Source organism: Panthera onca, chromosome F2, assembly GCF_046562875.1.
Source record: "Panthera onca isolate mPanOnc1 chromosome F2, mPanOnc1 haplotype 2, whole genome shotgun sequence".
In the NCBI taxonomy this organism is placed as follows: Eukaryota; Metazoa; Chordata; class Mammalia; order Carnivora; family Felidae; genus Panthera; species Panthera onca.
Genome location: NC_138356.1, coordinates 46,745,084 through 46,806,031, shown reverse-complemented (window position 1 = coordinate 46,806,031; position 60,948 = coordinate 46,745,084). Strand labels below are relative to the sequence as shown.

Below are 60,948 nucleotides of genomic sequence, written 5' to 3'. Positions count from 1 at the left end.
CTGTGAACACACTGGGAAAAGATTTAAATTCTTTCCTGATTTGGCACAATTTACAGGCATCGATGAAGATACTTTAAACTCAACCCAAACCACAAGGAAGACATCCATGACGAATTGGTTAATAAATGTCATCAATTCAAAGAGTAGTTAATGCATTAGTAGTTAATGCACAAGAAAATGTGAAATGCCTTGAAATCATAATTCTTTTTTAAATTTTTATTATTCTTATTTTTTTTTTAATTTTTTTTTTAACATTTTTATTTATTTTTGAGACAGAGAGAGACAGAGCATGAACGGCGGGAGGGCCAGAGAGAGAGGGAGACACAGAATCGGAAGCAGGCTCCAGGCTCTGAGCTGTCAGCACAGAGCCTGATGCGGGGCTCGAACTCACGGACGGTGAGATCGTGACCCGAGCGAAGTCAGACGCTCAACCGACTGAGCCACCCAGGCGCCCCTTATTATTCTTATTTTTTAAGTAGGCTCCAAGTCCCAGATGCGGGACCCACCCTGGGCTTGAACTCACCATCCTGATCAAGACCTGAGATCAAGACCTGAGCTGAGATCTAGAGTCAGTCGTTTAACCAGCTGAGTGTGAGTGTGTGTGTGTGTGTGTGTGTGTGTGTGTGTGTAAGTTCCCAGTAAATGAATTTCTACCATCCCACCACCCACCACATTTTCAATGAGTTTTGGCTGTATACAAGTTGCATTTAGTCCAGGACTCTTAGAAAAGTGGGATGTAAATATTCAAACCGTTTTTGAGAAAAACAACAACAACAACTTCGCATCATATTTTAGAATTAGAGCAGTCACGACTATGTCCATTTGGGTTATTACATTAGACTTACCCAGAGGCCCGTGAGTATCAGTTGATGCCTACAGCTTTTAATAAAACTGTCCTTGCTTTGAAGCCTTCATTTAGCTGAGGAGGTGGGATGTATATTTAGAAAAAGACGTGAAAAGTGCGAAATGCTCCTGGACTCAGAAGAGGTCTGAAAAGCCTCTTCTGAGGTTGTCATTCTCCTCTCCAGGCGCAGTTAATGGAGAGAGGGTTCTTTCCGAGTTTCCAGCTCAGGGCAGGCCGAGCCGCTGAGGGGGCCTCCCGCCTCCAGAGGGCGCGCCGACCGACGCGGCGTGAGGCCGCTCTGGCACAACTGGGGCTCCGCCTGTCTCGGTGGCCCGCCCCTCTCCTTTCCTCAGCCTGGAGCTGCCGCCGCCGCCGCTGCTCGGCCTGTTCGAAGGTACTTGGACCGGGGCCCGTAGGCGGCCCCAGGACGGAACCGTTGACACCTCCCCTGCCGGCCCCGACGTACCGGAGAGCCCCGACCGGGGGCCTGGGAGACAGGCTTTGGGGGAGTGAGTGGGGGAGGCGGCCCGGGGCCCCCGCCCCTATTCGGCGACCGGAGGGAGCCCGACCGGGGCGTCGCGGGTCCGTGTTGGCTTCCCCCTGGGCCGTGCCGCCCGTGGGGGCTGGGAAAAGGCCTGCGAGGCGAGGGTTCTTGTTTGCTCTTGCGGGTAAAGGCCGTGACAGTCCGCAGGAGGAGGCAGCCCGGGTGTGCGGCCCGCGGCGGGCGGGCCTGGGGCGGGGCCCGCTCGCGATGAATCGGGCTGTCTGAGCCGCAGCCCTCCGCCGGCGCTTCGCCTTTGCGCCCGGACCCAGCGCGTGCTGTCGCGGCTTGCGCACCGCGCGACGTGGCTGGTCGTAAGGACCCTGCAGTCTAGGCGTAAACGGCTGTTGCGGTGTGAGTGAGCGGTCCAGAATAGCACATGGCCCCGTGTTTAAAGACAGCATTTGCCTCTTAATGTGCATTGCTAGGAAGCAGGTGCTTTACCCGCCAGGTTATCCAATACAGTGCTCTGCCTCGAGGAAAAGATATGTTTATTCTTTAAAACTGGCTACTGAACATCATTAGGTTAAAAGAAAAAATACACCATTGAATAGTAACACTTCTCACTAAAGAATAACAGTGGTACCAAGGAGCTCCTAGCTTAAACAGCTATAGTATCAGTGGTATAGGAATTCTAGTAATAACTGTCTTCAGAGCTTACTATGTGTCAGACGTTGTGCTGAGTGTTCGAAATACCTGATACCTCGTGCAGCAACCCTGTGAAGTTCCGTTTCCAGTTTACAGACAAGGAACCGAGCACGGAGAGTCTGAGTTAACTTGTCGCCGGTCAGACAGCTAGACAAGAGTGAGCTGGGATTTGAGCCTCATCTGCCTTACTCCAGTGTTCTGCTTCTGTACCTGTCACCTATCCAGGCATGTTCTAGACATGTTTGATTTGATTTGTAGCCTGAACTGGTTTCTCTCGCGCTTAATTTTCATGGCTATGAGCAAGGGCCCCATACCAGCTTCTTTTTAGTTTTAAAGGAGTTTCATGAGAAAACTGTTTGCTCATTAAAGGTTACAGTGGATAATAAGTTAAGCTCATCGCTCAGTGCAGTTTGATTTGGAATAGAGTTGGGTTTATTTGGTTGTTTATGCGCTTAATTACTTCTCTTCGTTATTTGTATTTCGATACCATTTTGAATGCGTTCGCTTTGCCTTTGCAATATTATGACAGTAGTGCTGAAGGGAAATGAGAGATTTTTCAATGACAGTGAGTTCATCTCTCACTGGATGTAGGAAAGGCATTGGAGAGAGACTGAAGTAAAGAGAATGAAGAGATTTTTGCCATGTTTAGAACACATTGAGTTACTCTAAAGGATAAAGACTTTGCACAGTTCCTATGAACGTCAGGAGGGATGTCCTATTTCCCATGTGGAAAGAGGTTGGATATTATCGTCTCCCAAATCCCTTCGCCTTGTCAGGATCCAAGAGTTTGCGTATTCAGCATTCTTGTAGCAACTGTATATTGAGTGCCTTCCATGGCCAGGCACTGTTCTACACACTGGGGATGGAAGAGTGAACAAAGGAAAATCTTTGTCCTCATGGAGCTAACTTTCCACTGGAGGAATGTGGGGTGGGTACAATAAACAAAATAATTTAAAAAAATTTTTTTTTAATGTTTATTTATTTTTGAGAGAGAGACAGAGTGTGAGTGGGGGAGGAGCAGAGAGAGAGGGAGACACAGAATCCGAAGCAGGCTCCAGGCTCTGAGCTGTCGGCACAGAGCCCGACGCGGGGCTCGAACTTAGGAACTGCGAGATCATGACCTGAGCTGAAGTTGGACGCCTAACTGACTGAGCCACCCAGGCGCCCCTAAACAAAATAATTTTTAAAAATTAAAATAAAATATCCAGTCAGATGGTAACAGTTGCTAAGAAGAAAAATAAAGCAGGGAAGGGGGATAGGAAGAACCAGAGAAGAAACAGATGTAGTTTTAAAATAAGGAACGGCGTCATGGAGAAGATTTTTGAACAAAACCTGAGGGAGTGAGGGACAGCTTTGGAGCTATCTAGGGGAAGAGTATACCAGGCAGGTGCTGAAGCCCAGAAACTGTCAGTCATACTGGAGGACCAGCAGAAGGAGGCCAGCAGGTTTGAGCAGAGTGAGGGAGGGTGGGGTGGGATCTGAGAGCTAAACTGGCCTTGGTAAAGACCTTGGCTTTTTCTCTGAGTGAGGAGGGGAGTGGGTGGAAGGTTTTGAGCAGAGGAGTTGGGGGATCTGACTCAACATTGTTTTGTTGTTTTTTGTTTTAATTTAACATTTATTTATATTAGAGAGCAAGATAGAGCGCGAGCAGGGGAGAGGCAGAGAGAGAGAGACGGAGACAGAATCCGAAGCAGGCTCCAGGCTCTGAGCGGTCAGCACCGAGCCTGATGTGGGGCTCAAACTCACGAGCCCTGAGATCATGACCTGAGCCAAAGTCAGATGCAACCAACTGAGCCACCCAGGTGCCTCTCTGACCCAATGTTTTTAAAGGATCGCTCTGGCTGCTGTGTTCAGAATCAATTGTTGGGGCAAGGATGGAGCAGGGAGACTGGTTAGGAGGTTGGTTCAGAAATCCAAGTGAAAGGTGATGGGCGCTCAGACCAGCTGGTATCTGCCAGAATTTACGGATGGACTGGATGTGGAGTGCGGGACTAAAAGAAGGAAGCATGACTCGAAGGCCTTTGGCCTGCTGTTGGAAGGATGGAGTTGCTGTTTACTGAGATGGGGAAGATTTGAGGGTGGAGAGATAAGGGGAGGTGAGTGGGATGGCAATCAGGTCGTTTTAGATGTGTCAGATTTAAGATGCCTGTTCAAATGAGGCTATAGGAGGCTGGAGTTCAAGGGAAAGATCCTGACTCAAAATAGAAATTTGGGAGTCATTAGCAAATAGATAGTGTTTAGAACCATGGGATTGTATGAGATCTGGTCTAAAGAAAAGAGGATTGAGCTCTGGGCTTTGTGGAAAGATGATTGGTGAGATTAAGAACTTCCTGAGGAGGAGAATCCTTTGAAGATAGGAGTGTGGAGTGTTAGAAGCCAAGTGAAGAGAGTGTTTCAGGAAGGAGAAAGTGATCATCTGTGTCCTGCTCGTTGGAGAAGTCATGTAGATGAGGATGGTGAAATGGCCAGTGGATTTAGCAACGCGAAGGTCATTGGTGATCGTGCAGAAGCACTTTCAGGAGAACAGTGAGGGAGAAAAACTAGTCTAAAACCCGGTTTACAGAGAAAATAGGAGAGGGATTGGAGTCTACAAGTATAGACAACTCTGCAGAGGAGGTTAGCTGTACATTTTCCATATATAATTTGAAAGCACTGTAGTCATTTCCATAGTAAATAATTTTATTTCCAGCTTCTCTTACTTAGCAACTAGACTTGGATTATTTTATCAATGACTGGTGGAAAGAAATACTCCTACTACTGGTAATAATTTTCAGTGCTATGCCTTTCTTCATGTGGAGCTGATGAACCTCTTTTGGTGCAGAATTTTTCATTAACTCCATGTTGACTTTTCTTTTGTTATTCACCCTTTAAGAATGAAAGAACTTTGGAGATTGTCACTATGCTATTGAAATTGTCATACCAAATTTGCTTAGTACCATTCTACTAAAGACTTTTCCTAGATGTCTTACAAGGAAAATAGAGAATTAGATCGTGTGTAGGCATTCCATAAAGAACTCTTTCGTGTTGTGTGTAAAAGATTTACCTATTTAATATAATTTTTGCTATTAAAACTTAACGGTTATATCTTTGTAATAAAATCCCTTTTTTTCTAAACCAATATATAAACATTAGAGTGATCAACTTAACTTAAACTTTATATATGAAAACTAAAATCATTGACAAAGGAGCTTCTAATTTACAGATTAAAAAGATGCTTGTTCCTTTTTCTTCCAGCTTTATTGAGGTATTGGTGACAAAATTGTATATATTTAGGTAGCACAGCATGATTCTTTAAGGGGTACAATGTGATGATTTAGTATTCTTTATCTGTGTTTTTTTTTAATTTTTTTAATGTTTATTTTTGAGAGAGAAAGAGAGAGAGAGAGAGAGAGAGAGAATGCAAGCAAGTGAGGGAGAGGCAGAGAGAGAGGGAGACACAGAATCCAAAGCAGGCTCCAGGGTCTGAGTTGTCATCACAGAGCCTGATGTGGGGCTCAAACTCAGGAGCCTTGAGATCATGACCTGAGCTGAAGTCGGACACTTAACCAACTGAGCCATCCAGGCACCCCTTGGTATTCTTATATACTTATGTGAAATGATTACCACAATCAAGTTAATTAATACATCTATCACCTCACACAGTTATGTGTGTGTATTAAGGCACTTAATATCTACTCAGCAAATTTCAAGTACACAATACAGTATTACCAACTATAATCAGCATACTGTACATTAGAACCTCAGAACTTAGGGTGCCTAGGTGGCTCAGTTGGTTAAGCATCCAACTTCAGCTTCAGGGCATGGTCTCTCAATTCATGGGATCGGGCCCCATGTCGGGTTCTTTGCTGACAGCAACGGAACATTCTTGGGATTCTCTGTCTTCTCAAAGTCTTAAAAATAAGTAAAATAAATAAATAAAAAGAACCTCGGAATTTAGTCATCTTGAAACTGAACGTTTGTACGCTTTAACCAATATCTTTTCCTCTACCCTTCAGTCCCAGACAACCACCATTCTATTTTCTGGTTCTTTGAGTTAGGCTTTTTAAAATTCCACATATGGGGCGTCTGGGTGGCTCAGTCAGCTAAGCATCCAACTTTGGCTCAGGTCATGATCTCATGGTTCATGGGTTCGAGCCCCACATCAGGCTCTGTGCTGACAGCTCTGTGCTGGCAGCTGGAGCCTGCTTTGGATTCTGTCTCCGTCTGTCTCTCCCCTGCTTGCACTCTTGTCTCTCTCTCAAAAATAAATAATTGAAAATTTTAATTCCACATATAAATAGGATCATACAGTATTTGTCTGTGTCTGGCTTATTTCACTTAGTATAGTGTCCTCCGTGTTTAATCATGGTATTGTAAATGATAGATTTTCCATATTTTTTTTTATGTCTGAATAGTATTCCATTGTGTGTGTGTGTGTGTGTGTGTATTATTTGTCAACTAATACTTGGGTTATTTACACATTTTGGTTATTATGAATAATGGAGAGAGAATCCCCAGCAGGCTCCATGCTGTCAGTGCAGAGCCCAAGGTGGGGCTTGATCTCATGCCCCATGAGGTCATGACCTGGGCCAAAATCAAGAGTCCAGCACTTAACTGAGTGAGCCATCCAGGTGCCCCATTGCTATTTAGTTTTTCTGAAGCTTGTCTTTGTTCACTGGGATTGTTAGCACTTCCTCCAAGGAAGAGTTTAGAAACCTTAAATACTTATTTATTATTATTGTTATTGCCAGTAATTATTAGAGAAACAAAACAATTCTAAGACCAAACCATGTTCGACAAACAGACATATACCCATCTGATTAAAAAAGGGACAGTTTGTTGTTTTCTAGTTCTCTGTCCTTTAACCATAAACACATATATACCAAAGAAATACTGATATTTGTATGTATTCAACAAGCTAGCCAGTAAGTGGTACTTGTTTTTTTCCTGGAAGTTTGTGCCTCTTAATCCCCTTCACCTCTTTTGCCCATTTCCCCCACTCCCCTCACCTCTGGCAACCACCAGTTCTCTCTATTTATGAGTCTGTTTCTGTTTGTTTGTTTTAAATTCCACATATAAGTGATCATATGGTTTTTGTCCGTCTGATTTATTTCACTTAGCATAATACCCTGTAGGTCTTTCCATGTTGTTACAAATGGCAAGATCTCATTCTTTTTTACATAGCTGAGTAATATTCCATTGTATGTGTATGTAAACACACACACACACACACACCCCATATCTTCTTTATCCATTCATCTATAGATGGACACGTGGATTGCTTCCATATCTTGGCTATTGTAAATAATGCTTCAATAAACATAGGGGTGCATATATCTTTTCAACTTAGTGTTTTTATTTTCTTTGGGTAAATAGCCAGCATTGGAGTTACTAGATCATATGGTATTTTTATTTTTAATTTTTGGAGGAATCTCCATACTGTTTTCTATAGTGGCTGCACGAATTTGCATTCCCACCAACAGTGCAGGAGGGGTCCCTTTTCTCTATATCCTTGTCAACATTTGTTATTTCTTGTCTTTCTGTTCCTAGCCATTCTGACTGGTGTGAGGTGATACCTCGCTGTTTTGATTTACATTTCCCTGATGATTAGTGATGTTGAGCAGCTTTACATTATTTGTCTCTGGCCATCTGTATGTCTTTGGAAAAATGTCTATTCAGGTTCTTTGCCCATTTTTAAGTTGGATTATTTTGTCTTTTTTGGTGTTGAGTTCTATAAGTTCTATATATATATTAGATATTAGCCTCTTATTAGGTAATATCATTTGCAAATATCTTCTCCCATTCAGTAGATTGCCTTTTGTTTTGTTGATGGTTTCTTGTGCAAAAGCTTTTTACTATGGTGTAATCCCAATAGTTTATTTTTGCTTTTGTTTCCCTTCCCTGAGGAGACATATCTATGAATATGTTGCTAAGTACTAATAGGTAGTACTTTTCACAAATTTCTGAATACGGTCAATTAAAAGACAAGGTGCACAATGCTATTTAGGGATGGTAGCAAGTGAGTCAGAAAGAAATGCAAGAACACAAATTCGTAGTTTATGTAGCCAATTTTGCCACGTTGGGTCTTTATGAGACTAGATACTCTTCTATATTTTACTTTTTAAATTCAGTATATCAGGGGTGCCTGGGTGGCTCAGCCGGGTGAGCATCCGACTTCGGCTCAGGTCATGGTCTCACGGTTCATGAGTTCGAGCCCCACATCAGGCTCTGTGCTCACAGCTCGGAACCTGCTTTGGAGTCTGTGACTCCCTGTGTCTCTCTACCACTCCCTCGCTCATGCTCTCTCTGTCTCTGTCTCTCTCAAATAAACACTAAAAAAAAATTAAACTCAATATATTAAAACTAGCCAAATATCCTATATATTGTATCTTATTAATTACGATGTCTTTTTTCCCCCCTTTAACCAAAGTTTAATTTTAAAGTAATGTCCTGAGGGGTGCCTGGGTGACTCAGTTGATAAGCATCTGACTTTGGCTTAGGTCATGATCTCATGGTTTGTGAGTTCGAGCCCGACTTCGGGTAAAAAATACGAGCCCGGCTTTGGGTGAGCCCTTCTTCTCTCCCCCTCTCCCCCTCTCTTCCCCTCTCCCCCTCTCTCCCCCTCTCTCCCCCTCTCTCCCCCTCTCCCTCTCCCTCTCTCTCTCTCCCCCTCTCCCTCTCTCCCCCTCTCCCTCTCTCCCCCTCTCCCTCTCTCCCTCTCTCCCCCTCTCCCTCTCTCCCCCTCTCCCTCTCTCCCCCTCTCCCTCTCTCCACCTCTCCCTCTCTCCCCCTCTCCCTCTCTCCCTCTCCCTCTCTCCCCCTCTCCCCCTCTCCCCCTCTCCCCCTCTCTCCCTCTCTCCCTCTCTCCCTCTCTCTCCCTCTCTCCCTCTCTCTCCCTCTCTCTCCCTCTCTCTCCCTCTCTCTCCCTCTCTCTCCCTCTCTCTCCCTCTCTCTCCCTCTCTCTCCCTTTCTCCCCCTTTCTCCCCCTTTCTCCCTTTCCCTCCCTCCTTTGTCTCCCTCTCTCACTCCCTTTATCTCTCTCCCTCTCTCTCTCTGTGCCCCTCTTGGGATTCTCTCTCTCTCTCTGCCCTCACTTACTTGCACCCTCTCTCACTCAATAATAATAATAATAATAATAATAATAATAATAATAAATATCCTGAGTGTAACATTGTTGGAAGAATTTAGGCATTTGTAACTTTGGGTGGCACTTTCAGTCCTAACATCAGTCATTTTTTTTCCAGTTGCCAACTGACACTGCTTCTTTAAGTCTCTCTGCCTTTCCCCATCTTTTGGCTGTGTTTTGCCTGTTAACTGTTACATTGATTTTTTTCTTAAAAACAAAAACTGTATTATCCCTATAAAGAGTTTTCCCACAGTGAGCGTATTTTTATCTCACTTGTTTATTCAGAGTATCTTTTTAGCTTGTTCTGCTGGTTATCTCCATGGTCAGTTCCTAGAATTTACCTAGTGCTCTGTCAGCATCCGATCCCTTGTGCTATTTGTTCCATTTAGATGTGGGTTTTCTTAGACCATAATTCAATTCATCTCATTCTTGAAGAGAGTTTGGTATCATTACACCCCACCCTTCCTTTGACCTTCGTCTTTTGCTGAAACATGGAACACAAACAATATGTTTTCCTTCTTGGAAAGCAGTGACAGGCGCATGTAGCAGTAGGTTAGGTATCAAGTAGTAATGACCACTTTAGATTCTGTCTCATTTAAATATTTGGCTCTAAGTAACAGAAAACCCAATTTAAGTTGTCTTAATATAAAAGGTACTTTATTAATGCCTGTATTTAAAAAGTCCAGAGTTAATAATGTGCTTTAAATGAGGTTTAATCAAGGCTTGATTCCATTTCTCTATCTACTCTTTGTGCATGCTGTGTGTGTGTGTGTGTGTGTGTGTACATGTGTGTGTATGTGTGCACATGTAAATAAAATATATATCAAAATGACTAAAGCAGTTTTAGGTGTTTACATACCATATTTTCAGGAAAAAAAGATAATGTATCACTCTAACATTCCAAGCAGAGTCTTACTGGACTTGTCACATGTCCACCTCTAAATAAACACTACAGCTGGGGGAATGTAATTATTACATGGCTTAAAATAATCAGGGATGACCCTTTCAAGGCATATGGGCAGTGAAAAGTTATACTGTTGGGTACTATAGGCAGCAGAAGGTAAGAATGGATACTAGATAGGCAGCCGACTTGTCCACTACAATGACACTGGGCATCTGAGGATAGAAAAACACATATAGGGACGCCTGGATGGCTCAGTCGGTTAAACGTCTGACTTCAGCTAAGGTCGTGATCTCATATTTGGTTAGTTTGAGTCTCACGTCAGGCTCTGCACTGACAGCTGGGAGCCCACTTCAGATTCTCTTGCTCCCCCCCCCCGCCGTGCCTCCCCAGCTTGCGTGCATGTGCGTGCTCTCTCTCTAGAAAATAAACATAAAAGAAAAACACATAATTAGTTTTAGATCAAAATGGTATGTTAAGTTCATATTTCAGCACATGGCCATAATTGATCAAACATAAAAAGAGGAAGCCAGAAAGATGTAGTCAGAGCAGTAAATAAATTAAACATGGGGTGAGCCCTGCTTCTCTCTCTCTCTCTCTCCCCTTCTCCCCCTCTCCCCCGCTCCCCCCTTCCCCCCCTCTCCCTTTCCCTCCCTCTCTCACTCCCTTTATAAAAGTAAAAGCAAAAAGTAAAGTAAAAACACCGGGTGACAAGTGGAGCTGCAGCTGTTCTGGAGGTGGGCAGTGGTGGGCAAGTATTTGGCTCCTGCTGGGTGCTGAGGATTGAAAATGCTCCGCACAAGGCAGAGGTGGAGTAGGGTTAAGTAGGGTTACAGCTTCAAGTCAAGGTCTTGGGTAGAGATTCCCGGAGCACAGGAGGAGTCCCAGTAAAACTGTTGGCTGCTGCCAGAACCAGATGGCTTCAGGAAGCTGGACCTGGCAAGGCACAACATGGCAGTCTCCTGGCCAGAAACTGAACTGGACTTTGGCTCTGGAACTAAGTCTGTAATAGCCCCACTATCACTGAGAGACAAGAGCTCAAACTTACCTTTTATAAGACCTGGTTCTGAACTACGTTCCCAGGTGGCAAGGCAGAGGCAGCTCTCAGAGGGAGTAAGCACAGGGGGAGGAGGAATGGGGAACAGAAACAACTAAACCTTTGTCTCAAAATAAGCTTGAAGCATCAATTCCAAAAGGAATGAAGATCTAATGCTAAGAAAAACTCATCCAGTGATATTTAGCACTGGAACACAAATTCAATTCTGATGTAAAGAATTTTAGGAAACCATCCAACAGACTTGTGTCTATATGCTGAAAGAGAAAAAGGATTCATTTATTAAAAATGAACAGTAAATTATGAAACAAAAAGTAACAAGAACAGGTGGATATGAAGAATTAATGAGAACTCTTAGAAATGAAAAGTTACAGTAGTTGAAATCCTTTTTTATCTTTTTACTTATTTTTTATTTTATTTATTCTCAAGTTGGCTAACAAAAAGTGTAGTCTGGCTTCAGGAATAGCTTCTGGTGATTTGTCACTTAAATCCACCCAGTGCTCATCCCAACGAGTGCCCTCCTTAATGCCCATCCCATTTACCCCACTCCCATCAACCCTCAATATATTCTCTGTATTTAAGAGGCTCTTATGGTTTGCCTCCCTCTGTTTTTATCTTATTTTTCCTACCCTTCCTCTATGTTCATCTGTTAAGTTTCTCAAATGCCACATGAGTGAAATCATGTGATCTTTCTCTGACTTATTTCGCTTATTTCTATCCACATTGTTGCAGATGACAAGATTTCATTCTTTTTCATTGCCAAATAGTATTCCATTGTATGTATATACCACATCTTTATCCATTCGTCAGTTGATGGACGTTTGGGCTCTTTCCATAATTTGACTATTGTTGATAGTGCTGCTATAAACATTGGGGTGCATGTGCCCCTTTGAATCCACACTCCTGTATCCTTTGGATAAATTCCTAGTAGTGCAGTTGTTGGGTTGTAGGGTAATTCTATTTTTAATTTTTTGAGGAATCTCCACATTGTTTTCCAGAGTGGCTGTACCAGCTTACATTCCCACCAAGAGCACAAGAGGGATCCCCTTTCTCCACATGCTCACAAATATCTGTTGTATCCTGAGTTGTTAATTTTAGCCACACTGACCAATATGAGGTGTTGTCTCAGTGTGGTTTTGATTTGTATTTCCCTGATGATGAGCGATGTTGAACATCTTTTCACGTGTCTGTTTGCCATCTGGGTGTCTTCTTTGGAAAAGTGTCTATTTCATGTCTTCTGCCCATTTCGTCACTGGATTACTTGTTTTTCAGGTGCTGAGTTTGTTAAATTCTTTATAGATTTTGGATACTAATCCTTTTAATCTGTCATTTGCAAGTATCTACTCCCATTTCATCAGTTGCCTTTTTTGCTAATTGTTTCCTTCGCTGTGCAGAGGTTTTTTATCTTGATGAGGTCCCAGTTGTTCATTTTTGCTTTTATTTCCCTTGCCTTCAGAGGCATGTCAAGTAAGAAGTTGCTGTGGCCAAGGCCAAAGAGGTTGCTGCCTGTTTTCTCCTGTAGGATTTTGATAGTTTCCTGTCTCACATTTAGGTCATTCATCCATTTTGAATTTAATTTTTGTGTATGGTGTAAAAAAGTGGTCCACTTTCATTCTTCTGCATGTCACTGTTCAGTTCTCCCAGCACCATTTGCTAAAGAAACTGTCTTTTTTCCATTGGGTACTCCCTCCTGCTTTGTCAAAGATTAGTTGGCTATATATTTGTGGGTCCATTTTTGGGTTCTCTATTCTATTCCATTGTGTCTGTTTTTGTGCCAGTACCATACTGTCTTGATGATTACAGCTTTGTAATACAAGCTAAAGCCTGGGATTGTGATACCTCCAGCTTTGGTTTTCTTTTCTAACATTACTTTGGCTATTTGGGGTCTTTTGTAGTTTTTTACAAGTTTCAGGATTGTTTTTTCAAGCTCTGTGAAGAATGCTGGTGCAGTTTTGATTGGGATTGCCTTGAATGTGTAGATTGCTTTGGGTAGTATCGACATTTTAACAATATTTGTTCTTCTAATCCATGAGCATGGAATGTTTTTTCATTTCTTTGTGTCTTCTTCAGTTTCTTTCATAAGCTTTCTGTAGTTTTCAGTGTACAGATCTTTTACCTCTTTAGTTAGGTTTCTCCCTAGTTATTTTATGTTTTTTTATGCAATTGTAAATGGGATTGATTCCCTGATATCTCTTTCTGTTCATTATTGGTGTGTAGAAATGCAGCTGATTTCTGTACATTGATTTTATATTCTGTGACTTTGCTAAATTCTTGTGTCAGCTCTAGCAGTTTTTTTGGTGGAGTCTTTTGGGTTTTCCATGTCGAGTATCATGTCATCTGCAAAGGGTGAAAGTTTGGCTTCTGTTTTGCCAGTTTGGATGCCTTTTATTTCATGTGGTTGTCTGATTACTGAAGCTAGCACTTTCAGCACTATGTTAAACAACAGTGTTGAGAGTGAACATCCCTGTCATGTTCCTGATCTTAGTGGGAAAGCTCTCAGTTTTTCCCCATTGAGAATGATATTAGCTGTGGACCTCTCATATATGGCTTTTATGATGTTAAGGTATGTTCCTTCTATCCTGACTTTCTTGAGGGTTTTTATTAAGAAAGGATGGTGTATTTTGTCAAGTGCTTTTTCTGCATCTGTTGACAGGATCATATGGTTCTTATCCTTTCTCCTATTAATGTGAAGTATCGTGTTGATTGATTTGCAAGTGTTGAACCAGCCCTGCAGCCCAGGAATGAGTCCCACTTGATCATCGTGAATAATTCTTTTAATCTGTTGAATTCGATTTGCTAGTATCTTATTGAGAACTTTTGCATCCAGGTTCATCAGGGATATCGCCTATAATTCTCCTTATTAGTGGGCTCTTTGTCTGGTTTTGGAATCATTGTTAATGCTGGCTTCATAGAATCATTCTGGAAGCTTTCCTTATGTTTCTGTTTTTTGGAATAGTTTGAAAAGAATAATTATTAACTCTTCTTTAAATGTCTGGTAGAATTCCCCTGGGAAACCATCTGGCTCAGGACTCTTATTTGTTGGGAGATTTTTGATACCCAGTTCAATTTCTTCACTGGTTATGGGACTGTTCAAATTTTCTGTTTCTTCCTGTTTGAGTGTTGGTAGTGTGTGGGTGTCTAGAAATTTGTCCATTTCTTCCAGATTGTCCAATTTGTTGACATATAATTTTTCACTGTTCTCTAATAATTGCTTATATGCTGTGGTGTTGGTTGTCATCTCTCCTGTTTCATTCCTGATTTTATCTATTTGGGTTTTCTCTCTTTTGAGAAGTCTAGCTATGGGTTTATCAATTTTGTTCACTCTTTCAAAAAACCAGTTCTTAGATTCATTGATGTGTTCTACTGGTTTTTTGGTTGTTTTTTGGTGGTTGTTTTTTTGTTTTTGTTTTTGTTTGCTTCTATATTGTTTATTTCTGCTCTAATATTTATTATTTCTGTTCTTCTGCCAGCTTTAGACTTTCTTTGCTGCTGCCTTTGTAGCTCCTTTAGGTGGAAAGTTAGGTTGTGTATTTGGGACCTTTCTTGCTTCTTGAGATAGGCCTGAATTGCAATGTATTTTCCTCTTACAACTGCCTTTGCTGCATCCCAAAGGGTTTGGACTGTCATGTTTTCATTTTCACTTGCTTCCATATATTTTTTAATTTCTTCTTTAATTGCCTGGTTGACCATTCATTCCTTAGTAGGATGTTCTTTAACCTCCCTGTATTTGGAGGCTTTCCACATTTTTTTCTTGTAGTTAATTTCAAGTTTCATGGCAGTGTGAGCTGAAAATATGCATGATATGATCTCAGTCTTTTTATACTTGTTGAGGGCTACCTTGTAACCCAGTGTGTGATCTGTTTTGGAGAATGTTCATGTGCACTCGAGAAGAATGTGTATTCTACTTTAGGATGAAAAGTTCTGAATATATCTGTTAAATCCATCTGGTCCAAAGTGTCATTCAGATCTGTTGTTTCCTTATTGATTTTCTGCCTGTATGATCTGTTCGTTGTTGTAAGTGGAGTATTAAAGTCCCATACGATCATGGTATTATTATGTATACATTTGTTTATGGTTGTGATTGATTTATGTATTTGGGTGCTTTCACATTGGGCGCATGAACATTTACAATTGTTAGCTGACTCCTAAATAATGGATAGACTCCTAAATAATGATATAATGCCCTTTTTCATCTCTTGTTACAGTCTTTGTTTTAAAATCTAGTTTGTCTGGCAGAAGTATGGCTACTCTGGCTTTCTTTTGCCATCCAGTAGCATGATAGATGGTTCTCCATCCCCTCACTTTCAATCTGCAGGTGTCCTTAGGACTAAAATGAGTCTCTTGTAGGCAGCATATAGATGGATCTTGTTTGTTTTGGGTTTTGTTTTTGTTTTTCTTTTTGTTTTTATCCATTCTGATACCCTGTGTCTTTTGATTGGGATATTTAGTCCATTTACATTCAGAGCGACAATTGAAAGATACGTATTTAGTGTCGTTGTGTTAACTATAGGTTTCATGCTTGTGGTGATGTCTCTTGTCCTCTGTAGTCTTTGCTGCTTTTCACTCACAGAGTCCCCATTAGGATCTCCTGCAGGGCAGGTTTAGTGGTCATGAACTCCTTTAGTTTTTGTTTGTCTAGGAAAGCCTTTATCTCTCCTTCTATTCTGAACGACAGCCTTACTGGATAAAGGATTCTTGGCTGCATATTTTTCCTATTCACCACATTGAATATTTCCTTTCACTCCCTTCTGGCCTACCAAGTTTCAGTGGGCAGGTCTGCTACTACCCTTATGTGTCTACCCTTGTAGGTTAAGGCTCGTTTGTCCCTAGCTGCTTTTGGAATTCTCTCTTTATCTTTGTATTTTGCCAGTTTCACTATGATGTGTTGTGGTATTGACCTGTTTTGTTGATTTTGAAAGGAGTTCTCTGTGTCTCTTGGACTTGGATGCCTGTTTCCTTCCCTAGATTAGAGAAGTTCTCAGCTATAATTTGTTCAAATAAACCTTCTGCCCCTTTCTCTCTCTCTTCTTCTGGAACTCCTATGATACCGATATTATTTTGTTTCATTGAATCACTTAGGTCTCTAATTCTCCCCTCGTGGTCTAGTAATTTTCATTCCCTCTTTTTCTCAGCTTCATAATTTTCCATATCATCATCATCTATTTCACCTGTTCTCTCCTCTGTTTCTTTTATCTTTGCCGTTACTGTCTCTAGTTTATTTTGTGTCTCATTTATACCATTTCTTACTCATCATGACTATTTCTTAGCTCTTTAGTCTCTGTAGCAATAGATTCTCTGCTGTTTTCTATGCTTTTTTCAAGCCCAGCTATTAGTCTTATGACTATTATTCTAAATTCTTGTTCAGATATATTGTTTATACCTGTTTTGAGAAATTCTCTGGCTGTCATTTCTTGATGGATTTTCTTAAGAGAATTCTTCTGTTTCATCATTTTGGCTAGGTTTTTGTCCTTTGTGTGTTTTAATAGCTTGTTATGTGTCCTGCACATACTACTGCAAGTACTCCTGCAAGTACTACTGTATTAAAAATGGGTCATACACTGTCCAAGGCCTGGCACTTCAGGAAGTGTTTTTCACAGTGTGCTGTGTTTCGACTGCTCTATCCAATCGGTCAGTCCTCTGCAAAACTCCTCCTTGCTTATAGTGGTGGAGCGCTTGGACCTTCCACCAGGTGTGCTTTGATTTGTTGGTTGAAGTAAGCCTGGAAAAAAGGAAAGGGGGGTGGGGAGCCTGATCCCATACAAAGAGAAAGACGAAAGGGACAGAAAAAAGACCAAGCAGAGAATAAACAACAATAACAAAACCCAAAAACCTATAAGGCTTAATGCAGAGAGAGAGAGAGAGAAAGGAAAATAAAAGAGACATAGAAAAGGTGTAAAAAGAGTAGAGTAAAAATGCCTAATTAAACAAACAAACAAAATAGAAAAAAAATTATATATATAATAAGATTTGACCAAAAACCAAATCAGAAACTATGAGCCTGATTCCAAAAGAAAAAAAGAATAGGGTAGAAAGAAAAAGAAGAAAAGCAAAAGACAAACAGACTAACACACAAAAACGCAAGACAGTGGTCTGTTGGTGCCTGGGACCAGTGGCTGTGCTCCGGTGGAGAAGAGGCCATCTGGTTGGCTCAGTGTCAGTCCTACTCCAGTAGGTGAGCAGTTACCAGGCACAGAGGGGCAGGGTTTGATGTAAGTGTCCCGCCTCCACTGGGGGAGCTCTGCTGCTCCCTGAAACCCCACCATGTTGGCGATGGGGATCAAAATGGCAACACCCCAATCTCTCCTCCCCAGACTGGGTGTTTCAAACCACACTGTTCAGGCAACCCTCACAAGTAGCGTGGGCGGTCAGCTTGTCCTGCTCCACAGTCTCCTGTGCCTCCTAGGTGCTCGGCTAGGATTCAAAACCCGATGTCTTAAAGGGCCCTACACCAACTGGGTCCTGTTTTGGTACATAGCGCCACTCAACCCTGCCGATAAAAGGCCTTTGGCTGGTGCCTGCAGGGTCTTTTGTCCTTGGGGAGGCAATACACCCTCTTCCCACCATACTCAAGGGAGGGGTCTGTTCTCTCCCAGTGCACCTGGGAGCCCCTGAGATCACTGCTGCACCCTGGGGGTGGCTCCCCTCCCCCACAGGAGCACACACATGGCATCGTCAAAGAAAAGTCATGCAGTCTGCTGTCCACAGAGGTGTTTCTCATGTCTTAACACAATACCGCAATTCCAGTCTCCCGGTCCCTTTTGTCTCTCCACAGAAGGGGTTTGCTCTCCTCTGTGCCTACTCTGATAAAACAGAGATCTCCCCCAATTCACGTACACACACCTCAGTCTGGCCAAGCTGTCTCCCTCCACCTATGGAGATCCTTCTGCCACTCTGCAGATGGATTCCCTGGATGTGCCACGTGATTTGACCTCAGTACAGCTGTGTTGGAGGGAGGAGGAAAATCCCAGTCCCCCTACTTCTCCACCACCGTAACGCCTCCCTCGAGATCCTTTTCTAAAGTGTAATAACCATTTAGACTCCAACCAGCCTGAGCATAAGTGAATTAGAAGAAGGTGCTACAAACTGCACCTAGAATGTAGCATAGAAGAACTTTTTTTTTTTCTAAGTAAAGGATAAATTGAACGTTGAGTTTCCAGCACATATCTAATAGGAAGATAGGGTTGAAAAGCTCTATTTGAAGAGAATTCGCCAGAATTCTAGAAAGGCATGAGTGCTTTACATTACAAATACATTATGAATTCCTAACATGATAAATAAATCCTCCCACATAGACCTCAGTGAAACTGTAGAACATTAAGCATAAAGTGAAAAATTTTAAACCAAACAAAGAAAAAAAGACATTCCTACACAAGAACGACAATTAGACTGAGGCAGACATCTCCTGGCCATAATAGATGCCTGGAAGCATTAGAGCGAGAGCTTCAGGGTGCTAATGCAAAGTAACTAGCAACTACAGCCTCATGATCACCTCAAGTGAATAAAGTCAAAATCAAGCCGTTTGCAAATTTGCAAAGACTGGGACAGGTTACTGCTCACAGATCCTCATTGAAAGAAGTGGAGAAGTGAACTTCAGCTAGAGAGAAGAGTGAATCCAGAGGGGAGGCATGGGATTTTTTGAAAAAGAATATGATTGATAGGGGCGCCTGGGTGGCTCAGTCAGTTAAGCGTCCGACTTCGGCCCAGGTCATGATCTCACAGTTCCTGAGTTCGAGCCCCGCATCAGGCTCTGTGCTGACAGCTCAGAGCCTGGAGCCTGCTTCAGATTCTGGGTCTCCCTGTCTCTCTGCCCCTCCCCCACTCATGTTCACTCTCTGTCTCTCTCAAAAATAAATAAACTAAAAAAAAAAAAAAAAAGGAAACAAAGATAATAATGAAAGAGATGGTAGGAAAAAAGCCAAAAAAAAAAAAAAAAAAGGAAAGAAAAAGGTAATAAATAGACAACACAAAATAAATGGTGGACATAAGTCCAAATACGTTAGAAATCATATAAAATGTAACTTGATTAAGTTCACCTATGGGAAAAAATTCTTCACAACAGTTAAAAAGCAATCTAGTTTCCTGCTGTTTACCAAACATGCATGTAAGACAAAAGCTATACATAAAGGTTGATATAGAAAAATATTCCCCCAAAGTTATAAACATAGAAAGCTAAATAATGTCAAATGTTGAGACAAGAAACATTAATAGGAATAAAGAAGCACATTAATAAAAGTCTTCCAGGAAGATAGAGCAGTGGTGCATGTACCTAAATATAGTCTCAAAATGTAATCCAAAATTAGATGGGATTACAGAAATAACTGATAAATCCACAATTCCTGGGGGGAAATTGTAACATTACTTTCAGAAACTAGTATATCAGATGGCAAAATATTGGAAGAATATAGAACATTTGCACAACAAAAGGAGCAAGATTGATCAAATTTATGTATATCGAGAGTAGAATCCTGTCTTCAACTAATATTCATACATTCTTTTCAGATATATATGGCACATTAACCAAAAGGAAGTCAATAAATTTTAATAAATTCTTGCCCAAAGGCCCATTTTCTTTTACCACAATGCAGATGAATTAGAAATTAACAAAAAGTTTTTCAAATCCCATGTTTGGGTATTTCAAATGCATTTCCATGTAATTAATAGGTTAAAGAAGACATCGCAGAAAATATATATTTAAACAACAATGTGAAATACTACATGTGAAAATCAGTAGGGTCCAGTTGACACTTCAGTGTAAATTTATAGATTTAAATAAATTTGTTGGAAGAGTAAAAGTGAGTTAAGGGTACAAATCAAGGTAGAAAAAGAAACCACAAAGCTTAAAGTAGAAAAAATAAATACATAACAAATTAACAAAAAAGAAACCAGAACCAGAAGCAATAAAACAGCAGAACTGGTTCTTTAAAAATTAAATATACAAGGGTGCCTGGGTGGCTCAGTTAAGCGGCCGACTTCGGCTCAGGTTATGATCTCATGGTTTATGGGTTCGAGCCCCGCATCAGGCTCTGTGCTGACAGCTCAGAGCCTGGAGCCTGCTTCGGATTCTGTGTCTCCCTCTCTCTCTGCTCCTCCCCCACTCATGCTCTGTGTCTCTCTCTCAAAAGTAAACATTAAAAACTTTTTTTAAAAAACTAAATATACAAACTTCTATCAATAACAATCTAGGAAAGAAAAAACAAGGAAAAGCACACACACACCAAGAAAACCACCGGAAACAAGAAAGGAAACAATACAGATATAATAGGGATTTTTTAGTCATGAGAGTATATAATGAATAACTTTATGCCAATAAGTTTGAAAACTACAAAGGTTAACAGTGGCTGTGGGTCATGAATTTGAAAGTGACTTAGCTGAATGGTTTAAACTCAGAGTATTTCAGTCAAGATTTCAGCCTGGGCTAGTCATCTGAAGGCTTGGCTGGGTCTGGAGGATCTTTTCCAAGGTGGCTCACTCACGTGACTGTTGGCAAAGAGCTTCAGTTCCTTGCTGTCTAGTGACAATGCTTCATCACACAAACCTCTGTAGGACTGCTTGGGTGTCCTCATGACATGGCAGCTGGCTTTTTTCAGAATGATCCATGAGAGAGTAAAGAGGAGGCTTCATTGTCTAATTTATGACCTATCTTGGAAGCCACTTCTACCATATCCTATTTGCTAATAGTGAATTAATAAGCCCATACTCGGGAGGGGATTTTGACTCCTCCTCTTGAAGAAAGGTGTAGTAAAGAATTTGCGGGCATGTTTTTAAACTAACACACTGTACTTATGTAAGTGATATGGTAATTCAACAAAGAAAATTCAAGAGAACCTATAAATGTATTAATAGAGTTAGTAAGAATTCAGCAAGTTTGCTGATGTGAGTCAACACACATGTATCAGTTTCATTCTTAGTACTAGTAATAACAAAACTGTAATAAAGACCTCAATCATAAGCAGAAATAAAGGCAATAAGTTATTTAAAAATAAAATTTGTAAAAGATGTATAAGACCTTAATGGAGAAAATTATAAAAATGTATTCAAAGGTACCAAAGAATATCCAGATACTCCATGTTATCTGGGTATGACTTGCAGTAAATATAATTTCCAGTAAGGTTTCTGCCATGTTATCTGGGTATGACTTGAAGTAAATATAATTTCCAGTAAGGTTTCTGTCATACATGACAAAATAATCCTGACATTCAGATGGGATAGAAAATGGCAAATAATTGTTATAATGTTTTTGAAGAACAAGGTTGGGAGACTTGCCACATAAGATACCAAGAACTATGATGAAGCCAAAGTGATTAAAACAGTGTGATGTTGGCACATGTATATCCCGTAGACTATTAGAACAGAATAGAGATCTGGCAACAGACATACACAGACAGAAATTTGTTGTATATTAAACTACGTTGTCCACTATTGTGTCTATTTAAATTTTAAATGTAAAGTGCCTAGCATTAATAACTACGGTACTGGTTCTCAGCATCCTGGTGTGCTAGTATTTAGTGCTGTTTTTAAGTATTTTTCATGATACATTTTTGTTGAGCTTAGCGTTATTTTTTAAAACCTTTAAGTATTTATGTCTTGGGACATAGCAAGGGAATTATATCAAGAGTCATGTTGCTATTAAAACTTGAGATCCTTAGTCACTAACCACCCTTTCTCACGTTGGTCACAGCGACCTGGTAGGTCTCTGGGCAGTCTGCAAAAATAGTTTCTTAGGAAACTGATATAGGGATTTGCCAGCCCTATTCCCATTTCTGAAAGATTCTCTGGAACTCTGAATACATAGACTTAAACTGAGCCAACTCATGGATCTGCCATTTTAACAGGAGATGCTTTCTGGGGGCCAGGTCTCAGTCGGAAAGAAGATTGCTATAATTCATTGTCCCTTTCACTTGGGATTACTATGCTGTTGAACAAGCTATCAGGACTGCTGATTCAGCTGTGCCTTAGAATATTGGCATTTCCCACTTCGTTCCCCACATCTTAGGTTCCTAAGTGGCATCACGAGAAAAGCCCCCGCCAAAACAACTTCTTCCTGTAATCCTTATTTTTATCCTCACAAACTGGCCTAGAAAATTTAGGGGGAAAAAGTCCCTATTTCTCTTTCTTGAACCTAGAGTCATTTCTAAGTATGTCACTCTCTACTTTCTCTTCTCGGTATCAGAAGATGCCTTCCCAAAATAGGTTGCCTCCAGTCCAAAGAAGCGGTGGCAGGAAAGGAAACAAAGGTTTCCTTTAAAGTCTCAGACACTTCTCAACCCTTTACTCGCTTCCTACCAAAGTTCTTAACTTCAATTCTTATTTCCAGTAGGGAGAAATAGGAAATGCTTCACACCCCAAATGGTGGCCCTTTTTTGCCTATAAATAACCATGCCATTTTTAGAGGCTATTTGGTAAGTTGGTTCCTTAGTCTCTCTTCAGTTGGTTTTTCATTGTGTCTCCTTATTTACCAGGGCCCCTGGAAGTTGAAATGAGTCGGGTAGGATGTGGGTCTAATAATGTGTAAGGAGCTCTTGCATTTTAAGGGTTGTCTTAGGCCGTAAATGTAAGCAGTATGGAGCTCTAGACTATGGTGATTCATATAGCTTCACACGCAACCAGAGGACACCTCAGAGATGTCTACTGGATCCTCTGTGGGGTTGCAGGGCGTAGGGAGGGCCTTGTCCACCCTGTGTCACTAGAATGGGTATTTTGCACGAAGGGTGCAGGACATGCTAGCACCCATCTGGTGCACAATTTAAAGCATAAGGTGGGGACAGATGACAATAGAATTGTGATAAACATTATGTTGTGTAGATGACATATGTTTTATTTTCACTGTGGATCCTGAATGGAGCTAGAACCTTGAGAATAAGGGCTGGTTTGTAAAGTAGCCTATGAAGTTACAGCCTCTCTGGTTCTCGGTATCCTTATCTGTAAAATAAGGAGATTGGGTTGAATAATCCTGAATGGGCCTCCTGGCTGTAGAAACTTCGTGGAAGAATTTAAGTTTCTCCTGAGAACACTTGTGCCTTCAAACTATTTGATGTGAATCTGATTTAAATTTTGTGAACTATTTAGAAAATAAGGAATAACTTAAAAAAAGTTGTAGTTCCCGTATTTTTTAAGTGACACCAAATAAATGAATAAGTAGGAACATCATTTTTTTTTTTTTTTTTTTTTTTAAATTTTTTTTTTTCAACGTTTATTTTATTTTTGGGACAGAGAGAGACAGAGCATGAACGGGGGAGGGACAGAGAGAGAGGGAGACACAGAATCGGAAACAGGCTCCAGGCTCCGAGCCATCAGCCCAGAGCCCGACGCGGGGCTCGAACTCACGGACCGTGAGATCGTGACCTGGCTGAAGTCGGACGCTTAACCGACTGCGCCACCCAGGTGCCCCAAGGAACATCATTTTTTTAGCACTTCAGTTTTGTGTAAACGAAATCTGCTATGGTGGGTTTGAGATTTAGATTTCTGAATAATCCTAGAGTCGTCATTTACACTATTAATTTACTTTAATTTTACTTTAAAAATTAATTTTTTAAATTGAGGTATAATTGATGTACAGCATTACGTTAGGTAAACTTTTTTTTTAAGAGAGAGAGAGCACGAGCGGGGAAGGTGCAGAGAGAGAGGGAGACACAGAATCCGAAGTAGGCTCCAGGCTCTGAGCTGTCAGCCCAGAGCTCTAGGTGAGGCTCGAACTTGTGAACCACAAGGTCATGATCTGAGCTGAAGTCAGACGCTTAGCTGACTGAGCCACCCAGGCGCCCCTAAACTTTTTTTTTAAAAGGAACATTGAGCTTCATCCCAACTCTGAATTTTCACTAATTAAGGATTATTGAGAATTATAATGGTAAGTAACGGTGAAATGAAACAAAGAGAGGGGTGCACCTGGCTGGCTCAGTCAGCAGAGCATGGGATTCTTGATCTCAGGGTTGTGAATTTGAGCCCCACATCGGGTGTAGAGATTACTAAAAATAAATAAAGAAACTTAATTTAAAAAACAACTTTAAAAAAAATGAAATGAAACAAAGAGAAACTTACAAGGCACTCCCTCTTGCTTTATTCCCGTCCTAGATGCTAAAGTTGCAGTTGAAGCCCAGGTGGCCCACAAGGTGGCACCATTAGGTCATATAAGTAAAGTGCTGCTATTGTAGATAAAACTGATATTTTTAAAAATCACTTTATTACAAAAATAATACATGTGCATGAAAGACTTCAGATTGACTTCCCAGTGCTTATTTAATATACTTATTATATAATTACAAAATATAAGCTGAAGACTTCCTATGGGGGAAGGTCCCTTGCTAAGAATTTTAAACGGGGTAAAATTGCACAGTAAAGATTTTGGAAAATACTGAAAAGTGTTAGAATAGAATAAAATATCCAGGATACCAGTACACCCTTTGGAAACAATTAATTTTATTTATTTTAAGCCAATATCTTTTCAAAAGTGTAATTGTAACTAAATTTTAATAATGCAAAACTATAAGTAATACAAACATCAGAGGAAATATATATCGGAAATCCTTATTTGGTGTTTTTTTATTTTCTGATGGAGAAAGAGAAGTTTAGACAAGCATTTTCTCATTATCCCAATGAGTAAGAGATATTTGAGAATAATGAGTCCAGGAATTTAGTCACTTCCTATAAAGTAGAAAATACTTCCAAATATTTTGTGGTTGTTTTCTCACACTTAGAAAGGATTATTTTGAGATGATTGCAAAGAGTTAGTTCATAATGTATGGCTGAATGTTTCCTGTAAGCATGTGATCAGTACTTCCTGTAAAGAAACATTTCCAGGTATTTATTGGTTTTTTTCGCAGTTTGAAAACTGTACTTTGCATGAGATGTTTGAAAGGAGTTAATTCAGTGTGTGGGGTAGACTAATGTTTCCCTTCATGTAATCTTTGAGGAAAAAGTTTCCAAACTATTTCATTGTATGGAAAAGAATTTTATGAAACCAAACTTAATGCCATAGGTTTTTTTGCCCATAAAATGAGGATAATGATAATACTTACCTTAAGGGTTTATATGAGGATGAAATCAGGTATTCCAGGAAAAACACTTAAATAGTGCCTGGAATGTAATAACTTAGTAAATGTTAAATATTTTCTATCTCATATTGCTAAGCAGTTGCTGCATAGTAATAGCAGACATATAAATAAATCCTTGTTTTTTTTATCAGTAAGTTTTCTTTCCTAAGAACCTCTACTAAGTAATACCTGATTAGCCTACTTCCAATTATTATATGGACTTAAAAATAATGAACTGGCCTCTAGTAGCATTCTGTAGTTCACACATTTCAAATCAACCTCACCTTTATTGCATTAATAAGGCTTTAATTATGAAGTAATTGAAGAAATCACAGAATTAAGAATTTTATTTTAGAGAGAGAGTGTGCGCATAAGTGGAGAGCGACAGAGGGAGAAGGAGAGAGAGAATCTCACTCAGTCTCACGACCGGGAGATCTTGACCTGAGCTGAAATCAAGAGTTGGAAGCTTAAGTGACTGAGCTACCCAGGCGGCCCAAGGATCTTAAATAAATCAAATTAGACTTGGAAATACCACAAAATTACATATAAAGTAAAAATGTATCTGTAGCAGATCCAGATCTATCTTAAAATTACTCTTTGAACTTCTGTCAATTATTTTTGAGACTCAGAAGTAAAATTCAGAAGGTTCTACTTATAAACTTCCTCCTTCCCATGTTCTTCATGGTGCTGCAGTATCCTGAAAGGGTAATATTCTCAGTTCTTTTTAAAAAATTTACTTCCATGCTTTCAGAAGAGGGCTACCCTTTTCCTTTTTTGAAGCTCAAAATAAATATCCATATATTTTGCCTTTATTTTGGACAGATACCTCAAAGGTTAAGAATTGAGATCCTCATCATATGATCTATGAGAATTTATTTCCCAGGGTCTTCTAAGACAGCTTCCAAAAAAATGGATATACAAGGATTCTATAAAAGGGATCCTAACTAAAGTGAACTGTAGTTTAAGATTAACGGAACAGCAGAATCTTTGAAGTTTTATAGTGAGTAAAGCAAGTGTTGCATCAGGATTGCTGTCAAAGTAAAACTGTTCATAAATTAGACTAGTTCCACGGCCAGATGTTATAGCCAGATCCATCTGTGTCACATCTTTTAAGTGCATTGCCTGTGAACCCATTATGATAGTCAAATTTTGACCAGAAATGTTATTTTAAAACTCTCTTAGACTGTTTTGATTGGCTTAAAATGTCAGCGTAAATATGTGTAATGGAAAAATACGGAACAAAAATTTTTTTAATGTGCTAAGGAATTTAATAAAATTATGGAAAATTATAGAATGTAACCATTAAAAATTAAAAATTAAGAATTGTTTTGGAAGACTGGTAACATGGAAGTATGTTCACAATACAGTAAGTAAAAAAGTTTAACATTTGTATTTAGAGTATTTAGAGTATTTACAGTAAATATATATTCATACAGAGAAAAAAGGCTGGAGGATCATAGCACCCAAAATAGTAATAATAGTTATTTTTAGTTGGTAGGTAGCATTATGGGTAACTTTTATTTTCTTCTCTTTGCTCATATTCATATTTTGTAAAAATTTATAACAAAATGTAGAATTAGTCATAAGAAAAAAATGTTACCTTAAAATCTTGTTAAGATGAACTTAATTGAGTGTATAATCCACAAAGAATTCTTAGATTTTCCCAAGTCTAGATTTCAAAAAAAATGTGCCAGGCACTATGTCATCTACAAGGATACACAGATCAGATCCATTTTTTGCATTCTAGAGACGAGTTCTGGCAGGAAGTTTTGCAAGCAGTTGGGAACAAACAACTAAGCTTTGTATGAACCATTTTCTACTGATTTTCTTAATTGTGTAGAGGTGGCACGGCCTATTCGAGATATTGCAGACTAAATTTGAAGCCACTTCCAGCAGTGCGGCCTTAGACTCACTAACCTCTCTGAGCCTTGGAAATTATTAAGAGCACTCTATTAGAGAAACATAGCTATTGAAGATAAGCAGACAAGAAACACATGATTAATGTTTTGGGAAGGAATTAAATTTTTGTTAGAATTTTTACTTGGACAGAGCTAGATTTCTTTTAGATACGGCTTTTTTTCCTTGCCCACTATCTGTGGATCTGTGCAGCGCTTGGGTTTTAAGAACAGTCATTCTAAAGTGCTAGCAGTTCGGATTTAATGACTCCATTGGAAGTTCTTATTTTATGGTTCTTTGAGGTTATTTTTATATTTTAAAACAACTGTATCCTTTTAAAAGGTTAAGAATAACCACATGAGGTATAGAGAATCCAGATTTGGGTTTCCATTTGCTGTATACCGCTCAGTTTTAGTACTTCCCTCTGACATTAGAAAATGTAGGCAGTCAGATCCGAAAATGCGTCTCTCCCCAGGTATGCCATTTTTCCCGTGCATTTTGCTGAAGTGTCTGCTGCTTTGATCTCTGATCAAAGTTGCTATGTAAGCATAATGTCAGTCCATTTGAACCAGGAATGTAGCACTTAGTCTTGCCTTTTCCCAGTGGCCTTTCAAAATGAAAAATAAATCAATACATTATGTATGTAGATATTGGATATAGAAAAACAATTTAAAGTTAGGTTTAATAAGTATATATTAAAATACAACAGATTTTCTCCATTAGTTCTTAACCATCAAGAATACTATCTTAAAGTTCTATAGATGTGATCCAATATTAACAAAAGAAAAATATAAAAGAGAAAGATTATTAACTAGAACTTTCCATCAAGTCAGTGACTCACATGCTTCCACTAAAACCTCCTTATTGTTTTGTTATTTGGATTGAGACAAGCACTGTGTGGTGCTGGGAGCTCTTGTTACTGACACCTAGGTGACTACCTCATCCCAAAGGATGAGTGGCTCCAGCCCCATGAAGTCTCTTAGGTGGTGCCACAGAGCATGGAGTTAGGAGTTTTAAATGTTAGGCCGTGCCAGCCCTTCAAGACTTACCCCCAGAGTCCTGCTTTTCACAGTCCCAGGGAATTAGTCTCTGAACCAGTCACTGTCTCTCATGGACACTAGGAACTAGGCTATGGTGAACAACTAGAGGATTTGGGGGGGCTTGAGTGTTCCCACTGTTGACCATTCCTGTGGATTTTTCCTCTGCCAGGAATCCGTTCTCTTTTCCTTTCTTGGAGGCCTTTACTCCCCACTAGAGGTCACCCCATTGCTGGACGGTGCTCTGTTACCAGGGGATCAATGTTCAAGGCTCCACGCAGGCTCTCTTCAGTACAGTAGAGAACTGTCTCCCCAGAGCTGTGCCTGTCCTTGGGAGGGGAGTAACTATTATCTTTTGAGTGCTTAAGTCATACAACTGACCCGGAGTCCAAACCTAGACAGTCTAGGTCCAGATAACATTCTGGGTGAAGTAGCCAAGTTCTTTTAACAGCCTCTGACAGTAAAAAATTGCCTCTAGAGTATTACACACTCCTAACAGTAGTCCCTCAGGAAAGTCAGACTGTATCTTGTCTTTCTCCCTCCTGCTTTTCCTACCTTGAAAAGAAATCTTCACTATGCTCAGCTTTTACATTCATTCACAGGGGAATAGACTCAGCCCTCTGTGAATCTCAAAAGATACTAGTTCCCTGTTCATACTCACACATTAGTGTTTCTAACTCTACTTGTGGAATGGTTCTTACTACACACTACCTTTGGTAAATACCAGGACCCTTGTGAATGCTTGGTCCAACAAACTCTTCCATAAATAACCTCTTAACTGTCCTGGTTGCCTGAGTCACCCAGACAGATGATCCCAAAGAAGACCTTACATTCTTTTTGTTTGTTTTGATTTTGGTTTTGTTTTGTTTTTTGTTTTTTGCATGGGGACAATAGGTACTTTCAGACTCAACTGTCTTTTGTCCAAAATCCTTAAGCCTCCATACCAGCAATTTGCACTGATGGCCATTTATGCTAGAGAAACGAAGACTTAGGTTCACATAAAAATATGTACCCGAATGTTTTAGAAGCTTTAACACCCCAAACTGGAGACAACCAGATGTCCTTTGAAAGGTGAATGGCTAAACAAGCTGTGACACCCTTGTCCTTTGAAAGGTGAATGGCTAAACAAGCATACCCTGGAATGCTCCTCAGATACAGAAAAGAATCACACTATTGCTATACATAACAACCTGAATGAATCCTCAGAGAATTATGTTGAGTGAAAAAAACCAACCCCAAAAGGTTACATACTGTATGGTTCCATTTATATAACATTCTTGAAATGACAGAATTGTAGAAGTAGAAGACAGGATAGTGGTTTCCAGGGGATGAAGAGGGTGGGGGTGGGAGGGAAGTAGGTGTGGCTGTAAAAGGGCAATATGAGAGAGCTTTGTGGTGATGGAAATGTTCTGTATCTTGACTATCAATGTCTGTATCCCAGTTGTGATATTATACTATAGTTCTGTGAGATACTAACACCAGGGGAAACTGGGTAAAAGTACACAGGATCTCCTTGTATTATTTCCTACAACTTCATCTACAATTATCTCAAAAAGTTTAATTAAAAAAATCTTTAGTCCTTCTCACCCCTTGAATAATAGTTAATAGATGTTCTCAATTTTATTCACTTTTATAACTTCTGGAGAAGCAATTAATAGATTCCTAGTGATTAAGGTCTAATTGGGGTCCAGACATTTTCTTTCAGGTTTCAAGTGTAATTAGGTCTAATGCATTTGTATGATATTAACTTTGAAATCACATAAATAAATCTGTAATTTGATCAAATGTACTGTCTTATGGGGCTTGTCTTCAAAAGAAAATGGCAGAAGCATTGTCTTTCCTGTGAATTTAAAGGAACTTTCTTGTGAATTTATTTTTAAGTTTTTATTTAAAGTCCAGTTAGTGAATAGACAGTGTAATATTAGTTTCAGGTGTACAATATAGTGATTCAACACTTCCATTCAACACTTTGTGCTCCTCACAAGTGCACTCCTTAATCCCTATCACCTATTTCACCCATCCTCCCCACCCACTTCCCTTCTACTGACCAAGAAAGTTTAGGAACTTTCTTGTGAATTTAATGGGTCATTTGAGGGGGTAACTATATAATCTATAATTCTATCTCCAAATGAGAAGCAAACTTTGTCCTTTTCATAGTGTGAACCCTACTATCTTCAGACTAACACCTGCACCATTTTAACATTAAAAATCATATATTAGAGATAAGCTCGAGTCATGAAGATTCAACCCCCAGTTGTTACAATTAGAAAGTAAAGAGGGGCGCCTGGGTGGCTCAGTCGGTTAGGCGTCCGACTTCGGCTCAGGTCATGATCTCGCGGTCCGTGAGTTCGAGCCCCGCGTCGGGCTCTGTGCTGACAGCTCGGAGCCTGGAGCCTGTTTCGGATTCTGTATCTCCCTCTCTCTGACCCTCCCCCATTCATGCTCTGTCTCTCTCTGTCTCAAAAATAAATAAAGGTTAAAAAAAAATTAAAAAAAAAAAAGAAAGTAAAGATATACACTGTGGGTGAACTCAGAATTTTGTTAAAGCAAATTGATTAAGTGGCTCAGTAATACGAAGTTTGTCTAAAATGGTACATATAATTTGTCAGTCCTCATCTTCCAGCCTAGCGCTGATAACCCTTATGATGCAACCTGACTTATGTATTTAAATGGAGCTTCAAAAAATACCATTAATTATTCGCATATAAGTTTACTTAAAGGAATTTGATAACAGCATGAATGACCTCTAAAAGCTTAACCTGAATTTCAGCCTTAGCTACAAATTTGAGATTTTGTACTTATATCCTACCACTTAGTGTAGTATCTGCCATATTTGGGGCATATAGTAAATGTTTAATGAATTAACACTGATATGCTGTGGACATACTGTCTGTGCATGACCCTACTTCCATCATCCCTCAAGAGTAGAGTACAGTGGGGCAGACCAGGCACTCGAGATGTCCCTGAGTGCAGAGGGGAAACCTGAGTGGGTCCTAGCAAGAGCATAAAGGACAGGCAGCAGCATGTTTCAGGAGGAGCAGAATCTGGTGTATGGCAAAGATTGCAGGCAGATTTGAGCCAATTTTTCTTTCATGTTGAACAGCAAAAGGGGCAGGGGACAATCTCGTGGGCAGATTTAAGTACCAGCATTCAGGATGGATTAGAAATATTTTTCCTTAAATATATCCTGTTTGGTTTAATTTTTTTTTTTTTCAACGTTTTTTATTTATTTTTGGGACAGAGAGAGACAGAGCATGAACGGGGGAGGGGCAGAGAGAGAGGGAGACACAGAATCGTAAACAGGCTCCAGGCTCCGAGCCATCAGCCCAGAGCCCGACGCGGGGCTCGAACCCACGGACCGTGAGATCGTGACCTGGCTGAAGTCGGACGCTTAACCGACTGCGCCACCCAGGCGCCCCTCCTGTTTGGTTTAAATATAAGTATTGGTTATTTTTACTCCCTCCCACCCTCCCCCCCCTTGCAAATAGCATTTTATTTCTAAAAATGCTTTTGTGTGCTACTCTGAGATCTAGCCACCATTTATAATGTGAAAAAATGCATTCTGCATTCCGGTTATTTGGAGTGAATTTTCTGAGCCCAGTTTGTCCTCTACTGATGGCACATAATTTGATTCTTTTTCTTTTATCTTTCTGACCATGCTTTCTTGTTTGTGGGCGACAGAGCCACTCCTTAATAAGCCCTTCAGTCCTCCCTTTTCATTACTTTATTACTTGTTATTTTACCAGCCTCACAAATTGAGGCCTTACCCATAGATTTTCATAGCCCCACTAGTTTCTCTGTTTGATAAAACAGCTAGACTTTCTTCATGTCACAACCTTGTTATAACTAAATTTTCTATTTACTGTAGATCCTTGCCAGCACATTTCTGGATATTCTGTTGAACCTTCTTAAGAATTCAGAGAAACTGCTGGGTGACCACTGAAAAAAAAGATCTAATCTTAAGTTTTACGTGAGTATTTTTCTACTGTCGACTTCCTCATAATATGTGAAAGCTTTGATGCCTTGCTTTATGGCAGATTCAGTTATGTGATCAAGATGAAAAATGTTATCTCTCATTGGCCTTATTAAATCTGGGGGCAAAGTTAGTTTCTCAAGGACACAGAAAAACTCACAAAATGCACCACACTTCTTCTCACTTAAAAAATAAACAAGAAAGGCTTTTTTTTTTTTTTTTTAACTGAGCCAACATTCAAAAGAATCCCAAGTCTTTAAACCACAAGAATTCGTACTGTGTTTGAACCAAAAATACCAAGTAGCTTGTTTTTCATTGTCTATTCTTACAGAATTTAACCAAAACACATTATCTCTTGAAAAGCTCTTGATATGTGATATTTTACTTTTTGAAAAGTTTCAGATAGCTTTTCCTTTTTTATGATAATAATCCAGTGAATACTATAGGGGAAAATAAGGAGGTTACCGTTCAAAGAGAATTCTTTTTTTTTTTTTTTATGTTTTTATTTATTTTTGAGACAGAGAGAGACAGAACATGAGCAGGGGAGGGGCAGAGAAAGGGGGAGACACAGATTCTGAAGCGGGCTCCAGGCTCTGAGCTGTCAGCACAGAGCCCGACGCGGGACTCGAACTCACAGAGTGTGAGACCATGACCTGAGCTGAAGTCGGACACCCAGCCGACTGAGCCACCCAGGCACCCCCAAAGAGAATTCCTGACTATTTTAATGAGTAATTTCTTCTCGACAGGTTACTTTCTTTAAAAACTGTTATATAGTGGCATAATCTGAAGTTTATTTTATCTTGATCTCTGTAATTCTTAATCATAAGCAGATTTCCCACTTATTTAGAGTTATCCTTAACAACTGCTTCTTACCCTTTATATGTAGTGGGTCATTAAGTTGAGCTAATGCTATTTTTCTGTCCCTCTCCAGTGTGCTCCCTTCTTTCTGCCACTGCCTTAGATCGGGCTGTCATCATTTATTCCCTAGATTTCAACAGTGACCAGCTGATTGATCTCCCTGTCTCCAACCTCGAATCTAGCCTCCAATCTAGCCTCTCCCTGTTGCCAACAGAGTAATCTTTCCAAAAGACTGATATCATGAGACCATGCCATTTCCTTGGGTTGAAATCCTTCAGTGACTCCTTATTAAAATTCAATATAATAACCCGTATTATAGAGTTGTGAGGAAGATTAAACAAAATTTACTGGGAACCCTGGGTGCGATGCCTGGCTTGGAGCAAGCCCTTAGCGTGTATTAATGTTTCCCCTTGTTACAGGGAACCCATGGAGGCAGCGGAGCTCTAGTGGAAAGTAACCTGTGTCTAGAGGGACAGAGGCTCTGCTGGGAAACCAGGCTAAAAGGAGGAGGGCCAAGAACCTCACCAAACTCCTTAGCCATGCTTTCCTGAATCCCCTTGAGGTTAGACAGAAGCATAGATTGGTCTAACATCCAGTTCCATCCGTGTTCCAGAAAGAAAGACTTTGTCTGATAGATTGTCTGTGACTCAGCTTTTGTAACTGTAGAGTGAGGAAGTCATCTCTATAAAGACATTGGTCTCTGCCTTTGTGTTTTCTTCTTTGGGTTTTCTCTTCAATTTCTTAGTAAGGTTTCTTTTGTCAGGCTTTAACTTTTTCTTAAAGCAACAAAGAGGGGGCCAATTAGACACACACACACACACACACACACACACACAGACTGTAGAGTGAGGAAGTCATCTCTATAAAGACATTGGTCTCTGCCTTTGTGTTTTCTTCTTTGGGTTTGTTTTCTCTTCAATTTCTTAGTAAGGTTTCTTTTGTCAGGCTTTAACTTTTTCTTAAAGCAACAAAGAGGGGGCCAGTTAGACACACACACACACACACACACACACACACACACACACACAGACCAAGAGATTGCTGGGGCAGGGAAGTATCAGTGAAAGAGGTGTGGACACACTGGTGAAGCTGGGAAAGCTGAGTTACTCAGATGGATGAAATTTAAAGTGGAGACAGTTGGGATTGCTGCCTTTGCCCTGCCTCTCTATTCCCAGACAGACCTGTTTTTTTTCATCTCTCAGTTTTCAGGCAATGGGAGTTTGGCAAAATCAGATACTTAGATAACCACAGAACAGAGCCGAATAGGATCGATACTGTAAGAAAGACACTCTGAGTTGATTCCATGATATTTCCAATTTTTAAATTCAGTTTATTGCTCTTCCTAGCTGTTTTCTTTCTATGAAAATAGAGGTTTGTGCTATAGACACAACATTTAGCAGGTCCTTATTGAATGTGAATTAAGTTATTTCATTGTTTTTTTTCGTGCTGATTTAGTTAACCTTTGAGCAGATAGTTTTGTTTACCATATGGAACATCTCAATTATGATAAGAGGCAAATATGTGAAAGAGGATTTTTTTTGTTTTAGATAAGAAATCTCTATCAGCAGTAGCATGTGTTTAAAGTTTAAGGATAATGTTATATATGTCTTCTGACAATGCAATGAATCTAAATCTAAGCCATTATATCTTTTTAACTTTGAAAATCTTTCTTAATCTTTTTATATAATGAAAAACGAAATAGAGCTTTAGAATAATTCACTTGCGGTTTTGATTGAATGGATATGAATAAAAGGCATTTTAATGGAAAATAAAATATAATTGATAACTTTGTTGTTGTTTCTGTTTGGTGAGGTAAGTTATTAGAGGCAGGAGGCCAAGAAGGATAAGAAATAGTGCTTTTCTAAATGACTTCATTGTCTTGATTTAGTTTGGCTTTACTGAATCTCACTTACCTCATATTTCGTTACAGGCATATTCCATCCACCACATCAGAATAATGTCCTACGTTTTTGTAAACGATTCGTCTCAAACTAATGTGCCCTTGCTACAAGCCTGTATTGATGGAGACTTTAACTATTCCAAGCGGCTTTTGGAAAGTGGCTTTGACCCAAATATTCGTGACAGCAGGGGCAGAACAGGCCTTCACCTTGCAGCAGCCAGAGGGAATGTAGACATCTGCCAGCTGTTGCATAAATTTGGTGCTGATCTTCTGGCCACAGATTATCAAGGAAACACAGCTCTTCATCTCTGTGGCCATGTGGACACTATTCAATTCTTAGTTTCCAATGGGCTCAAAATTGATATTTGGTAAGTTCTCTGTGGTTTTTGAAGTCTAGTCATTTCTTTCCATTAGGTTGTCAACCAGTGGTCCAATCTCAGAGTCTGTTGATTCTGCTTTCTCATTGATCAGCTGCAGTGACAAGTTCAAAAAGGCATTGAGGACAAGGTAATCTTGTTAGGGGAGTGAGGAAACAAGAGGCTGACTTCTGGGTTTATGCAGAAGCAGTGCAAGCTTGTTTATGAAAATAGTGGTGAGGTTCTGCTAACAATTAATTGTGGCGCGAGACAAAGGAAAAAGAAGAAAAGAACTGACATTTGTTGAAAATCTGTTATGGACCGGGCACTGTGTTTACGTAACGTTAGCTCATTTAATCCTTAGAATGAATAGCTCTTGAGGTAGGTATTATCCTCATTTTACAGATGAATTAGTTGAGACAAGAAGAGTTTAAACAAAGACAGAGGTCACACAGCTGGAATTTGAACCTTATTTGGTTGCTTTAGACTTTTGTTTTTAATTCTTAGACTTTTTGTAATGTATTTTTTTGCTATAAAATATAAATGTCCGATAAGAGTGAATCTAGAATCTGGAACTTTCCAATTAATTTCTAAGAAGCAGCTCTCTTTTTCATTTATTTATTCTCATGTATTCACTTTTACCTGTATATTCTTCCTTTTTCCCTATAAGAAAAAAAATAGGTTAATTCAAAATTCAAGTTCTAGTTCAACTATTGGTTCTGCACTGCGCTTTAATTTTGAGTTAATTTGGCCTGTGCCTTATCACTGAGATATACACAAATGGGTACTAACAATACAGTCCAGCTGTTACGATGACCTCTTTATATGTATGAACTTTTTTAGCAATCATCAAGGTGCTACACCCTTAGTTCTGGCAAAGCGCAGAGGAGTGAATAAAGATGTCATCCGATTGCTGGAATCTTTGGAAGAACAAGAGGTAAAAGGATTTAACAGAGGAACTCACTCAAAACTGGAGACCATGCAGACAGCTGAGAGTGAAAGGTACTTACGATATAATTTTTTAAGGGGCAATCCACTTTAAGTCCTTAGATCTTTTATGACAACTTTGTGAGCTTTCTATTTATTTGCTTTCAAGTACAGAGCTTTGATACTTTCTTTGAACTTTATATAGGTCCGTATGGCTCCAGATTACAATTGAGAAACTATTAACAGAAAGGACTACGTGCCCACATGCATGTAATGTTCTGTTAGACCCGTGCAAGGAATCCTGCAATATTGTCAGCATAAGAGAGAAGAGGTAGTTAAGAGCTGCGTATTAGGGAGGGAAGCAAAGAGTTTGAGAATTTTAAGTGCAGGTCACAAACAGAATGGAATTCAGAAAATGGGGAGAAAGATAAGGCTCAAAACTTGGACAGTATTAGAACTAAGACCAAAAAGGCCCTTTCAAAGGCAGGAAAGTGGAGTGCTGAGGACAAGCAAAAACAGGAGGAGGGAAATTAAGATTTAACACACAATTCTGTAATGGGAAAATGAAAGTGATCCTCCCATGAGTTGGAACAAATGAAATTTGGGCTTTTGTAAGAAACTGAAGCTAAGATGTGGTGACTGACAGGGTCTTTAGTGTCTCATCGTTTCTCATCTAGAAGCAGTTTACAGTACAGTTCAGGGAGCTCTGAAACTCCTGGCCCCACTGGCTCATCAGGTAAAGTTAGTAGGCCAGACTGAGTTGTACTAGCATGGGTTTTGGTTGACCGCCATGGAGTTTCAGCCATCCAGATACTACAGGGTAGGAAGGATGATGCACCTAGTATCGTCCCCTCCCAAAATTTTCAAAAGAATATATTTCAAGGGCCCTCATCAGCTGTTGACCCAGTAGCTTGACTGATCCGGACTGGGAAATAGGATAATATGGTCCACGTAGACTGCTGGGGTCATGGTTTCTGTGAGTGCTAATGGAATCATCTCTATTTTTTATAGTTGACCCTTAATTTGATTCCTTTGTACCCATGATTGCTTTCCCTCCTCTTCATGTGCTGGCTGGTGTACTCTGTGGGAACCATTAATTCCACTCTCAAGCTTAGGACTATTTGTTTAGATACTTTCAAGAACTTACTGCTATCCAGAGTAAGTTTTACTTCTAGAACAGCACATGGCAGCTCATGAGTTATCACTAGAAGCTGACAAGTAGATAAAATAAGCAGGAAGTCCAAGATACATTGAGATACCTTGGCAAGCCCTTTTCTCACACCTTTGTACCACGGATTGACAGAATGCTATAAGCAACATAATAACATTGAGTTATCTATTATTTGTTAAATATGCTCTTCCAAGATAACTTGAAGTTTATTTTCACAAATACTTTAAGCTTCTTTGCCGTGAAAAATGTCCAAGAATGTGTTTCTGCTTGGTATATTTTGGGGACCTTCCTTGCTATATTTTGTTAATAGCCAGTTTCTTGGCATCTTCTTGTCAGAAGTATACTTTTAGCTTTATTTTGCCTCAGTTGTGATTACTTATTAGCTAAGTAGTACGTGTAATTAGTCATTTGAGTGGCTCAGTATGAAATATTTACTCCTGCTTTTTTCGCATACCTGTCATTTCCTTTAGCATAACGATTTGTATTATTTATAGCATTGTGTAAAGCCAGTTCTTAAAAAATTGAATTTTTTTTTTGATGTTTATTTTTGAGAGAGAGTGAGCATGCACATGCAAGCAGGGTAGGGGTAGAGAGAGAGGGAGAGAGAAAGTCCCAAGCAGGCTCCATGCTATCAGTGCAGAGCCCTTCTTGGGGCTCAATTTCACGAACTGTGAGATCATGACCAGCCGAAATGAAGAGTTGGACACTTAACTCAATGAGCCACCCAGTGCCCCCAAAGATTGAATTGTTTTTATTTTTTATTTTTTTAATGTTTATTTGAGAGAGAGAGAGAGAGAGAGAGATGGAGCAGGAGCGGGCAAGGGGCTGAGAGAGAGGGAGACACAGAATCTGAAACAGGCTCCAGGCTCTGAGCTGTCAGCACAGAGCTTGACATGGGGCTCGAACCCATGAACTGTGAGATCATGACCTGAGCCCAAGTCAGACGCTCAACCGACTGAGTCACCCAGGTGCCCCCAGAGATTGAATTATTAATACTTGTACTACCTCGTTGCCCTATCTTATTCCTGCCCCTCAGTATCATGGTAGACATGTGGTGGTTGACGCTTAAAAAGCTTAAAGGCAACATCGTTGGTCATTAGAAAAATGCAGAGCAAAGCCACAGTGAGTTACTACTTCATACCCAGTAGGATGGCTGTAATCAAAAAGATGAAATGACGGCAAGTATTGGCAAGATGTGGGAAAACTGGAACCCTCATACATTGCTGGTGGGAATGTAAAGTAGAGTAGCTGCTTTGGAGAGCAGTCTGGCAGTTCTGAGAAAGTCACACTGAGTTACCATATGAACCAACAGTTCCACTTTAGGTGTATACCCAAGAAAATTGAAAACATACATTCACACAAAAACTTGTACATGAATGTTTATAACTGTATTAGTTATAAAAGCCCAAAGGTGGAAACCACCTAAAAGTCCATCAGCTGATAAGTGGATAAACAAAATGTCATTCATGCATCTAGTGGAATATTCCACCATAAAAAGGCATGACATACCATATATCAATATGCTACAACATGGATGAGCTTTAAAACCATGCTACATGAAAGAAGCCGGTTAAATAAGACATAGATAATTCCATTTATATGAAATGTCCAGAATCAGCACGTAAAAAGTAGATTGGTGGTTGCCAGGATCTGGTGGAAGAGGCAATGGGCGGTGACTGTTAAGCAGTAGAGTTTATTATAGAGGCGATGAATATGTTCTGAAATCAGTGGAGATGGTTGTACAACTTTGTGAATATACTAAAAACCACTCAATTGTACAACTTAAAAAGATGAATTTTATGATATGTGAATTTTATCAATCGAAAAGGTTAAGGAATAAAGCTTAATGGGATTGGCTAGCACATGGCATTGTGGCAAAGCTGTGTGATGATTAGCAGAACATGAAGCAAGTTTTGGATGTACCTAGCATTTTCCATTACCCTTAGGGTTCTCTGAGACATAGCATAACTAAAGGGCTCATAAATCAAGATGATGAAAAATATTTTCCCCACTCCCCCATATGTCCTAAGCTTAATGTAGTCATTTTTTAATTTGTGAGCATAGGATGACAAAGACAGTGTTGATGACACACGTACAAAAAAAATATTATGTGCACACATACAGTAGAAAGCATTTCACTGGATAAGGTCACCCTAGGAAATTCTGATTGGCAGAGCTTCATGAGCTCCTAGAGAATGCCCAACTAAATTCTCATTTTATACCTAACATCTTTGAGTATGAGATTATGTCAACTTGGACATAGTCAATAAATTTTGAAGAAGTCAAAATTAACCTGTCCTGAACTTCTTTATCTATTTATGGTATTATGTATTTAAACCTCCTCAAAGTTCTAATCTTATTTTTGAACTTGTTTTTTTTTTTAATTTTTGTGTTCTGGTAGACTCCCACTGAAAATGTCCTTTCTTATTTAGAAGATAAACATCTTTTCATATATAAAGAAGAAAAGCTTGGATGTCAGGCAGACTGGTCAATTAGGAAGTCTGCTTCCTATGAATCTAGAGAAGACCTTTAATACTAGTAAATGCTGAAGGACCTCTGATTAAGTGTCAAGAAGTAAAGTAAAATTGTAGGTTAGATAAGAATGCCGGTTTTTGCATGATGAACCAGACTGTTTCCATTGTTCTATACCCAGATGGTTGGAAGAATAGGAAGAGAAGGGGTTGAGGACGGGTAGTAAATGACCTTTTATAAGCAAGAGATAGTTGGCACATATTATTATGGTCATTGTGGTTTTAATCTAAATGCTACCCTGTTATTGGGCCTGTATGTTGTGACATAGTTGTGGGTGCTAATCCCTTTGAGCTTTGAATTCATCACAGTGTGGCCTTCCAAATACCAAAGTCAGATATCCTGTTTTCTACTTATAGGGGTCATATTTCTCACTGATAGAGTTCTGAAAACCAGAATCAAGAATCCGTGTTTCTTTGTTTAGTGTTTTCAGAGTTTATTTAATTTGAGAGAGAGAGCACATGTGCACACCCGGGGGGAGGGGCAGAGAGAGAGGGAGAAAATCCCAAGCAGGCTCCACACGGTCAGCGCAGAGCCACACATGGGGCTCTATTTCCCAAACCGTGAGATCACGACCTGAGCTGAAAGCAGGAGTCAGATGCTCAACCAACTGAGCCACCCAGGCGTCATAAGAATCCGTTTTTATGGCACTTGTGCTACTGTATTTTCAGTTAGATTCAGCCTTTATGCAGAAGTGAAATAAACTTATTTTGTATTACTGTACCAGATAGAACTACAACCAGTAGGAGGAAGCTATTAAGAATTCCATAATGACTAGGCCTGTTCAGATGTACAACAGACTGAGCTAAATGTCCATTTTTAGAGCATTACAGTTAAAAGAAGAAATTCCTTCATTGGTCAGATAATTGAACTAAATAAATGACAATTTCCTTTTAACTCTAAGATTCACACACTGTATATAAAATGCTTTTTTAGATTTCCCCATCTTGACTTATTTTCATTAACATGAATTCTCGAGGTATGAATCTTTGTTTTGAATTCTAAATTTAAAGTAACCAAAATGGGTTACTTAGATACTGTGAGTTTGAAACAACTCATTTTACAAACTTCACAAGTTCTTCTTGGGGGAGCGGTCGGGTAAGCATCTCTTGATTTTGGCTCAGGTCATGATCTCACGGTTTCATGAGTCCAAGCCTCACGTCGGGCTTCCTGCCGACAGTGTGGAGCCTTCTTGAGATTCTCTGTCTCCCTCTCTCTCTTTGCCCCTCCCCCATTCTCTCTCAAAAATAAACTTTAAAAAAATAGACTTCTGCTTAGGACATTTTCATTAGAAAAGGATTTTTAACCCTGGCTCTGCTGGATACTAAACCAAGAAACATAGTCATTGTGGCTTAATTTACAGTCAAAGGTAGACTGTGCAGATACATGCAGATACGTACATGAGTATGTGAATGTGTGCGAGTAGGTATAGGTCAGTTTTCTTCTTATAAGTGTTGTGTCCTGTCTTTTCTAAGTTACGTGGCTACTGTTGTATGTCTCCAAAATGGGTGGAATGCGTTGTTCATGTCTCTTTCCTTTTTCTTTGCTCCTTTCACAGTGCCATGGAAAGCCATTCTCTCCTCAACCCCAACCTGCAGCAAGGGGAAGGAGTCCTGTCCAGCTTCCGAACCACATGGCAGGAGTTTGTCGAGGATCTGGGCTTCTGGAGGGTGTTGCTCTTGATCTTTGTCATTGCTTTGCTGTCTCTTGGCATTGCCTACTATGTGAGCGGGGTGCTCCCCTTCGTGGAGAACCAACCTGAACTGGTGCATTAAAGGGGCTAATGGGGATGAGGCCAGTGCCTCACGTTCTGAGTTTCTCAAAAGTTTTCTCTTAGGCAAGGCAGTGAGGGCTGTACATTTTTTTCGTTGTGCATTTTTAGGTGTTGTAATCCTTTTTGAACAACGTAATGTTTTCATTTGAACTAACCACATACCGTAGTCAAGTATACTTCATCCTAAAGCTACCTCTGACTCAGCCTGACTTGTTAGGAAAGCCTTCACATAGCCTTGTTTGATAAAAACGTGGAGGTGATTGAAGAATGAAAGATAAAGGAAGAGACTAGGGAGTCCTTGCTACGGAAACCTTACCCTGATATGGGACCAACTAAAGTGAGGTGTTCAAAAAAAAGGGTTTTCTTATATGATTACTTTTTGTTAGCTGGTTGGTTTTGGTTTTATTTTTGCAAGAGTCCCCCGCTTTTTTTTCCTTCTCATTTTCTGGGAATAGGGGAGAGAATGAAAGATTCAGCTTAAAACTTGTGCTTTTTTCACATAGCAAATCAGTATTGCAGGAATCTGTTTGGTTTATTTTAATATTTTCGAGTCTAGTTACAAACCAAACAGAACTTTTGAAAATGAGCTATATTTTCTTCAAAAATGATTGATTTGATCATATATTTATTTGTTTATAGGGCAACTTTGGTTTTCTTTTTTGTAAACTGCTTTGCTTGTTGTTAATGTCTGTGAAAAAGAAAACTTGAGTTCATTTTGTCCACTTTCCAGTTTCCCCTAATGTTTACTTCAAAGATCTCCTGTTCATCAAAAATATAGTCAGAAAACTCTTTTTCTACTTAATAGTCAGCAGGTAAAGAGAACTCTGACACATGTCGCTGTCACTGTAATTCTGTAGTGTTATTATTGTGAAAAATTCAGCTCTACAAGCTAGCTGTGTTGTCACAGCAGTCTCATAGTTTACAATCCTTTCACTTTACACGCAGTCCTGTTTAGAGGCCCTGTGAGAATTGTTGTAACAGTCCCATCCATGTCAGTAATTCTCTGATGCAGGAACGGATGGAGCGTTTCTAAGTTGACAGTGCTGAGCGCTATGTGCTGGGTGCCATACACTTTATGAATGGCAGCACTAGAGAAATTGAAACCTGGTCCCCAAACTGCATTGCAGCTTTCAGCAGTATGTCTGAAGGTCTCTTTTGTTTGTTAATGATCCTGTTCTGTATAAATCATATTCTTGAGTTTTTAAAAAGTATACGAAGAGTTCCTAATTATTCATTGAGTATAGTCAGAAAATTGTAGTGAAAGAACTAATGGTTTTATTTTTTAGAACAAAGGCATCTAAGCTACTGCTAATTGAATTGTTGCTAGAAGTAGAAATTATAGTTTAGAGTAGGATTGGTATTTCTGTGATTCTTGTTGCTTCTTGATATTTTCTCTTGTATTTATATATGTAGGATTAGGCATTTTCTTTCATGTGGCTTTATCCTCTCTTAAAGAGCTGTTTAAAAATTCCTGATTTAACGGACTGCTTCAGGATCAGCTCACAGAGTCTTGTTTTTAGGGTAGAAACAAAATAAATCATACTTGGTAAAAACAGCAAAAAAACAAAAAAACAACTGACTTTAGAATGGAGAACACTAGAACTCAAAATCAAAGTATACTCAGAGTGAAAGCTTTGGAATTTGCTCTATGTTTGTAAATCTACATAGATATGCAGAATTGGTTAATGTATATGTAAAGATACTGCATTTTTAAAAGATTTTAAGTGCTGATTTCTTTGTATTTTAATCTCTGCATTCAGCATTCAGTAATACTACCAATAAATGCATTTGTAGTCTCTTAATCACAACCCATTTCCTTAGTGTGTCATTGTCTTTTAATTTAGGGCACCGTCGAATAGGTTGCAATTGCAACCTTTGAAAAGTTTTTTTCAAACCTGATGTAATAGGTATATTCAGTTTCACATAAGTTTGTCTTGTAAAGGCTCTGAAAGTAATTTGGGTGAATTGCTTGTGGATTTAAAAGTGATAATAACTGGGGTGCCTGGGTGGCTCAGTAGGTCGAGCGTCCAACTCATTGTTTTGGCTCAGGTCATGATCTCAGTTTGAGCTCCACATTGGGCTCTGTGCTGGCAGCGCGAAGCCTGCTTGGGATTCCCTCTCTCTCCCTCTCTCTGCCTCTCCCCTGCTTGCACTCTCTCTCTGTGGAAATGAACAGAGAACAGAAATGGAATGGAACATTTAAAAAAAATTTTTAAGTGATAACTACCATGATCAAGTACCTTTCTATCACATGTTACTTAACACGCCTCGTCTCGTGTCATCTCTAAGCCCCCGACCCAAGCTACATTTTCCTATTTTGCAAAGTGAGGAGACTGACGCAGGGAGGGTTGTTACTTGTCCAGAGTCAGACAGATGGACACAGTGGAACAGGCATTCCAAGTTGAAGCTCCGTCTCCGATTATAAGTTTTTTTTCCTTCTGCCCTACTGTGTCATGAACCTGACGGTGGAGTCGTCTAGAACCTTACCTGCTGCCATCACAGCAGTATGTTACTGAATTTCCACCCACGTTCCTAAATACTTAACTTTTCCTCATCCTGTAATGCACCATTTCCCACACCCTCTCCGTATTGCCAACCTTTAAAATTGAAGTTCAGACTCTGGCACGTTCAGAAAACCTTTCCTCATTAACCTTCTTTGCTGTTATTTCTCATCAGTTACCATACTCAATAAACATGGTTTTTTGTTTGTTTGTTTCATTTGTCTGTAATTACAAGCTTCATGAGACCAGGCGCTTAGTCCATTGTACTACCCTGTCTGCCCACAGCGCATCTTGTGCTGTGGAGAACTCTGTACACAAATATACTATTACTCTTTCCCCTGCAGCTATATATTTTTTCAGATTAAATAGCTGTTTACATTTCACATGTTTTCTTTAACAGGCTGCATGTGTGACCTGTGTTGGTCATTCTTCTACAGTATGCTTGCCACTTGATGGAAGAATTGCAGTCTCGATCAGTGTAGCTCCTTTACATGTGAGCGTGCAGGCTCGTTTACTACAGGTAAAAAACAAATGAACAAAAAAGCATAATTGGTATATACATGGTATAGAAGTCCAGGAACAATATTCACCTGCTATTGTGTGTTATTTTGGGTTTTGTTTTTTTTTTTTTTTTTCAATTAGGCTTCTGTGGTGTGAAATTGTTCATGTATGTGTCAAAGTGCTTTCAGCTGCAGGAAACCAAAATCCAAATTGAAAGTGGTTTAGGGGCACCTGGGTAGCTCAGTCAGTTGAGTGTCCCAACTCTTGATTTCAGCTTGGGTCATGATCTCCCGGTTCATGAGTTTGAGCCCCGAGTTGGGCTCTGTGCTGGCAGGGTGGAGACTGCTTGGGATTCATTCATTCTCTCTCTCTCTCTCTCTCTCTCTCTCTCTCTCTCTCCCCACTTTCTGTCCCTCCCCCCTCTCAAAATAAGTAAATAAACTTTAAAAAAAGAAAGTGGTTTAAACCATAGGAAATTATGGAACAGGAAGTCTAGAGGTAGAGTAGACCCCAAGGGTGACAATTCACATTTACATCAAGTTCTCCTATGCCTCTGGCTCTGCCTTCCTGCTTGTTGACTTCATCCTCCAGCTAGTTTTGAGAAGAGTTTAGAATTTTCAGGCCTCAGCATCCATCTGTAACCATGTAGAAAAGAAGAAAGAGACTGTCTTCCTGTGGTGTTCTCCTGGGAAACTTTTCCTGCCAGGCCCCCAGCAAACTTTCTCTGGGTTTCATTGACTGACATTACATCATGTTCCCTATTCTCAAAACATCCAAGGCCACGCATTGGACGATTAACCCCGGATTGATGAACCAGTGATTGGTGAGGGTGGAAGTGATAGAGTTTATATGATTGGCTTGGAGCAGAGGTTTTAGAAATGATTGGAGGTATGGCTGGCAATTAGAGGGCGGGGGCCGTAGATGTTTTATGTCCCACAGCACGTGGGATGGTTTAGCTCAACAAAGAATGATTCCTTATGTTACATGATTCTTGAATGTTCTGTTGAACGTTCAAAAAATAAACAAAAAAACAACTTAGGTATTTGAGCCCTAAACCCAACTCTATTTTTTATACAGTTTTAATATACACTGAATTCTCCAAGAATACACCTATGAGATCATACTTTTATTTTGTTAAAACTTGACCAAGAATTCTAGTACCTGTTTTAAAAAATCTTATTACTGACAGCAGTGCCACTGATAATTAAGTTGCCGACATACGTAGCAGGTAGGTACTAATGATTTTATTGCTTCTTCTTGTGTGTCTGTGCCTGAGCACTTATGTATTGAAATACACATTTTATTATCAATTTTTTCCACTTATTTTGCCTTTATATTGCATGACTTATATGAAATCGTTCTACTGATTTTAGCAAATATTACTTTTATCCGGGACTCACATTCATACTACAGCTTCTCTTGTTGAGTCATTTTGGCATGCCTTTTCCACATAGTTTATAGAGGGTACACCAAGAAGTAGCATTTCTCAAAGTTAATAGAACACTGTGTGGGGGATGCAGGGAAGAGACCAGCATCCCGTGAAACTACTCTTTAAAATTGCTCAGGTCCAAACCATTCCAACTGTGCTAGACGAAGTAGAACTTTGGGATCAAGACATTTCTTTGTGCTCTGGAGTAGCTTCAACGCCGTGTTCTAGGGACGATTTTAGCCTTGCCGTGGATACCTCCTTGACTTTCCTCACAGCACAGATGATAGTCTTGTGTTCTGTTCAGCCACCTTGGACTTTGCACATCAAAAACGGACAGTTCCAAAGCCCAAGGCATAGCGTCTACGTTAACCAGCAGTAGAGGTGGCCACACTCCAGTTAGATATCAAGGAAAGCAATATGGAGTCCTTGTTGCCCAATATTCACCAAAAACTTATAATGATATTTATAGATTATTGCTTGGAAGATGTTTACAGATTAGTACTGTTCAAACTTTCTGAAATTTCTGTATCCCTGCTGTCCAGTGTAATAGCCACTTGTTACTAGTGGGTTATTTAAATTAGAAATTCAGTACTTCATTAGCACAGTTATCTGAGCCTAAAACCCAATTCCACTGTACATTTTAAAATCAAACTAGCCACATTTCTAGTGCTCAGTAGCCACCAGAGGCTATTATATTGATCACGAGAAAGTTGTTTTGGGCAGCACTGTTCTAAAATCTATGAGGTCAAATCAGATCAGTGTAAAGCTAGGTATTGAATTGTATTATGGCAGTGCCCACCCCAATTACTTTCCCTAGCTCTTCATTAATAGGTGGTAATATTGTGCAATGCTTATTGACTTGCAAAATCTCTGCAAACTGCTGTTATTATTCCTACCTCACAGTGAGAGAACTGAGGCACCTGAGGCAGGTTGGAGTAGCATGCCCAGAGTCACACAGCAGAGCTGGGATTTGTGTTCAGGCAGTGTAGGACTGAAATCTCTCCTAACCCTCGTGCTCCGATGCTTCCAGAATTGTCCTGAGGACTAGTCCTGTGTACCCAACCACTGCATTTATTTAAGGAAAGTTACTGAGGATGCTGTTGGCACAATTCTTTATGAAGACACCTGAAGAGGAACTTTTGCTTCTTCCAAATGCAAACAACTACATTTCTTCTGAGCTTTTGCTTTCATCTTATTTTCTCTATGACTTATGTAATCACTTAGGTAGAATTCTTCATTCACGCTAGATGCTAGAAAGCTTAATGCCAAATTTGGGTTCCCCTAGAAGGAATTGCAATGTAGGTCAGTATGGTGTTTTGCTAGAACCTCATTCCTCGTTTAGTTTATATGCTCATCTTTAGTTTTATTTTCCTATTCTAAATGTTCACTTTTTATTTATGTAATTCTGTATTATTTAAGTCCCTTTATTTTCGAATCGTGATAGGGGATGGATAGTTAATTAGACAGTTATTTTTATTAGTGTGGATTGGTAGGACTACAACAAAACTCAATGTCTGGAAACTAACGGCAGAAAATGCACTGACCTTTTGCAATTGGAAACAATAGTTTGTTGCCTCCTATTCAAAATACACTTATGGTTTCTGGTGTAGCTACAATTGTCAGTTTCCCTTATTCATATGTCTCTCTGTTCCAAAAAGGATTTAAGTTCTGCTGAATAAGCAGGTATTATTCTAAACTATGGAAATCGAATGTCCTGGTTCTGTTCTAGCATTCTGATGAATCATTTGAGTGAAGCCTGAAAATTGAACATTAACAAGTTACTATAGTCACAGAATTTTAAAGATGAAGGGACATTAGGAGTCATCTAGGGAGGGGAAGAGAACCAAGAGGGACTGAATGACTGGTCCCACAAGTAAGAAAGGGGCAGAACTGTTCATGTGAATCCAGATATAATGTTACTCTTATCACACTTTCCCTTATCCACGTCTTCCAGCCTCCCCATAGGCTATTGTAAATATGATTTAAACATACAAGTATCTAGTGTTAAACACATAAATACAAACTTTCTTGCCATTGTGTTCTGTGTACTTTAAATAGATAACCAAAATACTGATCTGATCAGTATACCGATAATGTCACAAGCCAAGAATGTATTTTCCTGTAACCCCACTCTATTTGTTTATGGGAGAATCACCATAAACCTATCATCTTCTCTTGATAAACACTTTGAGAAATCTTTCACTTCTCAAAAAGAAAAAAAAAAATCCACTTTGAATAATGAATTTTCTCTGTAAAGCACCTCATACCGTGGAGACGCTGCAAGCAAGCTAGGCAGAAGGCCCCCGAGTTTCTGCAGCACTTTTTCACTGGTCAGTCGCAGTACTTTTTCTTACGAGACCAATGATTTCCTCAGTCCTGTTGTCTGCTGTATACTTTTAATTAAAGTGAGGGGGTTGATGGTGGCAGGACTGTTTGTAAATGTCAGCCCTGGAGTTCTAAAATGCCCTGCTTGCCGGTGCTTCATAGGGCACACAAGTGCTTAGTTCTCTAGTGTGGCAGAGCTATCTGTGGGTGTTAAGTGCGCGCCTCAGTAGGTGTTCCCAGGTGTCCTTTCCCACGTCTTTGAAGTAGTTCTAAAAAGGCAGTGAGAAATGAGTGAAGATAGAATAACCCACACTCAGAATAAAACTGTCATTGTATCTGCTTAGGAATCAATCACTCATTTAGGGGTGCTCAGTAGATCCTCCTTGCTCCCTTTTATCCCTAAAGGTTTGTCTTCGTTTTAATCTGGGTTATTGTTTCATGTCCAAATTCGTCTAAGGGTCAATTTCATAATAAGCTCTGATTTAGGGTAGTTCCAACTTGAGATGTACAATAGTTAGTCTACTCTTGAGATAAAAAAAATAATAAATGGCTAAATTTTTGTTGGTGTTGTAGGAATCATTACAAGTTAACGTGTGCATATATTATGAGTAAACATAGTTAAGCAAGTTTCTGTTGTTTCTCTTTTTTACAGTATTCTTTAATGTGCCTTTAAAATTGTATGGTGTGTAGTGTTAGCTCCACAGAGTCCTTGTGCATTTGTGTATGTGTCCATACGCCAGAAAACCTTTTTGGAGGTTACAGAATAATTGCCAGCCTATTTCTCTTGCAACTTCATGCTATAAATTGCAAGGATTTAGAAGTGTGGCCTTACAGAGTTAGTTATTTCTTCATATAATTGGGCTACGAGAAGGTTATTCTCTGTCACAATAAAAATTAATATTCCCTTTCTTTGGGGGATTAATTTCTAAATTTGAAGACTCTGGGTCAGAGTTGGCTGGGCTATTTCACTGAAATTTCAGCCCCTAAGAAACAAAAATAGGTTTTGGAATAGTTTCTAGGTCACTGGCACAGAAAGCTGGCAAAAAGCTATAACTTACTTTGGATAGTCCTAGTTAGCACCATTCCATCAGTACAGGCTGTTCTTTTAAGCCTGTGACTCAAGTTTAGGAGAAAATAAAATGTAGGGATCCCCAAATTCTTACTCTTCTAAAGTTCAGGCTTCGATTCTCCTATAGTTTAGTAGGGCCCCTGACTTGGGGGAAGGGAGACATATTTAATCAGGTGTCAGTTCTGTATTTCACCTTATTAAACTGTCCACATTCATCTTTTATTTTAGCTTTTATTCCAGTTCTGGATCAGACAGTAGAGGCTGTGGTTATACTGAAAAACATGCAGACTTGGGAGGTGATAGATCCCAGCTATCATTAGTGTAGACTGACCTTGGTCAAATAACGTAAGCTTTCTAAACCTCTATCTTCATCTGTAAAACAATTAATATCTACCTCACAGACTTAACAATGAATAAAAATTATTTATTTGTCTGCTGTGTGCCTGAGTGTGTGTGTGCCTGACCCTATAAATTTTGATAGTGTTGTTATTCCCATAAAGAATACAAGGCTTAAAAAATTTGGTCCGTTTCCTAAGGTCATGGAGTAGACCCTATCAAGAGTCTGATTCTTCCAATTTAGTGCATAGCCATTAGAACATGGTGCTTCTCATAGTCACCACATCTGAAAGTACTCAGTACTTTATAGGGATTCAGTGTAAGTTCTCCTCTCCTCTTGACAGAGTAAATCATGTGGTTTATTAACTGAACTCTAGCTTTTTATGTGCAAATGATCTATGCATTATCACACAATTTCTGATTTACTGAGGAAGCTTTAATAACTGCTTTATTAATTAAGACCCCTGTTCATGATTTTTCATAGCTGCAGCTCTAGAAGAACCCATAGAACCTTCCAGGCATCATCTCATTAGCTCTTGCTGCCCCTTCTTAATAATGGAGCTTCTTGGCCATGAATAGAGAGCCCAGAGACCTCTCTAGTGACGGGGAGAAGGAAAATGTTCAAGCTCATGACAGCTGGACTGCCCAATCTCAGGTTTACATTGAGAAGGGAAGTGTACCTTTGAAACCAATTGTGAAGTTTTAAAGTGTGAAACACATACTGTGTAAGACTGAAGAGGATGATTTCCATTGAGTTCCATGAAAAAAGATCTGGATGTGGGTAGCCACATTGACTATATTCTTTCAAAAGGGTTCTTCTAATGGAGCTACTCTTGAATATCACAGAGTAAATGAAAGTTATGGAAGCCTGTATTTTTTTTCTGGTTGAGTTTTTTTTTTTCTGTTGGAGAAGCATGATATTTTTCTCATGATTTTTGTATCTTAGATTATGTTGACAGTGTCAGATCCCCAGAGATGTGGTGACATCATCCTGCCTGATTACAAAAATATTTGAATGGCTGGGCTTAGAAACCCACCATTACTTCTTATGATCTTCAGTAAGTACGTGTTGGTCACATGAAATGGGAATGCACTAGATCCTTAATTAAACCTTCAGCCATACTGAAATTCCCATTCTGGAAAGTGGCAGCCCCAGGCCCCAACACAGAGGAGCTCTGCACTATCTCATTTCCCCTTTGGCAAACCCTTCACCTTTGCAAGGCCTGCCCTGACCTTGTCCTGAGCTACAATTGGAAGAGAGAGAGAGACTTGAAAAGCAAGGAGTTCTTGTTCTTTTGGTCCTGACTCAAAGAATGCTATAAATAGAAGGGGCCTGGAGCTCCCATCCTACACTATGATTCTCTTTGGACAGACTAAACATTTGACCCTACTGAGAATACAACTTCTATTTAATCAAAAGGCAGTACGGCTGCTATTAAATCAAAAGGCTTATTCTTATTAGAAATTATTTCAATTCCAGAGATAAATGGCTAAGGCCCTTTTCTCCTGCTGATTGAGATTCTTTGTCGTCGTTAATAGAGCCCTAATTACTAAGACCGTGGCCTAACTTTGGTTCGCTGGCTTACAACTGCTCAAATAACAGTTCCAGCTGTGGAATAAATATAGATGACCACCTTATGTCAAATGTCAGCCTTTTAAAATGTGTTTGGATATATAATGTTTCTTACTAATTTAATTTTGATAAAATAGGATGTAACAGTCCGTTGCTTCTGGTGCTTCTGAGTTGCAAGAATGGGTATGAAGGGATGAGACAAGATGCCCTACATTCAGCACTCCACAGGAAACACACACAAACCCACAATTTGGTCTCTCTACCTCGCTATTTACCAGGTTTACATGAAAACAAGCAAGGCACACCTTTTCACAGACACCCTCTATTTGTGATTGGGAGGCAGAGTGGCTTAGTGGTTAAGCACATGGGCCTTGGAGTCGGACCTGGCTTTGGATCCCCAGCCTCCAGTTATAGTGGAGGGGCCTTGGGTAGGTTAACCTACCCTTCTTCCTTAGCCTCAGCTTCGCCGTCTGTTACATGAAAATAGTAACATGAACCAGAGGCTCAAATGAGATAAAGTATGTAAAATACTGGATGCAGGCTCTGATAGCTCTCAATTATTACCATATTTACATGATTTCTTTCCCTTTAGGCCAACCACTACCTAGAACTGTGCCAGCCCCCCACCCTGCACTTTAGGAAGCATTTATTTGCAGAAAGGTAAACTTCTGGTTTCTTGTAATTGGTCAGACCCTCAGGCGCTGGCTGATTGGGTTCCCAGATGACTGGATGGCTCGCACTCTTTTTTGAGCTTTCCTTAAATAATACCTTAATTGTTAGCTCAAGAGGATGTTGACCAGTCTCTACCAGTCTCCCCTAAATCTTCCCTGCCGGCAGCCCAGGACATTTGAGGAGCTACAGAGCACTTTCCTCTGGGTGTTGAGAGATGTAAGGGCAAGAACTGGAGAAGCAGGGCCTGTGCTTGCCAGGTCCAGACATTTGCTCTCTTATTTGCTCCCAGTGCATTGCTGTAGGGTAGCAGAATTGGGATTTTTTACCCTCCCCACTTCTACAGCGGAGGAAACAGGCCTGGGAGCTTTGCAAGGCGAGACAGAAGTTGAGGCCAAACCATCTAACCTCCCCCGGTCAGTGCTCTCTGCACCTGGCTGCTGTCGCCTCAGCATCAGAGGCCAAGAAAGGAGAGACACAGACGTCAGTGTCACTGACACCTGGGGCTGTCCCCATCATGACTGGTGTCATGGAGCGGCATCTCTGAAGCTCTGCAGTTGGAGAAGAAGCAGAAAGACCTCACCGCTGGGCCCCTCCTGTCCAGTCCCACCCTGCAGTCTGCCCAGCGTACCCGCTGCCCTCGCAGTTCCTCAAGCTGAAACCAGAGGACCATCCCCTCTGCCGGAGCAGGATGTGACCTCCACTAGGCAAAGCACATCTATTTGATCTTGAACAAAAGGCTGCGATGGTGTCTAAAATGACAGCTCCCCGGCGGTGATGTCATGGTGTTTTGTTTGTCTCCATGGAATGCGGGGATCTGATTTCAGTCGTGAAGAAAAATGGTCTGGGGAAAAAAAATTACTTCATTCGGAAAATTCCGAGAAGCCATAAATACGGTTTGCAGCTGATGAAAGCACATTCACAGGCAGACAATGGCTTTGGGATGGAAGCAGAGCCCTCTGGAGAGGCCAAGCCCTTCACCCCCACCCGCTGCCACCAGCAGTCCTGCTTCTCCGGGGCTTCTGGCAAGACTGAGAGCAATTCCTCTGTCCGCTGAGGAGATGCTCCGTTCCCCAGTGGCAAGTTGGCTGGGGACAGATTTTCCCTGGTTCTCATCTGAAATTACCTCCTGCCCAGTTCATCCCTGGAGCATCTGGCACAGTTGCGTCCACCTCCCCTGTCCTAAATGATTGACCTGCATTTCTGAGTTCTGAAAGCAAATTAAAAATAACATTTTGTTTTGTTGTTTTCATTTCTTATTCACTTTCTAGCCTTGCAATCTCTTGTGAATCCTTTTCACTTTGCATATTCTTTTCTTTTTTTTCCTACAGTTGGCACAGTGAGAAAGGGGAGAAAACAGAAGATGAAATTCTATTTTGCTTTTCATGAGAAATTTAAGAGTATAATTCCTAGTCCAGATCCTCAGCCCTGAGTCAGGAAGGAGTCACCACTGCCAGGAAAGACCAGAGGCAGAGAGCTTAGAACCAGGGGCAAGTTTTCAAGTGCTCTGCCTCCCTCTCCCCCGCCCTGCCTCAAGAATATAAAAACAATATGGCGAGATTATAGAATTTCGGGAGATCAGAGAAAGTTTCCCTAACCTAGCCCTTCCTTCCATCATTGTGTCTTCCTGGTGCCAGGTCCCTAGGTCACTGAGCCTCTCATTCTATATTGTCTGTTCCCCTGCCCCCAGCTTTGCAGCGCCCTTCTCTAGGGGCCTGGCCTCCGAGAAGTCCATGGTGTTTCCAGGCCATGGGAGTTGGTTTTTCTTGCAACTCACTACAGCCTTTGATTTCCATCCACAGATTGGTTGCTAGAGAAAAGCCCTTTGCATTTAGTCCTGAGAAGAGGAAGCCCTTCCCTTTGGCCTATGGCTTGGTTGCCAGCCCACACAGGTCTGCCCCAAGTATCTCAGCCCACCAGCTGCCCCATCTGCAGGTCTGAGCTGGGCCATCGTGGCATGGACACTGTCCCATGCCTGGCGGGCACCTCCTGGCTCCCACCTCCACCCTGTTAGCCTCAGTGACCCACCAGGCTGCAGGTTCATGCTCTTGAAAGGAGAGCTTGAAAGGAGAACCTTAGTTCGTGCTCTTGAAAGGAGAGCAGGTACAAGTTCAATGTCAGAGGAATCTCAGGAGGAGACTGCATATGTCCTTTGTGGGGGCTTTCAGCCCCTCGGCCACAGCATCACCAAATGATAGAGGAATAAAAACAAAGCCAAAGCTTCTTCAAATGTCCCCATTAACCCAATTAGTCAAATCCTGAAGGGGAATTTGTCTTAATGGAATTTGACTATATCTCAGTAGAACTTGAAATTAAAAAACCATCAGTTCACATTTAGGAAATGTGGATTTTCAAGCTCCTGGGATTTGATTTCTAGATACGTGTAGTTTTTCCTCATAGATCAGTGTTGCCCCATAAAATAGAATACAAACCAACCGAGTAATTTTAAATTATCTAGTTGCCACATTTTTAAAAAGCAGTAAGAAGTAGTTGAACTTAATTTTAATAGTATATTTTATTTAACCCAATATATCCAAAATAGTAATGTGGAGTCGATATTAAAAATTATTAATGAGATATTGTATATTCTTTTTGGTACTACCTTATTTTGGACTGGCCACATTTCAAGCCACAGTAGCAGCTTCTGTGCTGGATGATGCAGTTGTAGACAAGTGTCATCTGTCCTGGCAGTGGCTCTGAGAACACAGCTGTAGCCCAGCAAACCAGAGGCCCGCATCTGTTTGAGACCATAGGGTATGACCAAATCAGTGCAGGAGCCCATTAGAAAGTAAGTGCTATGGAAACAAAGGAAAAATAGAGCAAGGTAAGGGAATAAGTGCTGATGGTGGGTCAAGTTGCAGTATTAAAGAGAGTAGGTCAGTAGCACATCTGTATGCTAAGAGTTGAAGAAGGTGAGAAAGTTGGCCAGTAGAGCATCCTGATAGGACAGCTAGAGCAAAGACCCTCAGGTGTGCAGGCATACGCCTGGTGTGTTTGGGAAATAGCAAAGATACCAGTGTGTCTGGAGAGGAATGAGCAAGGGGGAGAATATTAAGAGATGAAATCACAGAGGTAAGGTGATGGGGGGCTAGATCATTTAGGGCCTTCAAGGCCATTGCAAGGACATTGCTTTTATTCTGAGAGGGAATCACTACAGAACTTTGATGTGATCTGACTTGAATTTTAACAAGGTCACTCTAGTTGCTGTGTTGAGAACAGAGTGTAGGAAGGCAAGAGTGGAACTAGGAGGACCAGTTAGTTTATTTCCAACAAGATGATGATGGTTGGACCAAGGCTGTAGTAGTGAAAATGACAAAGAATACACGCCTTATGGATGTATTTTCAAGGTAAAGCCAATGGAGTAGGAGAAAAAGAATAGTCCAGTATGACTCCTAGGTTTTTGGTTTGCATAAACGGTGAGATGTCAGGACCATCTGCGGAGATAGAAGAGGCTGCAGGTGGGCAGGTCTATGGGAGAAGATCAAGGGTTCAGTTTTTTTTTTTTTTTATGTTTATTCATTTTTGAGAGACAGAGACAGAGTGTCAACAGGAGTGGGGCAGGGAAAGAGAGGGAGACACAGAATCCAAAGCAGGCTCTAGGCTCTGAGCCATCAGCATAGAGCCCGACGCGGGGCTCGAACTCACGAACCATGAGATCATGACCTGAGCCGAAGTCGGACACCTAATCGACTGAGCCACTCAGGCACCCCAGGGGGTTCAATTTTAAACATGTTTACTGTAAGAGGTCTGTTTGACATCCAAATAGAAAGGTCAAGTAGGCAGTTGGAATTATGAGGCTAGAATTTGGGAGCGAGGCCTGGGCTTGAGGTACAGATTTGGGAATTCTCAGCATATGGATAGAATTTAAAGCCGTAAGATGCAATGAAATCAAACCATCTGAGTGCACACAGGAAGAGCAACCCAAGGCCCTCCAACAGTAGATGGTTGGGAAGATGGGGAGAACCAAGGAAAGACACTGGGGAAGACTAATCAGAGATGGAAGGAAAACCAGGAGACTATTGTGCCCTGGAAACCAGAGGAAGAGAGAGATTCAAGGAAAAAAATGTGAACTGTATGGGATGTTCTGGCAGGTCAGGTCAGATGTGAGAGATGAGAACTGACCGGTGGGTCTAACAACAACATGGAGGTCACTTTAGTCCTGAGGAGAGCAGTTCCATGCGCCAGGGGAACGAAAGCCTGACTGGTGTGGATGTAAGAGAATCTGGGGCAGAACTGCAGACAGTAAGTATAGATAACTCCTTCAGGAGCCTTGCAAAACAGTAGCTGGCAGGGTAAGTGGGAGCAAGAGGAAGCTTTTTTAAAAAATCAACTTTATTGAGGAATAATTTAAATTTGAAGCATGCAGTTAAATGAGTTTTGACAAATGTATACACCCATGTAATCACAACAATCAAGATATATAACACTTCCGTCACCCCAGAAATTCCCTTGTGCCCCTTTATGGTCAATCTCTCCCACCCCCTCCTCCCAAACCCAGCCCCAGGCAACCACTGTTCTACTTTTTATCACTGAGCTTTGTTTCGCCTTTTCTAGAATTTTGTACAAATTGAATCATACAGGATGTACTCCTATGCCTGGCTTCTTTTGCTCTGCATGTATCATAGTTCCTTCCTTTATATCACTGAGTAGTATCCTGTTGTACAGCTATACCACAATTTGACTACTCATCCACTTGTTGTCAGACATTTAAGTTGTTTCTAGTTTGGGGCTATTATGATTAAAGATGCCATGAACATTTGTATACAAGTCTTTGTGTGGACATAAATTTCACTTCTCTTGAGTAAATTTCTAGGAGTAGAATTACTGGGTCATATAGTAATGTATGTTCAATTTTATAAGAAACTACCAAAATGTTTTCTAAAATGTAATTTTACACCCTCACCAGCGATGTATGAGTTCCAGTTGCTTCACAGATTTACCAACACTTGATATTGTCAGTCTTTAAATTATAGATGAAGGTTTTTTTTTGTTTTTTTTGGTTTTTTTGTTTTTTTTTTTTTTTACAGGGGTTGAGTAGATAGACTTGATTTCAGAATAGCTTTAGATTCCCAGACAAGTCTCAAAGACAGAACAGAGAACTCTGGTGCATCCTTTGCCCAGCTTTACCCAATGTTACCTTCTTATGGCACCATAGTATATTTGTCACAACTAAGAGACTGACGTTGACATTATACAAGTAGCCCCTCTACAGTCTCTAACTGTATTTTACCAGTTTTCTCACTCATGGCCTTTCTCTGGCCCAGGAGGCCACGTTGGGTCAGGCCTCAGTCTCTCCAGTCTGTGGCCCTCTCTCCATCTTTCCTTGTTTTTAATGCCTTTTCAGTTTTGAAGAGTACTGGTCAGATATTTCATGGAATGTCCATCAATTTGAGTTTATCTGAGCTTTTCTTATGATTCAGCTGGGGCGATAGGATTTGGAGGAAGAACACCCCAGAGGTGAAGTGCCCTTCACATTAGATCACATCAGGGGCACATGACAGCAATATGGCTTATCACTGGTAATGTTACCCTCATCACTTGGTTAACATGGTGTCTGTCAGGTGTCTTCCCTATAAAGTTACTCTTTTTCCCTTTCCGTGCTCTACTTTCTGGAAGCCAGTCACTGAGTCCAGCCCACCCTCAGGGAAAGGGGCTTTAAGTTCCAGCTCCTGGAGGGGGTGGCATCACATGTATTACTTGGAACTCTTCTCTAGGGCAGATTTCCCCTTCTTTATTTACTTGGTTGAATAATTTTTACAGAGAAAGCTTTCTTTATGTTTTAATTTTTTGTTTATTTTAGAAAGAGAGAGAGAGCACAAGAGGGGGAGAGAGGCAGAGGGAGAAGGAGAGAATCTCAATCAGGCTCCATGTTCAGCCCAGAGCCCAACACGGGGCTTGATCCCACGGTCCTGGGATCATGACCTGAGCCAAAATCGTGAGTCAGATGCTCAACCAACTGAGCCACCCAGGCGCTCCAAAAACCTTCTTTTTAAACGATGGGGAAATAACAGCACATTTGTATGTTGGTGGAGCCAAATATTGTGAGAGTTTCTTTCATTTTTTTCAGCAAGTGTTAACGAATTTTTCATCATTAGATTCCCCACCAGGCCTTTTCTCGTGTCATTTTAAACGTCACTTTTACCCATTATTCAGTTTCTTTAGGCCCCATTGGAAGTCAGAGGACCTGTAGAGGTCCGGGCAGAGTTTTCATAGATGGCCCAGGCATTAGGTCCGGTCATCCAGCAAACCCCTCAGTGCTTACGGAAGGATGGCCCCTCTCCCCAGCCCTCACCTTCCCGCCTTCTCCTTCCTCAGCCCACAGGATCCCAGACAGGACGGGGATTCCAGAGCTGGGGAAGAGCCCGTGTTTTCCTTGGGTAGGAAGGAGCCAGACATCTGTCATGAGGAACTGTGTAGCCGGGGCCGTCTGGCGGGGACTGTGGGAGCTGACAGTGGCTGAGGGGAGGGTTCTAGGGGAAGGAAGAAGCAGATGGAGCTGCTTGGCTCCAACTCAGAATCCAGAACAGTGGGCTCTGTTTCTTCTGTCCCCTCATTGGGAGGACAGAGCTCTGAGGACAACAACCAAGGCTCTGAGCCCTGGCAAGGAGCTCCAAGGAGAGCCAAGTCTGAGCACCCCAGGGCAGCGGGGATGAGATATGAAGGACTTTGGAGGTTCAGGTCAGAAACTCAGTGGTGGAAGAGACAGCCCAGGACAGAGAGGCCCGCGACAGGCCCTGGAAGGGACTTGGGCCACTGCCAGCCAGCTTATCAGCCCCACTTCCCCACCCCCACCCCCAATCCCTACACAGGGAGACTCTCATCTGGCCTCCAACTGGGGAACCCCAGGCCCACATGCCTGGGCCCGCAGGGTGTGGGGGTGGTGGACAGAGGAGTGGTGACAGAGGTGACCTATTCTGGGCGACAGAAATGATCTCCAGGCATGTATTTTGCAGAGGCTAGCAGTATGGTGTCTATATAGATCTATATATTTGTAGATGAATCAATCCATACCCTGCTGTGACACCAGAAGAACGGCCACCATAAAAGAAGGTGGTAAATTCCCTCTCATTCAGAGAATACCGCTGTCTTCTCAACCAGCTGCCCACGGGTTTCTCATCAAGATAGTAATTCATTGTACAAGGAAGGGAACTTACCGTGTGGAAATTCCCGCTTCCTCCGGATAACAGAATGCGCAGTGTTAACCTTGGTGAGTAAGAATCTCCCTGTCCCCCACCACCCCAAAGGCAGCTCTTCTCTGTGGAAGCCTGCAGCCACTCGAGGCCTTATCCAAACCCTCTGCACAGGTCTGAAAACTGCCCAGGACAGACCTCAGGGTGAGCTCAAAAGAACCCATAACCCCATTGGTCGAAGCAGACGTGATAATGTTCTTCCTGCCCAGCATCTCCTTGTGAGGGCAGCACAAGGCTTTTCCTTTGGGGCAGCAGCTCTTCCCCGTCTGTTCATGTGCCTCCACGGGCCCAGGCCTGGCCCAGCGCAGCGGCGCATTTCTCTGGCTGCAGGGATGGACACAGGCTGAGCCAGTCGGAGTCGACTTTGGCAAGCACTGCTAGACTGGGGGCCGGGGCGGAGCCTGCCCGACGACGGAGCTGATGCCGAGGGCAGGAAAGCTAAGGGGCGGACAGAGTCCTGACTGAATCCTCGGAGCGCTTGGCTCCAGCTGGTCTTGTCAGTTACAGACCAAGCAAATTTCTTTTTCCCTCCCTCCCTCTCCTCCTCCTCGTCTTCCTCCTCCTGCCTTTTTCTCTCTCTTCTCCCGTTTATTTTGGCTCGGTCCAGTTTGTGGTTTTTATCTCTTGCACTAAAATTGTTTCAACAAATATCCTCACGGCATCTCTCCCTCACGTGCCTGCCGGGGACACAACCACCGACCCCCACACAACCCCGGCCTCTCACCCAACAGTGTTTGAGAAAGGCTTAAGCTCTGGTTTTTCACGGGTGCCACAGGGCTACTGTGGGAAACATCCCATGGTTCCCCAAAGGGGGACAGCCCCTTTTGTCCCCTACAGCATAAATGAGAATGTATTTTTAAAACTGAATCCATGTATCTTCCTGTTAAACAAGAACTTCTTGTTTTTTAATTAGAGAAAGGGGGGATATTATTCCTAATGCACCTACCATGAGGATTTTAGCATATTTCCTTACAAATGTTTCCCCAGTACACATTTCCTTGGGTCTAGCCCTGGTGCCTCACTGTCAGCAGCAGCAGTAGCAGCAGCAGCAGTCAGGTAATGTCATTAGCATTTCTCTCTCACTGTGGTTTTTCATGGTCTCTGTTTTCAACAGCTTCCCTACTCAAAGGTCCAGTCATGAGACTGGAAAGCAAGTAACTCACCTAGAACCAGGCGAGCCCTCTTGTCTAGGAGGGAGCTGTTACTGTAATTAACCATGCTTCTACCATTTTCGGGAATCTGGACTTCATCACCCGGAGTTTTATACTGATGCCTGGGTCGGACCCCTAGGGAGTCTGCGTCAGTAGATCTGGGGTGGGTTCCAGGAATCTGTATTTCTGAGCAGTTGCCAGGTGATACCAATGCTGCAGACCTCAATACACGCAGGACTCACCTGGGAGCTAAAATGCATTTGCTATTCGGGTGATTCATAGACCCATTCAAGTTTGAGAGCCCTGACTTTCAATTTAATAGTCACTTACTAAACACTAATTCATGCCTCTGTGGTTTTTCAGAAGCCTACCTTTCTCTTCTTGGGGGCCAAGTTTCCGAGTGGGGTATGACCTACAGCTTCACACCTAAAGCCCCTGGGAACCCCCAATGTCACATCACCTAAAATGGGAAACGTCAGCACAAGGTTTCTTCCACTCTTGTGTTATAACCTTCCTCCAGCTGGTTACAGATTAAGGGGCAGGCTGCGGAGGATTGGAGGCTCAGTTCAGTTTCATATTTACTGAGTGTTGGGGACTGTGTCAGGGGCTACAAAAATAAATACAACATGGTTCCCATCCTCTAGGAGCTAGTGGATAATGGGG

At 40.9% G+C, this 60,948-nt stretch overlaps 1 protein-coding gene across 3 annotated transcripts; it reads left to right on the top strand.

The window, feature by feature from the left end:
• The first annotated feature begins 1,151 nt into the window (after nucleotides 1-1,151).
• On the top strand, nucleotides 1,152-52,049 carry ANKRD46 (ankyrin repeat domain 46). 3 transcript variants are annotated; one of them, XM_060611031.3, is made up of 5 exons: nucleotides 1,152-1,238; nucleotides 31,922-32,023; nucleotides 34,815-35,152; nucleotides 35,984-36,142; nucleotides 49,595-52,049. In XM_060611031.3, the coding sequence occupies exons 3-5, from the start codon at nucleotides 34,842-34,844 to the stop codon at nucleotides 49,689-49,691; spliced, it is 567 nt and encodes a 188-aa protein (XP_060467014.1). In that variant the 5' UTR covers nucleotides 1,152-1,238; nucleotides 31,922-32,023; nucleotides 34,815-34,841; the 3' UTR covers nucleotides 49,692-52,049. The 3 variants fall into 3 exon arrangements, with proteins under 3 accessions (XP_060467014.1, XP_060467011.1, XP_060467012.1); XM_060611028.3 differs by lacking the exon at nucleotides 49,595-52,049 and adding an exon at nucleotides 41,326-43,349; XM_060611029.3 differs by lacking the exons at nucleotides 31,922-32,023; nucleotides 49,595-52,049 and adding an exon at nucleotides 41,326-43,349 and having other exon boundaries at nucleotides 1,167-1,238.
• The last annotated feature ends 8,899 nt before the right edge of the window (nucleotides 52,050-60,948 follow it).

Excerpts from the sequence above, each read along its gene's own strand:
- ANKRD46 (XM_060611028.3), top strand. The coding sequence starts at position 34,842 with ATGTCCTACGTTTTTGTAAACGATTCGTCTCAAACTAATGTGCCCTTG. Across the intron at positions 35,153-35,983 it reads GGGCTCAAAATTGATATTTG|CAATCATCAAGGTGCTACAC; the intron begins GTAAGTTCTCTG and ends GAACTTTTTTAG. Across the intron at positions 36,143-41,325 it reads CAGACAGCTGAGAGTGAAAG|TGCCATGGAAAGCCATTCTC; the intron begins GTACTTACGATA and ends CTCCTTTCACAG.